At 33.9% G+C, this 58,975-nt stretch overlaps 8 protein-coding genes and 1 long non-coding RNA gene across 12 annotated transcripts in view; 2 read left to right on the forward strand and 7 right to left on the reverse strand.

The window, feature by feature from the left end:
* Window positions 1-3,885: 3,885 nt before the first annotated feature.
* On the reverse strand, window positions 3,886-4,792 carry LOC117126634. Its single transcript, XM_033275185.1, has 3 exons — window positions 4,771-4,792; window positions 4,363-4,651; window positions 3,886-4,183 (listed from the first exon to the last, which is right to left on the reverse strand). Exons 1-3 carry the CDS (start codon window positions 4,790-4,792, stop codon window positions 3,886-3,888), a joined length of 609 nt encoding a protein of 202 aa, XP_033131076.1.
* A 3,549-nt stretch (window positions 4,793-8,341) lies between these two features.
* Window positions 8,342-14,680, forward strand: LOC103845913 (histidine kinase 1). The gene is made up of 13 exons (XM_009122826.3): window positions 8,342-9,087; window positions 9,175-9,417; window positions 9,498-10,289; window positions 10,482-10,729; window positions 10,804-10,963; window positions 11,092-11,218; window positions 11,304-11,393; window positions 11,487-11,681; window positions 11,773-11,842; window positions 12,299-12,341; window positions 12,420-12,557; window positions 13,159-14,151; window positions 14,238-14,680. Exons 1-13 carry the CDS (start codon window positions 8,839-8,841, stop codon window positions 14,472-14,474), a joined length of 3,585 nt encoding a protein of 1,194 aa, XP_009121074.1. The 5' UTR covers window positions 8,342-8,838; the 3' UTR covers window positions 14,475-14,680.
* Window positions 14,681-15,826: 1,146 nt separating this feature from the next.
* On the forward strand, window positions 15,827-22,561 carry LOC103845914 (ABC transporter B family member 5). Its single transcript, XM_009122827.3, has 11 exons — window positions 15,827-17,001; window positions 17,089-17,143; window positions 17,393-17,568; window positions 17,650-17,871; window positions 17,968-18,206; window positions 18,354-19,153; window positions 19,243-20,036; window positions 20,116-20,382; window positions 21,257-21,520; window positions 21,705-22,001; window positions 22,095-22,561. The coding sequence occupies exons 1-11, from the start codon at window positions 16,717-16,719 to the stop codon at window positions 22,443-22,445; spliced, it is 3,750 nt and encodes a 1,249-aa protein (XP_009121075.2). The 5' UTR covers window positions 15,827-16,716; the 3' UTR covers window positions 22,446-22,561.
* LOC117126684 lies at window positions 17,060-17,469 on the reverse strand. Its single transcript, XR_004449416.1, has 2 exons — window positions 17,232-17,469; window positions 17,060-17,159 (listed from the first exon to the last, which is right to left on the reverse strand). It is a non-coding gene; the product is annotated as an uncharacterized LOC117126684 (long non-coding RNA).
* A 1,819-nt stretch (window positions 22,562-24,380) lies between the features above and the next one.
* Window positions 24,381-26,714, reverse strand: LOC103845915 (rac-like GTP-binding protein ARAC1). The gene is made up of 7 exons (XM_009122828.3): window positions 26,084-26,714; window positions 25,846-25,933; window positions 25,652-25,761; window positions 25,516-25,579; window positions 24,935-24,999; window positions 24,792-24,857; window positions 24,381-24,676 (listed from the first exon to the last, which is right to left on the reverse strand). The coding sequence occupies exons 1-7, from the start codon at window positions 26,180-26,182 to the stop codon at window positions 24,575-24,577; spliced, it is 594 nt and encodes a 197-aa protein (XP_009121076.1). The 5' UTR covers window positions 26,183-26,714; the 3' UTR covers window positions 24,381-24,574.
* A 1,139-nt stretch (window positions 26,715-27,853) lies between these two features.
* LOC103845916 (vacuolar protein sorting-associated protein 35A) lies at window positions 27,854-33,741 on the reverse strand. Its single transcript, XM_009122830.3, has 21 exons — window positions 33,537-33,741; window positions 33,274-33,370; window positions 33,054-33,177; window positions 32,742-32,927; window positions 32,428-32,515; window positions 32,198-32,254; window positions 32,016-32,105; window positions 31,805-31,927; window positions 31,513-31,647; window positions 31,023-31,139; window positions 30,507-30,746; window positions 30,357-30,422; window positions 30,124-30,213; window positions 29,808-29,897; window positions 29,497-29,586; window positions 29,220-29,288; window positions 29,059-29,139; window positions 28,847-28,954; window positions 28,656-28,759; window positions 28,451-28,564; window positions 27,854-28,357 (listed from the first exon to the last, which is right to left on the reverse strand). The coding sequence occupies exons 1-21, from the start codon at window positions 33,630-33,632 to the stop codon at window positions 28,156-28,158; spliced, it is 2,367 nt and encodes a 788-aa protein (XP_009121078.1). The 5' UTR covers window positions 33,633-33,741; the 3' UTR covers window positions 27,854-28,155.
* Window positions 33,742-38,414: 4,673 nt separating this feature from the next.
* LOC103845917 (glutamic acid-rich protein) lies at window positions 38,415-41,751 on the reverse strand. 2 transcript variants are annotated; one of them, XM_009122832.3, is made up of 3 exons: window positions 39,906-41,744; window positions 39,210-39,522; window positions 38,415-39,122 (listed from the first exon to the last, which is right to left on the reverse strand). In XM_009122832.3, exons 1-3 carry the CDS (start codon window positions 39,984-39,986, stop codon window positions 38,590-38,592), a joined length of 927 nt encoding a protein of 308 aa, XP_009121080.1. In that variant the 5' UTR covers window positions 39,987-41,744; the 3' UTR covers window positions 38,415-38,589. The 2 variants fall into 2 exon arrangements, with proteins under 2 accessions (XP_009121080.1, XP_009121079.1); XM_009122831.3 differs by having other exon boundaries at window positions 38,415-39,522; window positions 39,906-41,751.
* A 4,161-nt stretch (window positions 41,752-45,912) lies between these two features.
* LOC103845918 (bZIP transcription factor 27) lies at window positions 45,913-47,558 on the reverse strand. Of its 3 annotated transcripts, none has more exons than XM_033275482.1 (3): window positions 46,556-47,558; window positions 46,340-46,417; window positions 45,913-46,192 (listed from the first exon to the last, which is right to left on the reverse strand). In XM_033275482.1, the coding sequence occupies exons 1-3, from the start codon at window positions 47,057-47,059 to the stop codon at window positions 46,115-46,117; spliced, it is 660 nt and encodes a 219-aa protein (XP_033131373.1). In that variant the 5' UTR covers window positions 47,060-47,558; the 3' UTR covers window positions 45,913-46,114. The 3 variants fall into 3 exon arrangements, 2 of the variants coding, with proteins under 2 accessions (XP_033131373.1, XP_018510840.1); XM_018655324.2 differs by having other exon boundaries at window positions 45,913-46,186; window positions 46,556-47,356; XR_004449408.1 differs by having other exon boundaries at window positions 46,159-46,192; window positions 46,340-47,552.
* Window positions 47,559-49,831: 2,273 nt separating this feature from the next.
* The window catches only part of LOC103845919, a 15,590-nt gene continuing 6,446 nt past the window's right edge, over window positions 49,832-58,975 (reverse strand). Inside the window, exon 1 of the mRNA XM_033275476.1 lies at window positions 49,832-58,975. This exon is cut by the window's right edge and continues 6,446 nt beyond it. Within this exon, the coding sequence (XP_033131367.1) occupies window positions 58,497-58,975 (479 nt within the window). The 3' untranslated portion in view covers window positions 49,832-58,496.

A 58,975-nucleotide genomic window follows, 5' to 3' on the forward strand; every position in this document is an offset into this window, starting at 1 on the left:
ATCACTATTTAAAAGCTGTAGAGATAACCCATGTGTGATGTGTTGATTATTTAAGATCAACTTGCCCTTTGTGGCTTTTGCTCCACAACCACTAATGACCAAAGAGCACACTATGTTAATCAAAAGATTATATTAAATCACAACTATACATATCCGTATATGAAATGCGTGTGAAACTTTGAAGATTCAAAGGGTTACAAGTTTTAGTAACCATGCATGCACATTTCTTTTTTTAAGCACACATCATTACCATTCACCTAAGTCTTCTGATCAGCCCCTTTTGAGATTTTCTCTAGATTTTCAAATCTTTTTCTTTGGATTTTGGTCTCATTTGTGATTGATTTGATGCTAAAGCTAGATTTGCATCTTGCTTTCATCACAAACAACACACGAAAATTCTAATACCATATTATATCTGGAAACCATACATTTTTGTTGTTATCTAGATGAGTTAATTGTATATTTTTTGTGATATTTAAATATAATATATGACTTCAAATTCTTTTTGTTAACATGAATATCAGAATATGTTAAAAAAAATATAGGGCTTTAGATATAAGCTTCCATAGTGCGGATTTAAATCCTAAACATAATGATCAAAGAATATACATACATCCACTAGATTTAAGAGAAATCCTTCACAACCTTTCAGATTTGAACTTAAGATATATTGAGAAGAATTTCTTCACAATCTTTCATTGTAATTTTTTAAAAAATACAATGACTTACAAAAAACACCTAAATATCCTTTAATTTAATCATTAAAAAAGAATTATCAATGAATTTGTTACTTTTTTACCAAGTTCACGGGTCGTTTACTAATTCATTGATAATTCTTTTTTTACCAAGTTCAAGTTCACGGGTCGTTTACTAATTCATTGATAATTCTTTTTTTACCTTTAACACCGACTATGCTTTATAGATTTGTTACTTGATCATGAAGCTCCAAGATATTCTTGCTAAACTTTGGTCAAAACTAATTATCGCCGTGATATGATGACAATTTTTTTTTCTTTTTTACCACCAATGAAAGTTTAACCTTTCTCTTTTGTCAATGAAAGTTTCAGCATTGGAAAATATTTGAGCTATAAGAGAAAATTATAGGGATAAATTGAACAAACAATAAAAATCAAGTCAAAGACAAATTGAACAATACTGAACCAATAAAAGCAACCGAATTTTTTTAGTTTGAATTTAAAAGTTAGAACTGAATTGATTAGAGGGAACCGAGCTGGAATAGTATTTTTAATTTTTTTTAATGGGCAATTTTCTGTTTTTCACAAAAATAGCGCTCAATAAAAAAAATGACCAAAATAGTTTTTTTTTTTAATTTTGAAAATTTATTTATTTTTTTTTTTTAAATTTGAAACCATATCCCCAAAACCCCACCCCTTACCCTTTAATAAAACTTATTTTGGTTATTTTTTCATTGAGTACTATTTTTGTGATAAAAATTTAAAAAGAATTATTAGATTTTGATCTGCGCTTCGAAAACGCTGGTTTTTTTTCTGAATTATAAAACAAAGTTTGTGAATTAGTATTTTAGAATTATTGTATATTATTATGTTATATAGAGTTTTATTATATATAAAAATTGTTTAAAATTATATAATTTACAAATTAATTTATTTAAAATTTTGTACGTACACTCTTATGTAACTCTTACGCTTAGACATGTTACCAAACCTGGAAAACCAAACCGAAATGGATTCGAGAATAAGTATGATTTGGGCCTGGGTCCAGAGCAAAATACATATTATATTTTTTTTTTGAACGTGCGTGTCTGTGTTTGAGTCCATGTCATACCCGAAACCCGATCGGATATTCAAAGTACCTGAAATTTTTTGTGTATATTAAGTATATTTGAATATTTTATATAGGTTTTACTATTATAAATTATAGGTATTTCAATTATGGATCTCCCCGAATTGAACCCAAAAACCCGAACTGAACACGAACACAAAAGTTTCAAATATATAGTTATGTCCAAACGTTTAGGACCTTAATAGCCCAGACTCAAAAAAAATCGATATTGACCTGAAGACCCGAATGCCCAAACCTGCTCTCTCATTTTATTTTTTGTGTGCATTTTATAAGAAGTACATTTGTTGAGCCACTGAGACTTAGGATTTACTTAGGAGATTTTTGGCTAATTTAATAGTATAGATTTGTAAAAGTTTTTAATAGTTTTTAAACTTAATTTAAATAGAAAATTTTACTATAAATTCTTTTATAAAAATAGTTATACATAAAATATATAATTTTGTTATTAACAGATGGTTTGCTAAATTGTTTCTATTAAATTTGATTTTGTAAATATTTAGAAGAGTATAATATGATGTATGATATATAGTAAATTTAAAATAATTTTTGAAATATAAATTTAAGAAATTTAGTGGATTTAAATAGCATATCTATATTATATTCTTTTTTGTTTATAATATTGTATAATAATGTATGATATATCTTGGTTTTTAAAGTAAGGTAAAAATATAAGAATATTCAATTTTTGATTTGTTTTAAATTTAGATGCCTTTAAAATAAGATATATTCTTTAAAAAAAATCGGGAAAATAGGATTGAAATATTTTGATATTTTAGTTGTTACAAATTAAGTACATGATAAGAATATACAATCACGATTTCAAGCATTTTTTGAAATTATATTACATGTTTTCAATATCTACATGTCTAAAGATTAATCACTATATAATTACATATGCGTACAAATCAATCAATGTGGGACAGTGGATAGAGAGTATATATTATGTTTAATTGCCCGAGTTGCTCTATGGTGTAACCTTTGTTTGTGTTTTAATTTTTTTTTAAGGAATGGCAAAGTAGTAAATATGTCTTCAACTTCCTCAATCAATTTTTAGGATTAGACATTTTTGCAGACCCACCGCGAAGTTCTTCAACCCAGCCTTTTCTTCTGCTGTTTGAAATGAATCGTAGACGCCATAATTTGATAATCCATTGGCAGGTGTGAGATTAAGAGCCGTAAGCTAAATTTTTGAGATTGGACTGACTCGGTTTTGAGTTATTACTTGTCGAGTTTTCCAATTCTGCCACCAATGGGGAAGAAACATGTCACACCAGATTAACCTTCATATCAGCTTCTCTTCGCTACGGTGAATCTCTGATCACCGTCTCGTAATCGGCAAACTGGGTGCGTTTTAGAACCTGTAACAAAACGTATGTCATATTTAAAAGGTTAATAAAGAATTATAAGTTTTATTAAAATGTTGGATGTTAGATTAATTTATTTGGTTGCTATAATAGAGGTTAGTTATAATTTGGTTATATGTTATAGGTTGGACTAAAAAATGAAAGGATGCAGTAACTTTTCATAAGTAAATTTTTAAAAAATTCTTCCCTTTTAATAGTATTGATCCTAGAGAATTTAATTTTTTTATTTGTATAATAATTTTCTTTAAAAGCTATATATACACGGAAAATTTAAATCAAATTTATGTACGTCTTTCATAATGTGAGTTATTTTGACACTTTTTCTTATTTTTTAGGTTAAGAATGTCAGTTTTAGATTTTCAATACATTTTTCTAAATATTTAATCCTAATAATAATGTAAAAAAAATGCATTAAACATATACATAATTTTATTTATCTTAGACACTATTGGTTAAACAAATATAATTATTAAAAACATAAATAAACTTCAATCATTTTTGTAATTTGTATGAAAATCAAAGCAACACTCTTTTTTTTTTTTGTTTGGTCTAAATGTTAAGATTTATAACCATTTTCTGAGTTTTACAATGTTGTGAAGAGACACAACTTATTACAAAAAGAGAAAAAAAGGAGTGAAGAGAAGAAAGAGTAGCGAGGCGATGCAACAACAACATCAATAACAACACCGAGAGGGAATTAACTATAGGGGGAGACAAACCAAAAGTACAATTCGAGAAGCGAGGGAGAGGAAGCAGAGACCGACGGGAGAGACAGCAACCGATCCTTCATGCCGCGATCCACCACCTTGTAGAATGCCTCCTGAGTCATCGATACGTCTCTGAATATGCAGGCATTCCGTTCACGCCATAGGTTGTAGATAATGACTTGATTGAGAAGCTTCATCACCACTGCAACCCTAGATGCATGCGGACCTTGAAGCTGACGACAGAGATCCACCACTGCTGCGACAGAAGGAGGAGGAGACGCCAAAAACCTGCCACGAAACGATTCCAAGCAACAGCAGCAAACGAGCACTCAAAGAAAAGATGGGAGTGAGATTCAATAGCATTCGAACATAAAACACAACCTGGAAGAAGAGAAAGTCCCCAGGAGATCAATCTGTCTCGAGTTGGGAGTCTACCAAGAATGGCAGTCCAAGTGATAAAGGAACACCGGGGTATCTCCTCCTTAAACCACACCGCTGAGTGCCATTGGACTTGCGGCTTAGGAGTACGAAGCCTCTCCCACGTAGCCGGAGAAGAGAAAGACGCACCAAAACCACCAGACCGAGCTCGCCATAGATAGACATCATTGCCTTTGGATTGACTTGGAACTTCAGTTGTTGATAAAACAATTTGTAGCGTCTCTGCGTAATCAGATCTAGCAGGAGGTAGGTTCCAGTGACCATTGTGTACAGCTTGCGCAACCGTAGCATTGAGGGGAATCCTGAGCGAGACAGGCCCTGAGCTTCCGAAGAGGAGAATTAAAGGACCAAGGTCGGTCCACAACTAAATCTATAGATATGTATTTTTTTGCGTGGAATGTTTGTGGGCTGAATAGTGATAGACGCCACACTATGACCAAAGATTGGATTAACATCCATAGGCCTTATTTTGGAGCTTTTTTGGAGACTCACATTTTGGAGAATAATAAAGAGAGAATTTTGCAAGCAATTCCGAGGGGGTGGAATTATTTTGGGAATTATGGAAATAACGATTCTGGACGTATTGTAGTTGTATGGGATCCGAGGGTTACTCTAGTTGTTTATAAGGCTTCAGCTCAATCAGTCACGTGCGGGATTAACATCTTGTCTGAAAAACGTCTCCTTTACTGTCACGTTTGTGTATGGTTTCAACTTGGTAGAGGAAAGGGGAAGTCTATGGGTTCATCTTGCTGACCTGCAGGCCACAACTCCGGTTTCAGTCCATCCTTGGTGTGTTCTAGGAGACTTCAATCAGATGCTGCGATCTTCACATCACTCGAATCACCTGGTTGCTCACACTGATGACTCCGGTATGGATGAAGCAAATATTGGATTACAAGATGCTCAGCTTTTTGAAGCGCATGCTAAAGGTTTACCGTTTACGTGGAGAAACTGCCAAGATAACAATCCAATATCCACGAAGATTGATCACGCCTTCATAAACAAACCTTGGTCTTCATCTTTTCCTGACTCCTTTGCGGACTTCTTAGATCCTTCTCAGTCAGACCACGCGCCTTGCTTCTTTCGTATGCCAGCTTTGAGGAGACAGATAATCAAACCGTTTAAATTCTTCCATCATGTTATAGACCACCCGGAATACGCTGAGACGGTTACTGAAGCTTGGAACTGTGGGCAGATTACTGGTACAGATCAATACAAACTGGTTCGATCAATGAAGCTGCTTAAGAGGCCGCTACGTCGCCTTAACAAGCGCCATTTTAGTGGTATTTCGCAAAGAGTCAAGGCGCAGAAAGAGAAAGTGGATGAGCTTCAAAGGCGTTTGCTCACCTTACCTGATGGGGCTACGGCCCGTGAAGAGCACCTGGAGCGAGATAAGCTGAATACTCTGCTCAAGGCGGATGAAAAATACTATAAACAGAGGTCTAGAGTTCGCTGGGCTAATGTTGGAGATCACAATACCCCCTTCTATCACAGTATGGTTACTCACCACGCTTCAAGGAACCATATTCACTTTCTTAAGGATGCCAACGATAACTCGATCTATGGAGTGGAGGAAATAAAAGCTCACGCCGCAGACTACTTTAAAGGGATTCTTGGTTCTACTGATCTTCCGGTCTCATCGGCTACGTCTGAGGAGCTTAGGAACCTGCTACCTTTTCGTTGCACAGAGCTTCAACAAAACTATCTTAAGCGAGAAGTAACAGCAGCTGAGATTAAAGGTACTTTATTCTCTATGCCACTGAACAAAAATCCGGGGCCAGATGGTTACTCGGTGGAGTTTATTCGAGCTTCTTGGGATATTGTGGGGGTGGATATTATCAATGCAGTACGCGAGTTTTTCAAGAATGGTCGCCTTCTTAAAGACATGAACACTACTGCCATTGCTTTAATTCCTAAGAAAGCTCAGGCCTGCTCTCTTGGTGACTACAGACCTATCAGTTGCTGCAATATTGTCTACAAGCTCATCTAAAAAATCATAGCCAATCGCCTTAAACCTATACTCTCGAATTGTGTAAGTCCGAACCAAGCGGCTTTCTTGAAAGATCGCAGTCTAGGAGAAAATGTTCTTTTTGCATCTGAGCTCATTAAGGATTACAATAAATCATCATGCCTCAAAAGTGCTATGCTGAAGGTAGACATCCGCAAAGCTTTTGATACTGTCTGTTGGGATTTTGTGATCAAGGTTCTAGAAGCGCAGCAGTTTCCTTCCATGTTTGTTGCTTGGATCAGTGAGAGCATTTCTTCTCCCAGATTTTCTGTTGCTATAAATGGTGAGCTGGCTGGGCTTTTTCAGGGTAAGAAGGGACTTCGGCAGGGTGATTCTATTTCTCCCTATTTGTTTATCATGCTGATGGAAGTTCTATCTCTACTATTGAACAAAGCTGAAACGATGGTGCCTTCTCTCTTCATCCGCTCTGCGCATCTCCAAAGATCACTCACTTATTGTTTGCGGATGATCTCTTAGTCTTCTCCGATGGCTCCCGTGATTCTACGGCTGGTATAAAGAATGTATTGTGCAACTTCAAAGAGTGGTCTGGGCTTGATACTAACGAGTCAAAAACAGAGATCTTCTAGGGGGGATATTCATCAATTCAAGCTTCAGACCTGAGTGCTCTTTCTGGTTTCAGGCGCGGTGAATTCCCAACAAGATATTTAGGCTTGCCATTAAGTCCTAAAAGAATCTCTGCAGCGACTTTGCAACCATTCCTGGATCGTATTACCTCCAAACTTCATTCATGGACTGTTAAGTTTTTATCTTTTGCTGGTAAGGTTAAGATGGTATCCTCGGTTATATATGGTATGGTGAACTTTTGGAGCTCTGTTTTCGTTCTGTCGAAATGGTTCTACACAAAAGTGGACTCGCTCTTCTCTGGTTTCCTATGGAAAAATAGTACCTCTTCAGCGATTGGTGCAAGAGCTTCTTGGGCGGATATATGTCATCCGAAGAAGGAGGGAGGTCTTGGCCTTAGAAGGCTTGAGGATTTCGAGATGGTGTTTAGGTTGAAGAGAGTTTGGCTCTTTTTCACTGCCTCGGGCTCCTTATGGGTTCCTTGGGTGAAAAGTAATCGGTTCGGGGACAGAAGTATATGGCTAGTTAACGACTTGCCAAGGTTCTCCAAAACTGTCCGGAGCATGCTAGGGTTGAGAGAGCAGCTCCACACTTATCTCCGTTGCATTGTCCGTGATGGAAGGAAAGCAACACTCTTTGAAAAATGGATGGTGTAATTATCATTAAAAAGTTAGTAAAGTACATATTCTGTTATCCTATAAGCAAAAGACAAAACCCTAAACAGCAAATCACAAACACTCAAATCTGTAAAACCTTCTGAGAGAGAGACAACTCAAAGCTAAATGAATTATATTCTGTAAAATAAAATAGAAACCCAAAGTTAGGTCTGTTAATAATTTATTTCTTTCTTTTTAAAATTATACTATTATTTGCGAAGTAAATTTTTGAAATCGAGCTATCATGTTAAAAGTTAGAGTGGTTAATATCGTTTATACCCTTAATAAATAAAATATATAAATAAATTAAAAAATAAAAACGAAATTTTAATTTATTTGATTAGATAATTGATTAAAATTAATAATAGTAAGAATGATCTAAAATCTGAAAATATAATTTAAAAAAGAGATAATTTCTATATATCTTGTATTGTTATCTGAAAAAGTCTTTTAGTGAAAAGTTAAAAACATAATTATATAACTAAATATTAATCAAATAAAATTTTTAATTATATAGTTAAAAATAGAATAGTGCATTATCCAAAATCTAAAAATATAATTAAAAAAAGATAATATATATATATATATATATTTATTGTTATCTGAAAAAGTCTTTTAGTAAAAAGTTAAAAAACATAACTTATATAATTAAATATAGAATACTGAATTATTTTAAAATTTATTTTAGTATAATGAATATAGGTGTACAAAGAAATTTTCAAAAATTTATGAAAATGTTTAAGTCCGCATGGCGGGCAAAACACCTAGTTATTATTAGAAAACAATACTAAAACTTGGAAAATTCCATCACTCCGTACATCCTCTGTAGTGTCTGTGGACTGTGGACCTGAAGAAGCCAAATATAATCTGTATTACCTTCTACACATTCCCACTGGCCAAAATTCGAAGATCTTTGCTTTTTCGTTTATTTGATTTCGTTAAAAAAGGAGAACAAAAGATTTCATCTTTCTGTTTATTCTCTGTATATATAAATAAGAACACTGTCTTGCTTCTCAATTCTCCAGTCTCTGCTTCTCTCTTCTACAAAAGTCTGAAGCTTTACCATTTTTGCTTCATGGGTTTCTAATTTTATTACTAAAATATTAATTTTCTTTTTGGGTTGGTATTGATCTAAGAGTGGGGAGTGACACAAGAAGCAGTAAAGGCATTAGCTTTCCACTAAATAAAAAAAAACACCCAACAACAACAACAACAACAAAGACCCCAACATGTGTCTTCGTTTCTGAGCAGAATTAAAGATGCAAAGAGATAGCTTCTCAGTGAGTATTGAGAGTCTTCCTGATTCTCCAATGGGTCCAAGGAAGAAGAAGATCACTAAACTGTTCGATAATATGACTGAATGGGTTACCCCTTGGAGAAGTAACCCAGAGTCGCCAAGAGAGACAAGGATCATACGCGGAGATGTCGAGCAAGAACAGTTTCAATACGCAAGCAGTCACTGCTTGTCTTCTTACTACAGTGTCTTCGTCGTTCGCCTCGCTATAATGGTTAGTTTAGTTTTGTTTATGATCAATCTTTGGATAAGAAAGGTGGAAGCTTTATAAGTTGTTGTGTGTGTGTGTGTGTGTGTGCAGGTGATGCTAGCAATTCTAATAGGGCTTTTAACCATACTAACATGGCACTTCACAAGGATATACACAAAGCAATCGCTTCAAAACTTAGCAACTGGTCTTAGGTACGAGCTTCTTCAGCGTCCAATCTTAAGGATGTGGAGCGTTTTAAACACCACATCCGAGCTAACAACAGCTCAGGTCAAGCTCTCTGAATATGTCATTAAAAAATATGACAAGCCAACCACTCAAGAAGAACTTGTTGAGGTTTCCTTTTCTGTTCTTTATGTTCCTATGTTTTTATTTGAGATGCTTTTTATATTAATTGTTAAAACTTTTTTAATCAGATGTATCAAGCAATGAAAGATGTGACATGGGCTCTGTTTGCTAGTGCCAAAGCTCTAAATGCCATAACCATAAACTACAGAAACGGTTTTGTCCAAGCCTTCCACAGAGATCCAGCAAGCAGCAGCACCTTCTACATCTACTCCGATCTCAAAAACTATTCCATAAGCGAGACGACGGGCCTTGAAGATGTAAAAATGTCAATGGGCCACGGCTGGAACAACCAGACGATACACGGGAACATGACTGCCATTTGGTACCAGCAGCAGCTCGATCCAATCACAGGTGCAAAGCTAGGGAAGCCTCTTCAGATTCCACCTGATGATCTCATCAACATTGCGGGTATCTCACAGGTGCCTGATGGTGAAGCTTCTTGGCATGTGACGGTAAGCAAATACATGGACTCTCCGCTTCTCTCGGCGGCTTTGCCTGTCTTTGATGCTTCGAACAAGAGCATTGTGGCTGTTGTTGGGGTGACGACTTCGCTTTACAGCGTGGGGCAGTTGATGAGAGAGCTTGTGGAAGTACATGGTGGGCATATTTATCTGACATCTCAAGAAGGATACTTGCTTGCTACTTCCACAGATGGTCCTCTGCTAACGAATACATCAAGAGGGCCTAAGCTGATGAAAGCCGTTGATTCGAAGGAGTGGGCTATTAAGACAGGAGCTCATTGGTTAGAGAAGACTTATGGTAGTCACCTCCCTGACGTTGTTCATGCTGACAATGCAAGGCTTGGTGACCAACAGTATTACCTTGATTCATTTTATCTCAATCTCAAGAGACTTCCAATTGTAAGTTTTCTCGCTATGATGAATGGTAACAAACTGCACCGCAGTTAATAGTAACAAAAATTTATATATATACCTATGTATCTATATGTTTTTGTTACTATTAGGACCACACTGTAGTTGTTTCGCATATTGGCATTCAAATCTTCAAGAAGTCTAACTGTTTAACCTTTTTCGGTTTTACGCATTTTGCAGATAGGTGTTGTCATTATTCCGAGGAAGTTCATAATGGGAAAAGTGGATGAAAGAGCCTTCAAGACTTTGGTTATACTGATATCTGCTTCTGTCTGCATCTTCTTTATTGGATGTGTCTGCATTTTAATCCTCACAAATGGAGTTTCAAAGGAGATGAAACTAAGAGCAGAGCTGATAAGGCAGCTTGATGCAAGAAGAAGAGCTGAAGCTTCAAGCAACTATAAAAGCCAGTTTTTGGCAAATATGAGGTTTGTCAGATTTCTTTTGACTGTTTAGCATTCTTAATGCTAAATACTGAGATGAGTTTTTTGTTGGATACTAGCCATGAGTTGAGGACGCCTATGGCTGCTGTGATTGGATTGCTGGATATTCTGATATCAGATGATTGTCTTTCAAATGAGCAATATGCAACAGTCACTCAGATCAGGAAGTGCTCTACTGCACTCCTCCGGCTTCTCAACAACATTCTGGACTTGAGCAAGGTCAGAACTTACTTTTGATATAATTATTACATATGCAGATCTTTAAGTTAGGCTGTGAGTAAACATTATCTGTTTCAGATGTGTTTTTCCTACAAACTGACCTCAGATTTTCTCTTTTTCTGCCATAGGTTGAGTCTGGAAAACTTGTTCTGGAAGAAGCTGAGTTCGATTTGGGAAGAGAACTAGAAGGACTTGTTGACATGTTCTCAGTGCAGTGTATTAACCACAATGTAGAGACTGTTCTAGACCTCTCTGGTACGGCTGGTTATTATATTGTAGACAGCTAAACTACTTAATCTTCATTGAAATGAAACCCGGTTTATGATTTCTCTTTCCACAGATGACATGCCAACATTAGTCCGAGGGGATTCAGCAAGACTTGTTCAGATCTTTGCAAATCTTATAAGCAATTCTATAAAGTTTACAACAAGTAAGTTTTGTGACCATCTCTTTATCTTCTCTTGTTTTTTCTTTCATGACAGAGATGTGCATTGCTAATCTGAAAAAGATGAATACTTTGCAGCGGGCCACATTATTCTCCGTGGATGGTGCGACAGTGTGAGTTCTCTACATGATGAGATGAGCTTAACTGTTGACAGAAAGAAACCATGGGCTCCAGTGAAAACAAAGCTGGTGCATCACAGGAATCATTTGCACAAGTCTTGTAAGAACGAGAACAAAATTGTTCTTTGGTTTGAGGTTGATGACACTGGATGTGGTATGACACTTGAGTTTCTTAACTATAGTACTCTTTATTCCCAATCTCCCAGGTTCTGAAAATCAATTTTCCATATAAATCTTATCTGCAGGAATAGATCCAAGCAAATGGGACTCTGTGTTTGAGAGCTTTGAGCAGGCTGATCCTTCTACCACTCGGACGTAAGTGATCACAATAAAGTGCAGACAGTAAATGTATAAGCAAAACTAGGCCTGCGGATTTGAACTGAACCAGCTGAACCGAACCAAAATTTTTGGTTTTCAGTTCGGTTACGGTTTTGAGTTTGTGATTTTGAAAACGGTTAGGTTTTCGGTTTTAGAAAAATAAAAAAAAGAACTGATTATCTGAAATAACCTAACCAAAAATAATAGAATTTAACCAAAAATAAATCTAAAATATAACCGAAACGCAAAAAGAGAAAGAAAAATTGGTTATCTTCAGATAATTTTTTTAAAACCGAACCGAGCCTTTTTCGGTTTACTTCGGTGGAATTATTGCCGAACTGAAATAACCAAAACCAATAATATCTGACCCGAATAAACCGAAGTATCCGAAACCGCAGGGCTAAGCAAAGCTATGTTCTTATTTGGGTCTTAACCCTCACTGTTCTTGTACAGGCACGGAGGAACTGGACTTGGACTGTGTATCGTGCGAAACTTGGTTAGTCTAGTCTGGAACTTTAGAGTTTGTTGAGTCAAGCAAATCATCTGAAACCTTTGCTTTGTTGTAACTTTACAGGTAAACAAAATGGGTGGAGATATCAAAGTAGTACAGAAAAATGGGAGAGGGACTATAATGAGACTACACTTGATTCTGAGTATTCCAGACAACGCAGAACAAATCTACCAGCCAGAGTTCTCCCAGTACGGTCTTGTGGTACGTAAAGACATGGATTATGACCTATGGATGATAGATTAAAGCTTCTTTGTTTGTGAACTAAGGCATGGGTGTTCGGTTTGGTTTAGGTTCGGGTATTTTGGTTTTAAGTTTTTCGGTTCTAGAAATTTAAGAAAGGTTCAGTTATTTTGGTTTTGGTTCGGATACCAAAGTCGGGAATCGGCTAATATCCAAAAAAATCAGATTCATTCGGTTCTAGTTTTTGAGTAATTTCGGATATTATGGGTAAAAACGTCAGATAATACGGAGTTTTCAGGTAAAATATTGGATAAATCAGATAAAAATATTGGCTAATTCAGAAAATTTTCAAATATTTTGAATAAAAAATATTCAGATAATTTGAGTTTTGGACAATTTGATTTATAAATAGTATTTAAGATATTTAGAAACCAAATACAGTATAATTAATATTTTTAGGTATATAATCTATATTTTAAAATTTATAGTACCAATTTGATTTTCTGTTCCAGTTCGGTTATAGGTTTCCCGATTCCAAAGATATAGAATCTGCTCAGATAATTATGAAATTCAGGTTAAATGTGTCCATGCCTAAATGTGTTATTGGTTTTTAATGGAACAGGTTCTACTTTCAATGTCTGGAAGCACAGCAAGATCAATTCAATCAAAGTGGCTGCGCAAACACGGCATTGCAACAGTCGAAGCATCAGACTGGAACGTGCTGACACAGATCATCAGAGACCTCTTCGAGACGGGAAGCCGCGAAAACAGCTTTGACTCGCAGCACACCATCGCTGAATCACTGAGAGCAGAGCTTTCCAACACACAAGAGATCAGGAACCCTGTGTTCGTCATAGTGGTGGACATCGGAGTTCTCGATCTCACCACAGATATATGGAAGGAACAGCTAAACTACCTCGACAGATTCTCCAGCAAAGCGAAGTTCGCTTGGCTTTTGAAGCACGACACCTCCAACACGGTCAAAACAGAGCTCAGACGAAAAGGGCATGTCATGATGGTTAACAAACCCTTGTACAAGGCCAAGATGATTCAGATTCTTGAAGCTGTGATTAAAAACCGCAAGAGAGGCTTAAGAGGAAACGGTAGTGATGAATCTCACGACTGTTTAGAAATAGATCCAACACAGTTCGACACTTGCAGCTCTGATGACTCTTCAGAGAATACATCTCTGAAACCAACCGCATTGCCCTCTCCAGTGATTAAGAACTACCTTCTTGACATTACTAAAAGCAACGATGAGTCAACAAGTATGACTCAGAAGAAAAAAGAGGAAGAGGAAGAAGATTGGAAAGATCGAAGTAACAGGTTGTATTCAGGAGTTGCTTTGGATGGAAAGAATCAGAAGTCTCTTGAAGGTGTGAGGATCTTGCTAGCGGAAGATACACCGGTTCTTCAGCGAGTAGCCACCATAATGCTTGAGAAAATGGGAGCAACTGTAACTGCAGTTTGGGATGGACAACAAGCTGTTGATGCCCTCAACTACAAGTCTATCAATGCACAAGAACACAACAACTTGTCTGAAGAAGAAGAAACCAATCCTCAATCTGATACACCAAACTCCTCACCTTATGACTTGATCCTCATGGACTGCCAGGTACCACTAACACTTCACACTTTTTTTATATTTCATTCATACTCTCACACACATGCAAATACATCACGTTTTGTTCAACATGGCAGATGCCAAAAATGGATGGATATGAGGCAACAAAGGCGATAAGAAGAGCAGAGATTGGCACCAGTCTCCACGTACCAATCGTGGCGTTGACGGCTCACGCAATGTCTTCTGATGAAGCCAAGTGCCTGGAGGTAGGAATGGATGCTTATCTCACTAAGCCTATTGACCGAAAGCTTATGGTCTCTACCATTTTGTCACTTACAAAACCATCAACAGTCCTAACTTCGTTTTCTGACTGAAGTTATTGGATGTAATCTAACAAGAGAGAGAGAGAGAGGCTTTCTTAGGTTCGGGATCTTGGCTTTTGTATATATGTGAAGTTTGTAGTGGTCAATGAGGTTTTTGAAGGAGAAGAGAATCAAGTTTCTGTTTTTTGGGGTCATTCTTTGTATACTAAAGAATGCTTGTTGTACTTAAGTAAAATAACACTTCTACTTGTTTCGAACCTGTGACCTTCGCGTTATTAGCACGACGCTCTAACCAACTGAGCTAATAGGCCATTTGTTCTATAGGTCGATCTTACGTTAAATATCTAGTATTTGCTAGATATATGTTTTTAATGCGTCTGATCATAATGTATGTTTATGGAAAGCCTGACTTTGATATTCTAATTCACTAGATGAAGCATAGTTTCCTATAATATGGTTTTTTAGGATATTAAGATGCAAGCTAGATAGAGCTGTAAAATAGGCGAGTCCATGTCCATTAGCCCATATTCATTTGTCCATTTATTGTTTGTGGACAGCAAAGTGACCATGTCCATTAAGAACCATATCCATTAAAGACCATACCCACTAACACCCATATTTTTATGGACTGCCATGAGGTCCATAATGACCATATAAGAAAATTTTAAATTTTAATTTATAAGCATACAATTATATATAAAAGTTCATAAAATTAAAATTCATCCATAAATTCAAAAGTACAACAATACATAAGTTCATAAATACAACAATTACGGTTTTGGTGGGAAAAATTGATTTTGCAGTTTTGGCGGAAAAACTCGATTTTGCAGTTTTGACGGAAAAACTCGATTTTGCAGTTTTGACGGAAAAACTCGATTTTGCAATTTTGACGGAAAAACTCAATTTTTCAGTTTTGGCGGAAAAAACTCATTTTTGCGATTTTGGCGGAAAACTCGATTTTCTGATTTTGGCAGAGAAACTCGATTTTTCGGTTTTGCCATGAGCTCTATAATGACCATATAAGAAAATTTTAATTTATAAGCATACAATTACATATACAAGTTCATAAAATTAAAATTCATCCATAAATTCATAAGTACAATAATACATAAGTTCATAAGTACAACAATTTCGGTTTTGGCGAGAAAAATCGATTTTGCGGTTTTGGCAGAAAAACTCGATTTTCCGGTTTTAACGGGAAAATTCGATTTTGCGTTTTGAAGAAAAACTCGATTTTCTGGTTCTGACGGGAAAATTTGATATTAAAATTTAAGCGAAAAAATCGATTTTACGAGTTTAGCGGAAAAACTTAAATTTTATAAACCTTAGGTTTTGTGACCATTGGACAGTCCACGTCCATAAAGCCCAAAACCAATAAACTGTCCATAAAGCCCAAAACCAATAAAGACCATTTTCTTAATGGTCTTCCACATTTTGTCAAATGAAAACTAATGGGAAAAATGGGTTTGTCCATATTAAGCCCGTTTGTATATGGACATGGGCAACCATTGGACGGCCCGCCCATTTGACACCTCTAAAGCTAGAGGTAGATTGAATGATTTTATGTTGTAATCAACGAACTATCTACGCATTGACCTAAAACCTTTTTTCTCAAGCACCCTGACCTAAGTTCCTTACTGCGAATCATCGGATAGACACAACTCATATATATTACTCATATATATTAAGCATGTTTATATACAAGAACTCAAGAAGGTAGCAACATTCTATAACAATGAATATCCATCCATATTTAGGCCTATTTTCTGTCGACTAATTAAGCATGTTCAAGGCCCATCAAATGCCTTGTTAGGAATACAATAAGGAATAGTGGAATACACGACTCAAGTAGAGGAAATGCAAAAATTAGTCGCTCCCCATGACATAAGAAGACTGACGATATTTTCATATGAAGTCACTCGAATGTTAATGTTAAACATTTATAACAATGATTTTAGGAATTACATGACATAACGCTAAAAATAATACTACATGAAAGTTATGATGAATTAAACTGTATTTTTTTAAACTGTATTTGTTAGGGAAAAAAAAAACATTCCACGCTTTTGTCTCTTAATCTTTGTTTATGTCACCTGATAACAACATCTTCAAAATAATATTCATCTTACACCTCACTAAACGTTTTTAATTATTGTATTAATAATAAAGTTGATAGTAAACGGAAATTTTAAATGATCGTTCATATGTTTTAAGATCTTTCAATGATAGCTTTTTCTAGGCTTTGTTTCATTTCTGATACGTGTGGGTCACTTCTCTACGAAAATCCAGGACAATGGTCGATGTATCTAGATTTGAAACAAGTCATGTTCATTCAAGAAGTCCCACACAGTTGGAGATGAAGAAGGGGATAATCGAAGAGAAGGCAAAGACGGTACCATTCTACAAACTGTTTTCTTTCTCAGATTCTACCGATGTGTTGTTGATGATCGTTGGTTCGATCGGAGCTATCGGAAACGGTCTTGGTTTTCCGTTGATGACATTATTGTTTGGTGATCTTATTGATACGGTTGGTCGTCGAAACCTATTCACAAACGACATTGTTGAGTTAATCTCCAAGGTTAGATATAGATGCACAAAGGAAACAATCTTCCAAGTTTTTACTTGGTTATGTTTACTTTACTTTGTTTGTTTTTCTTCGTTTTAGATTTGTTTGAAATTTGTCTACCTTGGACTTGGGACATTTGTAGCAGCCTTTCTTCGTAAGTAATACTCTCTCTGATTCAAACTAAATGTCGTATAGTACCCATTTAACCTTTTCAATGTAAAATTTGACATAAATACATAAACTTAACCTCAAGTGAGCATTAATATATAAGAAGTAAGAAAATAATAGATCATGCTATTAATTAGCTTATGTAAAATTAATAAAACACAACTACTATATACAAAAAAAATTGGTTCTTGTTAAGGAAGAAAGCAATTTTGTTTTATGTTTTCCCCTGTTCTAGAGGTGTCTTGCTGGGTGATTACGGGAGAAAGACAAGCTGCAAGGATAAGGAGTTTATATCTGAAGACAATTCTAAGACAAGACATTGTATTCTTCGATGTCGAAACAAACACAGGAGAAGTTGTTGGTCGTATGTCAGGTGATACTGTTCTTATACTAGATGCTATGGGTGAGAAGGTAAACAAACAAAAATATCCCCAAAAATAGATGTTATGTATAAATAGATTGAAGTATATGACGTGTAAAATTTTTTCTCAGGTTGGGAAATTTATACAGTTGTTTGTAACATTCTTGGGTGGATATGCATTAGCGTTTGTGAAAGGATGGTTACTTACACTTGTTATGTTAACCTCAATTCCTCTTCTAGCTATGGCTGGTGCAGCTATGTCGCTTATTTTCACTAAAGCTTCTTCTCAACAACAAGCTGCTTATGCCAAAGCATCAACTATTGTTGAACAAACTTGCGGGTCTATTCGAACCGTTAATAATATTTCCTTTCCCTCCTTTACTTGTTAACTTATCATAAAATTTATAAAAGTTTGAAACATGAACCATGTTATTACATGATTTCTCCAGGTTGCTTCATTCACGGGAGAGAAGCAGGCGACTAGTAGCTACAAAGAGTTGATAAACTCGGCCTATAAATCGAGTGTCAAGCAAGGTCTCTCTAATGGTTTAGGGTTTGGAGTAATGTTCTTGGTGTTCTTTTGTAGCTATGCTTTGGCTATATGGTTTGGTGGAGAGATGATACTCAGAAAAGGGTATACAGGTGGTGCAGTGATTAATGTAATGATCATTGTGGTCGCGAGTTCGATGTGAGTAAAACATATCATTCTTAGTCTCAAAGGCAGTTAAAAAATACCAATCTAACTCTCTCTCTCTCTCTCTCTCTCTCTCTCTCTCTCTCTCTCTCTCTCTCTCTCTCTCTCTCTCTCTTTCTTTTTGTGTGTTTCTTTGGATAGGTCTATAGGGCAAGCAGCGCCATGTCTAACCTCATTTGCAGCTGGTCAAGCTGCAGCTTATAAAATGTTTGAAACAATAAAAAGAAAGCCAGTGATTGATTCTTTAGATCTAAACGGGAAGGTTTTAGAAGATATACAAGGCGAAATAGAGCTGAGAGATGTGTGTTTTAGTTACCCTGCAAGGCCTAGAGAAGAGGTCTTTGGAGGATTCTCTCTGATGATCCCAAGTGGCAAAACTACTGCTTTGGTAGGAGAAAGCGGCAGCGGGAAATCTACTGTGATCAGTTTAATAGAAAGGTTCTATGATCCGAGTTCCGGGCAAGTGCTTATTGATGGTGTTGACTTGAAGGAGTTTCAGCTGAAATGGATTCGAGGAAAGATTGGATTGGTTGGTCAAGAACCGGTTCTCTTTTCTTCAAGTATAATGGAGAATATTGGGTACGGGAAAGAGGGAGCAAGAGTCCAAGAGATAGAAGCAGCTGCAAAGCTAGCAAACGCAGCCAAGTTTATCGATAAGTTGCCTCGGGGTTTGGATACAATGGTAGGTGAACATGGAACTCAGCTCTCAGGAGGACAGAAACAGCGGATCGCAATCGCTAGGGCCATACTTAAAGATCCAAGGATTTTGCTGCTAGATGAAGCGACAAGCGCTCTTGATGCAGAATCCGAACGAGTGGTTCAACAAGCTTTAGATAGGGTGATGGTTAACCGGACTACTTTGATTGTCGCACATCGGTTAAGCACAGTGAGAAATGCTGATATGATTGCTGTTCTTCACCGTGGAAAGATAGTTGAAGAAGGTACACGTGCATGATACACATTCTTACGTATATATATTCTTTTGGGTTATAAAACTGTTTAGATTTTGGTTTACTTTTAACATTTTAAGGTTCACATTTGGAGTTACTCAAGGATCATGAAGGGGCTTATTCACAACTTATACGGCTACAAGAGATAAACACAGAATCAAGACGATTAGAGATTTCAAATGGATCTATCAGGAATGAATCATCAAGAGGAAATGGTGTCAGTAGGATGCATAATGATGATGAATCTGTTTCTGTTGCAGGACAAGAAAACACTGAAAAGCCTAAAGAAATGCCCCAAGATGTGTCGATTACTCGAATTGCTGCTCTTAACAAACCGGAGGCTCCCATTCTCATACTTGGAACCTTAGTATGTGCACTTGATGGCGCTATATTCCCAATCTTCGGACTCCTCTTTGCTAAAGTTATCATAGCTTTCTTCCAACCACCTCATGAGCTGAGGAGCGATTCGAGATTCTGGTCGATAATATTTGTGCTTCTTGGTGTACTCTCTTTGGTAGTGTATCCAATACATATGTCCTTGTTTGCCGTAGCTGGAGGGAGACTGATTCGTAGGATAAGATCAATGTGTTTTGAGAAAGTTGTTCACATGGAGGTTGGGTGGTTTGATGAGCCCGAGAACTCGAGTGGTGCCATGGGAGCAAGGCTCTCTGCTGATGCAGCCTTGATCAGGACACTTGTGGGCGACTCTTTGGCTCTAACTGTCAAGAACGTTGCATCCGCAGTGGCGGGAATAATCATAGCTTTTGCGATTAGCTGGGAGTTAGCTGTTATTATCTTAGTAATGATTCCTTTAACAGGAATCAATAATTACGTTCAGGTTAAGTTCATGAAAGGCTTCAGTGCAGACGCAAAGGTTGGTTGGTCCTTTTTTCATTAAATAGGTTTAGGGTTGGTTACTTGTTAAACAAGAAACTGAAATAAATAGTTTTCAGACAAAGTACGAGGAGGCGAGTCAAGTAGCGAACGATGCGGTTGGGAGTATAAGAACGGTTGCATCTTTCTGTGCGGAGGAGAAAGTGATAGAGATGTATAAGAAACGATGTGAAGATTCGATCAAATCGGGAACGAAGCAAGGAGTAGTCGCAGGATTGGGGTTTGGTCTCTCCTTCTTCGTTCTTTACTCTGTCTATGCTGCTTGTTTCTACGCAGGTGCTAGATTGGTTAAAGACGGAAGGACAACCTACAACGGTGTTTTTCAGGTTTTGTCATCGTTCTTTTTCTTTGGAAATCTATATGATAAATTTTGAGGATAGACAATTAGACATGGTCTGTGTTTGTGTTCGGGTTCGGTTAGGATTTCAGGTTTTTGGTTCAGCCACCTAGGCATCACTTGGATTTTATATTTTTCAGGTCAGGTTTGGTTAATAATATTTTGGATTCGAATATATTTTACTCCCTCCGTTTCAATATAGATGATGTTTTAGAAGGTTTGTTTTGTTTCAATTTACATGAAGTTTTGAGATTTTAAGGAAGTTTTGAGATTTTAAGGTTAACTTTAACTTTATTGGAAACTGCTCAACCAATTAGATTTTACAGTCTTTTTTATAATTGGTTAACTGATTTTAAAATTATATCTTCAAAATATTTTTCTAGAAAAATGTAATTTTCTTAAACTTTGTGCACTACTACAAAACATCAAGTATTATGAAACAGAGGGAGTATAATATATCCAAGACTCATTTTAGATCAAAATTTATTTCAAGTCTGGTTAATTTTAATTTGATTCGGATAATTTTAAATGTCATATAATAGCGTAAACATAAAATTGAATATCTAAGATACTAGTTATTGAATACAATTCGGAAACTAATAACTTGGATTTTTAGGTCAGCTTTATGGGTTATTCGATTATTAGTTTTTGTGTTGGGTTAATAAGTAATAACACTTAGGGTTCATGTATGTTTTACACAACTCTCTACCTGATCAATTCGAGTATTTTATAGTTCGGATCGTATATGGATTCATGTTGTTTTTGGTTCGAATTCAGTACTGATATTGGATTACACTTTTATTGCCTAGACCTACTTGACGAGAACATGCTTAATCTTTTTCTATTGGCTGGTTTTGCGCCAGGTTTTCTTAGCATTGACGATGACAACAATTGGGATTTCTGCGGCGAGTTCTTTCGCTCCTGATTCAAGCAAAGCTAAGAGTGCTGCTGCTTCAGTTTTCGGAATCATTGATAGGAAATCGAAGATAGACTCGAGAGATGAATCAGGGATGGTGTTGGAGAATGTAAAGGGAGATATCGATTTTTGTCACATAGAGTTTGCTTACCAAACTAGACCTGATATTCAGATATTTCGTGATCTTTGTTTCTCCATTCGTGCCGGAAAGGTAACATTTTTGTATACAAATTCTTATAAAACTTATAAATCCTAAGTAATATATATATAGAAAATGGACTAATCTACTTATCGTCAATTAGTTTGAAGTTAGAAATATATTTGACTTAATAATAAACTGATGCTTCTTTTAACACTTTACATTTTGACTTTCCAAATTCTTGTTCTTATTTCAGACTGTTGCTTTGGTCGGAGAAAGTGGATCAGGTAAATCTACGGTGATATCTCTGTTACAGAGGTTTTACGATCCAGATTCGGGTCATATCACTTTAGACGGAGTTGAGCTCAAGAAGCTGCAACTGAAATGGCTGAGAAAACAAATGGGGCTTGTGGGGCAAGAGCCTGTACTGTTCAACGACACAATACGAGCCAACATTGCTTATGGAAAGGGAGGAGAAGAAGCAACCGAGGCTGAGATCGTAGCTGCTTCCGAGCTCTGTAATGCTCATAAATTCATCTCTAGTATACAACAGGTGACTGAAACAAGACCTTTTGATATTTATAGTTAAGACATACAGAGATTATTACTTGTGTTGCAAGTAAAACTCTTTCCTGTTTGGTTTTAGGGTTACGATACGGTGGTCGGGGAGAGAGGGATACAGTTATCAGGAGGACAGAAGCAGCGCGTGGCAATTGCACGTGCCATCGTGAAAGAACCGAAGATCTTGTTACTGGACGAAGCGACGAGCGCGTTGGACGCAGAATCAGAGCGTGTGGTTCAGGACGCACTTGACCAGGTGATGGTGAACCGGACCACCATCGTGGTGGCTCACAGGCTTTCGACGATCAAGAATGCTGACGTCATCGCCGTAGTGAAGAACGGTGTGATCGCGGAGAAAGGGACGCACGAGACGTTGATGAATATCGAAGGTGGTGTTTATGCTTCCCTCGTTCAACTTCACATGAGTGCTTTCTAATTGATACAATCATACAAAAACCGTATATTTTTCATGATAAACAAAAGAAAAGAAACAAATTAAAGACACGAATTTTTCGAACCAAATGTTTTGTATGAAGAATTTTTCATTGTTTGTTTGGCTGAAGAAAATTTTTTTTTGGTAAGGAGTTGAATCCAAATTTGTGCTTTAAAACTACAATGAATCAAACGTATCTTTTATTCAATACTACAAAAGAGTCTCACGATAACAGCTTAATAGTGACCACGAGAGTGTAATTAGTAAGAGTGTAAGACACAACTCTTTAGTATTTTTCTTGATCTTTCTCTTTCTCGTTATTGTCTTAATTTGTATTCAGATGATTAGAAAGCTTTAACCACATCTCCTATTTATAATACTTTATAAATTAATAATATTGGAACTTGATAATTTGATTAATTTATAGAGATATTAATTTATAAATGTTTTCTTATTTAGATTTATAATTTTAAGATATCTTTATTCTAAGATAACAAAAATATTTGATTTCAGTCTATAGACATTAATTGTTATTCTTTGAAATATGACATTTATATTAATTTTGTTATATTATTCGGTGTATATAATATATACTGCATAGAACTTAAATGTGGTTTTGGATATAATATTACTAAATCTCATAAAAATATATTAAGTGTTAAGAAAATATAAAGATAATTTTATTGTAAATATAAAATAAATAATATAATAATAGGTTTTTACTTATATAAAATATGTATACATATATATTATTAATTTATAATTTTAATGGGATCATATATTTACATAGAATTTTTTTTTTTAAATATTATTTTATTATTTTTTGATTTGTGCCAAATTTTGAATCGTCTAAGTTAAGACCGGCGAAATTTATTAATTTATCGAGTATTAATTTATACAAGTTCTATGTATTTGTGTAGTTGTGTAGATTTATAGTTCTATAATTAGCTACAAAATCCCACATAAATCCACAATAATAATTTTTTTATAATCTTAATTCATCCATATCGATTCAAAGTGTGGGCAAAATCGCTACACAAACAGGAAAAGCTATACATATTTGATATTTCATGTTTATAGCCCACGTGTGCATTTTTTTAATATTGACATAATTAATGTATATTTGGCTAATTATGACGTTTCATGTGCCAAACGCCTATATATAGAGAATGAAGATGGGTTTCATGTGCCAAACGCGTTATCCTCGAAACAGGAAATAATAAAATTAGTTTATTGTTAACAAAAAATTAGTTTTGTAAAAAATAGACAACGAAGATAAACTTTAGCTATTTATATGTATAACCCCATATGAGAACGAACAAACATAGCTAGCTAGCTAGCATGATTCCATACATGTACATCCTCCTCATTCTCGGAATCGCTTTAGTTCTTCTTCTCTGCCACCTCTTCGTCTTCCTCCTTGTCCTCTTCGTCCTCCAGATCGTCCTCGTCGACCTCCTCAACGTCCTTTCATCATGTCTGGATTTCCTCGTCCCCCGCACTCGTGAAAAGAAAAAAATTTCAATCCGCATTCGTCAAAAAACTTGCCCAATTCATTTTTTCCGAACCAAACCGAAGCGATCGCTTTGTTTGCAGTCTTGATGGTATCCGACACGTGGTGTGTCGGAAGACTGTGGGACATTTTGGTTCCTCAAAGCTGCCACTTGCCCAATTTGCAGAGCTTTAGGGTTAGAATGATTCAGTAACTTCCAATCTCGGCTAGACACCGTTTGCTAGCGTTTAGATTTGGATTCGATTGTTTTTTTTTCTCTGTCAAATTTTGGTTTACATTTGAAATTTATGTATATTGATAATTGACAGTGACACAATTAAGAACAGTATCTTTGTATATGATGCATCATATACAAGTTCTTGTTTGAAACGGCAACGTTTAAGTGTCAGCTTTTGTTCCTAAACTATGTGGAAGTAAGAAAATAATTGAGAGAAAGAGAAGAGCATTAGTAGTGCAATATTTGGCTCTCAGCTAAAGCTGGAAACAATTTATCAGCAAAAACACAAGAAATCATGTCTTTTCAAAGATAAAGAGAACTTTATCACAACCAAATTTAAACCAACTTTAACCCCCAATGTGTTTCTTCTTCTTAAAAATTCACTAGAGAATGGCAGAGAGATTACAAAATGGAGCAGGCCTTTTGTACTTTGCCCTTCTTTTTCTTCTGCTTTGGAGGTTGAAGTACCACTCTAATCGCTGCATCAAACACCCCCTTCACGTTCTGCATTTCATTAACATACAAAAGAACAGTCTCGAGCTTAAGTAAAATACCAAACTCATATTCAATCTAATAGTATTCATCAAAAGGGAATTTTTTTTGTCTTTTTGTTTCTTGCCTCCTGTGATTTTGAACTGCACTCGATGTACGAAGGAGCTCCAATTAGCTTCATCAGTTCCTCTCCCTTTTAATTGCACAAAGTGAGGAATGGTTAAGATGGGTTCCTTTAAATTAAAATGGATTTGAAGAGTATGTGTATACCTGAGCAGTGGTAATAGGTACAGCACCAGGGTGGTCAACGAAGAACTGTTTGTCATCCCTAAGATCTGCCACATTTGATGAACACACAAAAAAACCATAAGCAGAAAATGAAAAGCCATTTAATCAAAAGGGGGCTTAAATAGTAGTAAGAAACAGAATCTGCTACATGGACTGTGCCAATCCTGTATACGCCTTTTCTAAAGGTTAAAAATAGCAATATCAAGAAATTGAATGGCTGCTTACATGCATATGGTTGTTTCTTACAGTGGAGGTGGCAGTTTAACTATCAAGAGAAAGTGTGAGATCATACAAGAAACCATTTGACGAATAACAAATCCCAAACTTCCGAAAGAAGAAACATCAGGGACTAGCTTCTAAACCTAATAACTACCAAACCTATATATATATAGGTTTATGTATGTATAGACATGAAAAAAAAAAAAAAGAGTCGATGAATGCAAGAGAATGCCCACTAGTGTCCACAGATATCCAGAGAAGCTTGAGAGCTTATGTTCAGAAAAGGAATATGCAGCCCACATATGCACCAAGAAGACAAATGCAAAGAAGGGAAGGGAACAAACCTAGTTTGGTACCAACAAGAACAATTGGGACACCAGGGGCATAGTGAGTCAGCTCAGGGATCCACTGCAAACAGAACCGATGAAGACTTTCAATTCAAGAAACTTTGTAAAGCAAAAGTAGTTACTCACGACGCACCTTCTTGGAGACATTCTCATAACTAGCCTTACTGATGAGGGAGAAGGCTAAGATGAAAACATCAGCACCGCGGTAACTCAATGGTCTTAACCTGTTATAATCCTCCTGCCCTGTTTCACAGACGAAAACAAAGTTCAGAAGAAAAAAAAAAAGGCTATATAGACAAAGCTTGAGAGTTTTTTTTTTTTTTTTACCAGCGGTATCCCACAAGCCAAGGTTGACAGTGGCTCCGTTAACAACCACATTAGCGCTAAAGTTATCAAAAACAGTCGGAACATAATCCTGTTTTCCATCAAAAAAAAAAGAAAATCACAAGACTGAGTAAAGATCCATTCATATATAAAAACTTTGTGCTCAGTGAATATGAGAGGAAGGATAATATTAAACAAAACAAATTTAAATAGAGAAGACAATATAACTCAAAGATAATACCGTAGGGAAAGTGTTGCTGGTGTAAGAAATGAGGAGACATGTTTTACCCACAGCTCCGTCACCAACGGTCACACACTTTATGAACCTCGATGCGCTCATTTTTTTCCTCCGAGTGAGTATCAAAAACCTCAGATCTACTACTACTACACCTGTGGAAACAATCTTCTACACAAACCGATTTCTTTTTCCCTTTCAATCCGCCATCCTCCCCCAAACAAGAAAAACCCTTAGATTGTTGTTTAAAATTGGAAACCCTAAGCGAAAATCGGAAAAAAATGTGAGAACAAGTGTGATCAAATGAAAGGTGAAAGATGATGAATAGTATTGAGAGCCAAGTGATGGCCGGAATTTTATGCCATTGAATCGTTCACCATCTCTCCTCCATCCATCAACTTCCCGATTCTTTTGCTTTTTTTTTTCCTTTTTTTGTCAACTTTTTAGTTTTTTTTTCCTGCCAAGTAATTTTATAATTCTCGACTTTGCAATGTTAATTACTGTTTTTCTAATATTCTTCAGTGTCATTTGTAAATAGTATTTTATTATATTAGGTGATTATCCGCGCACATGCGCGAGATAAAATGTATATACTAATAACTGTTGAATATTAAATTTGGTAGTTCAACCATATTTATATCATGTTATAAGTCATATATATTAATCTAAATATCTACTAAATGTGATTTTACTCATTTCGTTTTATGATCATTTGTATTTTATATCATTGATTACAAAATTTTCAGTGTGAAATTTTTAACACTTTTCATAATTAATAAGATTTTTAAAAATTCAAATATAACATACGGAAATATAAATTCTTATTATATTGTTAGTATGATTGTTTAATTTATTCTAATAATATAACATAAAAAGAGTATATGTAAATTTTGATCAAATCTTTATTATTAAAATCGTTAATTGTCAAATACAAGGATTCTTTCTGACAAGGATTATTATTAAAATATTTTATAATATAAGAATTTCTTCTGATTATTATTATTATTATTTCCTGTTCGGGAGCGCGCTAGGCGCTAGTCGGGAGGTCGGGTTGAGCCTAGCGTCTAAAGAGAAAATTGGGGATTAATCGAAAATTATGCGGAGAAGAATTTTTAAATTGTTTACTATGTTATAAAACATGTTAATCTTTAATTGTGTATAGCATTAATACATTTTGAAGAAGTTTAAGACTGTATAAAACACACAAATAAAATATATAAACATAATATAGTGTAATTTTCATCAAAATTATGAATATAAATGATATTTATAAAAATTTAGATCAAATAAATAAATAAAACTATTATTAAAAATAAAATAAAATAAGAAAAATAGATTAGGCGCCCGTTTAGGTGGCTTGGCGGTCACTTAGGCGGTCTAGGCGGAGAAAATCAAATATCTAATTTTTTTAATTAATGTGGCATAAATCGGAGCGAAAAGGTGACGCGTAGCGTCGAAACTGTCGCCTAGACGGCCAATTTTCAGAACAGAGTTATTATTTTGACATTAGTGTTCATTAAATTATTATATCGATTATGTCGCATTTTCTGCAACAATACTCATATCATTCATTATTCGCAAAAAAAAAAAAAAGAAAAAAAGAAATCATATATCATGTCTTACTTCCATACACATGATATGAGTATTTGCCTTTAAATTGATGTCTCATAAAGGTCGTTACTTGTAAGGGATCTTAATTTTGCATTGTACAACTTCTTGGTAACTATCATTATGAACCTAATTAAACAATGATATGATAACAGTTAAAAACAGCTATAATGGTAAAAGAAACTCAATAGAAAACAATTATGTATTTTATGAGAACTTCATCTACTATCCCAACGTTGAACTCAGATTATTCACCCCACCAGTGATCACGCAAGATTCTTATAAACACTGCAAATTCCACAAGTTACAAACCCTGAATCGCTTCAAACTCCGAGGAATAATAAACCAGACCTAAACCGGGTATACATTTCGAGCAGCAATCAACACACACAGTGTCCTTTAATGATTCTGAAAAAGACCCAACCAAAATGGGTTTTAAACAAACTCTTGTTACCAGTATCATAGATCTTCTATACTTTGATCTGCTCGTATCTGTCACCAACAACGCCGCCTTTCTGCTTTTGGAACTCCATAAACCGAAGCGTACTTGCAAAGAACGATTCGGCGGATGGGTCAGATGTCAACGATTCTTCGTTCTTGATCAGTTGGATCATGCTCTCCACTGATTCAACTGTGACCTGTGGAATCCCTTTTTCATAGAAATAGAGGTACCTACGCATTTTACATTACATAAGCTTACTTACACAGACGATGTTGCTCCCTAGGCAAGAGATATGAAGAAAATGTAGAATTAAAGGTTTATACTTGTTTAATATCTCGATGAACAGGGTAACAGATCCTGTACTACCCCGGGCTGCGCTGGTCATTTGTTGAGCCGAATTTGCAATTTTAAGCGCTCTTTTGAGACAACGCAAAACCCTAATTTCAAACGTACACAGAAATATATACAAATAAGATTGAGGAGACGTTAAAATACACATTGTGATGTATTGCTCATGCGAAAATATACCTTTCTCCATCTTGTATAGTCTCCTGATCTTGGAGCCAAAACAGATGAGAGCAGGCATACACAGCTCGACATTGGTCCGGTTTCTTCAGAAGTTTTGCAGAATACTGCAAGAGGATAAGTTTGCCCTTATCAGCTATTTTAGCAGAGAACTGAATCTAGCATAGACAAATTAGCATATCATAAGGAAATACCCCCGTGGCCTTATGTGTTAAAGTATCTCTATTCTCAACACCAAATACGTGCATCCTTTGCAGCGTTCCAATTATCAGTTGTAAAGCAGTCACCTGGGCCTTCGAGTCCTGTTTAAAAGACAAGTTTTGGGAGTATGAGTATAAAACTCACCCGCTTATTTTGGTTTAGACACCTTGGCAGGAAACAGTGATAGCAAGGAATTATAACTAACCGAAATTTCTTCTTCGTATAAGATGTATGCTTGGGTGAAAAATTCGTATGCAATTGGCTCTTCATCACACTTATTCGCAGCCTGATGAATATAAGAAAAATATGTGAGCATTTTATTGATGCAAGTTGCATACTAATGCGTACATAGGGAAACTGATTTACCTCAGCACATTGCAAGTACAATCGGAATGCCAAGTCAGGTGATGGAGCACTAGGTAGCGCTTCAATAATCTGCAACAACCAAAAAGACTCCAGCAGATCAAGACAACAACTGTAAAAAGACAAACAGAGTCGGAACAATACAATTGGTCCCCTTGCTAAATCTACAACAACTGTCGACTAAGAATTTTCAATGTCCTCAAACAGCTCGTATGAACTATTTAGCCACTTAGAAAACCAGAAATGAACACCCAATATGCGTGAAACTATGAAAACTTACCTGATTTAGAAATTGGAAGATTTTAGTAGCAGACACCGAAGCCTCTTTTCCGAAAGGATTGTCTCCTTCCTCTGGCAACCGCCTGATTAGCTACAATTAAAAACAAAATAGAGGATCAAAAATATATTTTTAGGAAGAAAAGTCCCACGCACTACATCAGATACACTTTTATGCGGTATAACAGATAAAAGGAAACAACAAAACCATGTCATCGCAAGCCAAACTCAACACATTTCTGATGAGCTTTGAAGATTGGCATCACAACACTTAAACGCTATGCATTTTCAATAACTTCATTTAAGAAATCAAACCTTCAGAGCAGACACAACAAGGGGTGGAATGGTGAACTTTAAGCGCTTTGGCCCTCCTGTCAGGAAATGGTTCTTGAGGACACTGATAATCTGAAATTCAGTTGAACAACTTCAAAGACTGAAACCTTAAAACAATGTTGAAGTACACTATATGACCAACTAGGTATATTCAAACAAGAACAGAACCAGCTGGTAATGAATGCAATAAAACCGACATCCTGAAACATAAAAAATCTAAATACAAGCCAAAAACTAGAAAGCCTATGTCAACATAAAGAGATGATAGTGAATCTAAATGTGCAAGAGATTCATGCACCTTAAACATCTCTTCCGGGTCATCACTATATAACATGTGAATGAGACGCGCAACAGAATTTTGCTCCTCCTCAAAGTCATCTTCATCAACCTAAAAGCGTAGAAACATATGTTCAAAGGTCAAAATTAAACTTTCTTTTGGGGTTCTGAATCTTTTTTTTTAAATCAACAAATAAATGAGAGAACAGGTCTCGAAGCACAAGATGGAAAGCATCACTAAATGCTTATAACAACCTCAAGACCTTGCGGCTCATCCAGGTCATTGATAAGTCCTTTGATCAGTTCAAGCAATGCTTCAACCTACCATAAGTAAACAAGACAAAGAAATTTAATTTTATCATACAAATGGTTCAACCAAAAGGCAAGTGCACGAAGGTACCCTACCTTCTCTGCTGTAGCAATAATAGTCTTGTTTTTCATAATGCTTCGAATTATAACAGTAGCCATTACTCTCTTGTTCTCGCTATCAAGGTAATCCAGTACAAGGGGATAGTTTGTTAGTTTAAGGGCGATAACAACATCGTTATACTTCTCTAGAGGAGCACTTAAAAGGGTGACAAGCTCCTTTGTTGCACGGGTGTCATGAATCTTTCCTTTTCCAGACAGTTGTTTAATACATGATCCCTAGGGAGAGAAAATGGAGAACATCAAATTCACACTCTTCCATCCAGTTTATCTTATTCCAGTATAACATTTAGTATGAAATTTTCTGAAAATGTAACTTGTATATAAAGCACACACATATAACACAACAATACAAGATTGGCTATCTTCTGACACAGCTATCATGAATTTGTCAATATTTGGCAATGATAGAAAGAAAAGTTTGTCTAAATACTGAAATTCTGAAAAGATAAAGACGTATTTAAACTTGGCTTAAGAAGAGAAAAGAATACTGACCAAAACTTGGTCCGCATAATCAAGCCGATCAGGGTGAACATGAAGAGTAAACTTGAGAAGCGAAGAATATAGGGTTACTGCACTCAGAATTGGCATGTCTTCTTGTGCTTCTATCACCTGCAACATCATAGTATTTCCTTAAAGAAATGTTTACCATCGAATGAAAAAAAGACATCAAAACCACGTAACTTAAGAAGCAACAAAAAAATGCAGAAGGGGTCATGTTTTGCAGCGAATACATTCAACACATGAAGAACACTGCACGTTTCTAGAATCTACACGCTGATGGAATCATCTAAAGTGAAGAGTTTTAACTAAGAAAGGAATATCAAGCAACAAAATATTCGCGTCTTCTCAATGCTTTGCATGATACTATTAAGTCAGGTCATCAGGATTTCTAAGCTAGCATTACTTTCCTCCTCTTTTACAGAAACCAAAACTGCAACCGCACATACCCATAAAGTTGATCGCGGCCTAACATAATTGTTACCTTTCCAATTGCATTATTCAACTTTGAGAAAGCTTCCACTTGCAGGAAATAAGGCAACACTTCGGTATTTAAGGCAGCATAACTTGACAACCTCTCCATTAAACGTGAAAGCACTGTCATAATGTCAACCGATGGCTGAGAAGAGAGAAAGTGAAAAATACAGGAGATTAGTATCTACTTACATGAAAAATCCAAAAATACAGTTGATACTAGTACATATCGAAGGAACATGCAGGATTTCTTGTCTAATACAGCCAAATTGCCAGCTATGATATTGAGAATTTGAGACTACCTGAAGTTGTGGACAAGCTCCAAGAAGCACATCAAGAGTTTGCAAGTGATACTCGTCAGGAAAAACTTGAATGATACAGTCCATTAGGTAATATTGGGCAATCTCATCTCGGCAGTTCACTATCTGAGAAATCATCAGACAAAATCAGCTTTTACCTAAGGAATATGTTAACTTTTCATATGTATGTTCGTTTATAAGATACAATATTTACCTGCTCTAACACTCTAGGAAGAACCGTATCTCTGTACATATCAAGGTCTACACCTTCCAACTGGCTCAGCACATGAAGGTTCTTTCCAACCTGATATGTGAGGAACGCACGCTTCCATCAGTACAAATCGAATGGTAGGCACTTTCAGAACAATGTTACCAGCTGTAATAAAGTCATATTACAAGGTCACGAAGCTCACTCCTCTCTTTCTCCCGTTTCTCCTTATCCCGAGCAGGTCCCTGCACACCAGAAAGCCCGAAAGCAAGCCTCAAATAAGTATCAAAGGGTAATGATTCACAATGCATGATCAGAATTATGACCTAATAGTACATATATTTCTCCATTAAGCGCAGTCATTCTGGCAAGCTCGCTTTTAAATTAAGTAGAAGGGTGTATAACAGTCATGACTCACCTGGTGTTGCATTCTGACCCAGAGTTTATTCATCTCGGTAAAATTCAGTAGTACAAACTCCACCGCATCCGTGACAGTATCAGCATCTCTGCAGAAAGTAGCAAACGAGTTACCAACTAGATGAATCTAGATTTGAGTATGTAAGTAACAAAAGTTTCTTGACCGTAATAGATTGGACCATGATGCTTACAAATGGCTAACTGAACAGAAAACATCCTAAATTACATCGAAACAAGCGTATGCAAGAATCCCCCACCCAATGCGACTCCCAACTGCTAGGAAGATACAAACCAAACGACTGTGTAAGAGCTTACCCTTCATACTCAGAACCAATATCAGGTAATTTATCTCGACTAATTTGCGCAAGGTAACTTCTCAAGAAGAGACCACGTAGAGGATGCTGAATCCCACGGCACATCTCAACGAGATCTTTAAGAATTTCCTTGGCAGGAGCTTCCTTGGTTTTGATGTAAACGGATCCTGCTGTACACAGGAGATACCTACACAATGGAAAAACAAAATGAACATACAAGAAATGGTCTTAAAATGACGAACAAGCCATTTTCCAAAAGGCACTTCCCTAATACATAGAAACATACAAGAAAGGGATTGTATCGGTCACTTACAAACGTGGTAATATGTTACCAGCATGCTGAACAAGCTCATAGAGTTCAATGACTGAGCAGCCACGCCGAGTTTCCTCCATGAAGAAAATCTCAAGCTTCCTCAACTCATCAAAAGCTCTCATATCTAAAACCACCAAACAAAATCATCACAAACCACAGTTAAGTTGAATTTAGGGATTAAACGAACCATATGATCAAGAGACGGAGATCAACAACTCACAGAGGTCATAGTACTTGTGAGGTGAAAGCTTCGAAGTCCGCAACTCGCTAAGCATCTGAGCCGAATACTTGAGAGCATCTTTCAGATTATTCGAATCCTAATCAACCAAAAAATCAAAATTAGGGTTTCTATCTAACTCCAAACATCTACGTCATCATATGAACAGTCCCAAACGAATTTTAGAAACTTCTCAATTTTCCCGGAGAAAAAAAAACGAACGGGAAGAAAGTAGAGAGAGAGAGAGAGAGGGAGAGGGGAATTACAATAGCGCGTTGCATGTAGAATGCGTTCTGCTTGAAAGCCGCAGCGCCGGCGGCGAGCCATTTCTCTTCATCTTCTCCTGCTCCGTCTGCGATCATTCTTCGCTCTAAATCTCGATCTCTCTCTCCGATGGGTTTCAGGTTTTTTTTTTTCCGATTTGTCAAAGAACGACCTTGTGAAAGTCTTTTTGATGGGGAGTTATACCATGCTTCGCAACTTGTACGCTTCACTCGATATTCACCATTCGATGTTCTACTTAACTTTAGATCTAACGGTTTAAAGAAGCATTCAGAATCTACAATTGCGTGGTTAGGTTGGGAGAAAACACCAAACCAAACTAAACCGAAATTCGTTCCAAGAATTGGAAAACCGGAAGCCAGCAACAAATCCAAAACAAAATATCGTTTTTTTTTTCGTCCAAAACAAAAATCGTTTAACGGGGTTATTGGTAAAATACTAAAATGATATAAGTTTTGAGATTCGATTATTGATCTACGGACTTTTAATAATTAGTTACACTAGATAATAATCTGCACCGTGCGTGGAGTGAAATAATTGATTACATTATTTATTGTATGTTGTAGTAAGAGATTTGTCGTATAATTATTTCAAATGATTGGCATTTAGATATCCGTTCGGATTCAGTTGATCTATTCAGATTTTGATTTTTAGAGTTAGAAATTTAAATATGATTCGAACATTTAAACATTTCGGTTTGAATTTAGATTGGATTTGGTTAGAATCATTGCATGTTCAATTCAGGTATGAGTTCGGGTATCTATTTTAATTATGTAATTTTTTAACAAAAATCCAAATATACTTAATCGAAAATAAAAATAATAAAAACATAAAAATTTGAATAATTTAAGACGAAATACTTAAATTTACATAAAAATAGTTCAATTTAAATATTTAGACGGAGAAAAATATATATTTTAAGTATTTTGAATATATTTTGTTATAGTAGATATTTTCATATTAATGAATATCTAACAGATATAAAATTGAAATTAACTAATATATTTAAGTATATAATTGTGCTTTAGATATTTTTGGTATCCAAAATATTTCAGTTTGGATTGGATTCGGGTCTAGTTATCCGGATACTAAACTTTTAGATCCATTTGAGTACTTTATCAGTTTAAGTTTGTGTTTGATATTACTTTCAAATCAAGTTCTGTACGGTTCTTCGGATCCAAATATTTTACCCAGATTTAACTTCTACAAATATAAAAAAATGTAAAACTAATATGTTAATCTTATTTTACATACATAATTATTGGCTCATACTTAAAGAATACCAATAAAACTGGTTGGGCGTTGTGTCAATATTGTTGGACATGTTAAAAATTTAACATAGTCTATAACCAATAACGTGTACTTTCTTATAAAAGTTATTGGTAAATATGATAAAAACACGATACAATCGAGTGAAACGGATTAGAGTTGCGTCAAAAATAATGTAATCTATTTACTCGGTACATGAATTTTGTTTTACAATTGATTTCGCGAATTTTCTTTTCTTTTAAAGCTTTTATGATTTCTGATTTTTTCTAACAATCTGATTATGTTTTAATTCTTGGTCTGATATGAAAACTATGTAAAGAAAAACAATACTTGGCTAAAGTAAAGATCCAACTTTGTGTGTGAAGTTTTTCATCCTAGTTTCCTTAATTCATAACCAATCACAATTATTTGTTGATTTAGTATGCATAAACCTCAACCATTCCCAAGTTCGGCAAGATATGAAACTATCAATTTCTAAAAACATTCTCATTCCGATATTTTAGTTGATGTGAATCTTAACGATTTTGTAATTTATTTCTTTCAACAATGATATTATTCAGTACTTGCCCGGAGAGAACTTCATTTCACTAATACAAGTTTAAAAATACGGAAACTAAAAATGAGCTGATGAAAAAAAAATAGTGTGTTAACACATTTATTGTTAATGCTTCTCTTTTAATATATAATAGATTTATTGGTAATGATTTAAAAAAAAAACTCTATTAAAAATTAGTTATCATTGACTTTGTAATTCTATTAAATTTTATAAACTTCTTATAATTTTACTTATACAACTCAAGTATAGAAATATCATGTATATAATGAAAATATTTGTAACAAAAAAAAACACATACACATAAGGATTGTAACACAATTTTAAACAACAAAATTCGAAACCAAGAAAACTACATAGGTCGACGATAAATATATTATATTTATATGAACAAAAAATTTAAAAGTAAAAATAAATCAAGAAAACAACAGAAGTGTAAATACAATAATTATTAAAAATAAAGAACTATATTAATACCAAATAACCAGAATTTATGTAAAAGTGTTTTGAAAGTTTCTTAGAAAACATATATATATATATATATATTATATTGTTTTTTTAGAACTATATTGTTTTTTAGAAACAACAATACCTGCAAGACCAGCTAGACCAATAGCACCGGTAGTACATCTGATGATGTTAGTTCATCACTTTATGATAGAGGAGCCAAAAACATGAAACTCGGAGATGCTTGAAAAGTACGTACACCCAGACGACATCCTTCTGATCCAATCTTTGGCCATAAGCCAAGGATATCAGCGAGATAAATATTGTTGGAACTATACTAAGAATGTGATGTACACTGTTAAATCGGGATATTGGGTAGCCACGAACATCCTCAATAGAGAACCAATGGAATACATAAAGAGCCGAGCATCACAAAACTCCAAGCTTTTGCTTGAAAAATACAAGCTCCACCAAAGCTAAAACATTTCATCTGGCAAACGATATCTGGACAATTAGCAGTAACAAATAACTTAACACATCGTCATATGCGATGCGACAATCATTGTCCAAGATGTGGAGCAGATGATAAAACTATAAATCATGCCATCTTAGAGTGCCCCCAGCATTACATACATGGGTGCATGCAACAACCCCAACCCCGCCAACATTGTTCCCTACCACGAGTCATTATGCAGACATTGATTATCATTTTTGAAGGAAAAATGACATAGAAGATCCTGAGTTAGATAAAGACCCATATCCCTGGATTATGTGGTATATTTGGAAAGCAAAGAATGATAAACTTTTCAGAGGAATAGACAGGGACTCCTTGAAAACTGTCCGACATGCTGAATCAGAATGTTATGCTTGGTTCGAAGCAAACTGCAAACAAGAGGAACACATTGTTAGAATAATCCCGGAGCAGATAACAAATTCAGAGAGATGTCTATTAGATGGCTCATGGACACATGATGCATTCTTTAGTGGTTGTGGGTGGACATGGAAAACTTCAGAAGGAACGACTCAGCTATTTCGAGCAAGAAACCAACGACGAAGAATCTCACCACTTCATTTGGAGCTTGAGGCCCTTTTATGGAGATGGAATGCATGCTTCAACTATCGACGTGTTAGGATTTTGGCATCGATTGTAAGGATCTTGTCTCAATGATTCAAGATCCAGGAGCATGGCCAACTTCTCCACTAAACTAGATGAGCTGCAGAAGTTGAAGAGCAGATTCCCAGAATTCTCAATTGTTTTTATTCCTCGCACTGAAAATGTATATTCTGATTCATTAGGTAAGATAGCAAAATCCTTTCATAGGAACATGTACTACATTGATTGTTCTATTCCGGTATGGTTCTCCAGACCACCTCAAACTTGAGTAATAGATCAGTCGTTCGATGTCAAAAAAAAAAAAAAATATATATATATTAGAAAAAAAATTGAGTAATGAAATATATGTAAATTAAGTAATAGTAAATAAACTAATGAAAATTCATACAAAAATTGATAATAACTCATAAAATATTTGTTTAATTTAGTTAATCTTTATAGATCTCTTAATTTTTAAAATCATCAAACTGCACGCAAATTCTGGTTTCAATAATCTTCTTAATATTATCCAAAACTAAATTTAAAATTTACATATTTAAATTAAATATGACAGGTTATAATTAATACCATCTAATTTATTTTTATTCGTTTGTTTAGCTAAACCAATTTTATAGTTTCGTTAAACCAACAAAACAAAAAAAAAAGTTAAAGAAGAAAAAATGGGAGAATTCTAACTTTACCTTAAATTTGATATTGTTTTCAAATTTACTTTTAAAAGATAATAATATCAAAAATACTTTAAATTTCTTATAAAAATAAAACTAACTCTTTAAAATCATTAATAAATATTTAAGAATTATTTGTAGAAGTTTATAAACCCAACTATACCCCAAAATACTAAACCCTACAAAATAAGAGAAATTGTTTAAAATACTTTAAGTTGGTTACCAATTTTCAAAAATAATTTAACATTTGGGTTTAGAGTTTAGTGATTATTGTATATAATTTAGTATTCAGAGTGTGAAGTTGAGTTTATATGCTTTTATAAATATTTTATAAATTACTTTCAAACATTTATAAATCATTTTAAGAATTTAATATAATCTTTTATCACAAATTTAAAGTATTTTGAAAATGGTTATCATCTAAAGATAATAATTTGAAAAGTGGTTTCAAATTTGTGGTAAAATTGAAATTCTGTCAAATAATAATTACTTAACTTAAATGTTATGATATTTTTGATTGAATATGTTTTTTAAAAATGGTATGCAAATTAGTGTATTTTAAGAAATTTCTCAAAAATCGAACATACAAAAACCAAAACCAAATGGTTTTGTATGTTCTATAGTATCTTTGTTACAAGCTATTCATTTACATTTCAAGTCCAGTTAGTCACTCTAGGAGCTTGGAGACTCGAGTGAGTCACCCTGATGTAAAATTAACTTTGATTTTTTTTTTTTTGTTACAACACTTGATTCTATTAGTCTTGATTCGAACATATAGTCCTTATGGATTTTATGAGTAGTACACAGAGGAACATAATGATGAAAATGATCTACTATTTTATATAACTGTTTTTTGTCGACTATATATAACTGTGCATCTACAAAGAATCACACATATATCTCCAAGTTTTAATGCTATCTAAAAATACATATAGGGGAACAATTTGCTGGTCACGTCAACTCCTCTCTGAACCAAAGCTTTGAGAAAATCAGAACGGAACAGTGAATGGCAATGCGTGTAGTTCGGCTTCTGGAAGAAACCGAGCAGTTGGCCACACCATCGAACTTCTTCCATTGCTAGTTGTCTGATTGTTAACTTGATGATGATGTCTTTTAGCACCAACTTTCATGACCAGCCACAATTCTTGATCTTCAGTGTCAATGAGCTTGCTCTCGACAAGATCAGGAGCCCAGTTCTCGATGAGATCCAAGAACCGCACAGCCGTGGAAGAAGGGCATTTTCTGCATAGCTTCGAAGCTCCAACAGTTTCTTGACGAGTCTCTTTACCTAGTGGCTTACTGATTTGTCTGTCTGATTCTAGAGGAACTGTGTTCTTCTCTTTACTGAGCTTTGTTGTGATTTCTCTCTTTCTCTTCTCTTGGCAGACAATTAAAGGGTCTAGTGGAGCTTCATTTGCAGAAGTATGAGCAAGGGACTCGCTATGATCCTTGTTGGTAAGCATCACCTCAGCATCTTGATGTTCATGCTCTTTGCCATGTAACAAGACCCGTATGCTGGTTTCTTCAAATCCAATAATTTGAAGAAAGAGTGTCATCATCATCACGTGAAGCAAAACAGACCCAACAACAAGTAAACAAACAAACTCACCAGAGCCGTACTGCCTACCATCGGGGAGGAGTGGACTCTGAATATGATTCGGTCTGCTATCACAAGAATTCTGAGACGACGTTTGTTGCTCAAGTTCCACTGTAAGGGAGCTCTTCTCCAAGCACTCAAGCTCATTGTTTGTTACTAATCCGCGACCATCATCAAACTTCTTACTAGCATTAGCACTTTCATCTTTCCGCCGTCTCTTTTCATGACGGTGCTTCTTGCTACTGTTGTCAGCCTCAGTATCTCTCTCCTTCCTCTTTTTGTCCTTCTTGTGTTTTCTATCTCTCTTAACTTCCTCCTTTGTCCCCTGCGTTTTCAAAACCAATGGAACAACAACAATTAGTGTCCATAACTTTTAAAACCACTGAGAAGGACAAAAGAAAGAGACACAATAACATACTATAATGCCATATTGGGGTTTACTTTGAATTGTTTATCTTAAGCCAATCGATTTAAAGAGTTGCAGTTAATCAAAGTTTCAAGCTTTTATAGTTTTTTAAGTAAGTTAACTTTCATGCTTTCTCTTTCTTTCAAGCCAAATCAAGTTTTTCAATTTTCAGACAAGATCGAACAAAGAACCAAAACTCGTGAAACAGGAAGCTGAGCATTCAAAAATCACATGAGCTAAGGACATTCAAAGAAGTAAAAACCAAAGCCATGGTTTTTTTTCTTTCTAATCGCTCAACAAACCTTGATCGATCCGATCAGAGACTCATCCCGAGTTTCGTTTCGTACATAACCAGGTGGTGGGAACGGGTAACACCGAGACATTCTCTCCCACGATCACAGACCAAAACTCAGAGCGAAACCCTAGATTGGTTACGAGAGAATCCGAAAGTGTGAATTTTTCTCTTATCCCGCTACAGAATTGGAGAACCCAATCGAGAGAGAGACATGATTTTGTCACAAAGAAGTCGAAGATCAGAGAAGAACGACCAAGGGGTGGGGTCACGACAATTCCCAGGCTACGTAGCTCTCCGATCCACAATTTTTTTGTCTGTTATTCTCTTTACCTTTATTTTATTTATAGACGCACGGGTTGCCTTATAACGAACAAAAGGTGTGTTTGGTTGCAGGAATAGTAGTTCTAAGACTCAAAAGCAAGCCTATATATAATGTCAGAAAGGCCCATAGAACTTGAACATTTTGTTTTGGGTCCACTAGCTATTTCCTCATGATAACTATTATATAGCACCAGATCCCCACGGACATATGACCCCGTGCTATATCCCCACGAATTGAAAGTTTCAAACTTATTTCTCCCCAGATTGATAGTTCAAAACTTAATTATCCATAGACGATGGTTTAAATCAGTTTTTTAGTTTTAATCGGTTTAATCTTAAGCAAATAATTTTAAAATAAGTTAAACCAAACAAAAATTTAATTATATATATATATATATTTATTTTTTTGAACAACTGAAATTTATAAACTTAATTATATATATAACATATTTTACCATCTTTTTCACAGGTTTCACAACACTGACACTGGTCCTCTTAAATGTTAAGCTCTGTAGCTCGTTGTGCAACGTTTCTCTTCCTCTAACCCTTCATGCATTGTATCCGAGCATCTCCACAATCCAAGTGTGACAATTTCTCCTACGCCTAATCGAAAACGCATGGTTTCTGGGCACTTAGGCCTCTCAAAGAAAAGCTTGGGCAGATATCCTTGAAGAAGGAAATGATGATGATTTGGAAGAAGAATATAAGTTTGATGATTTTTTGATAAAAATTCAAAAGCGATTAAGACATAACTTTAGAATGTCACAAAAACAGAACCTCTTAAAATTCAAGTTAGAATTTTCAGAGTGTCTCAAATTAGAAAGGACAAAGACAAGAAAATATGATTTATGGAATATCAGTTAGCTGAAGCTCCGCTTATCGTATGAAGATATAAATTGGAGTTTATGAAATTCTCAGTTTACAGATGTAATGGCGTTGGTAGAGACGAAAGGTTTGTGAAGAAGATGTTAAATTTTTTTTTCTTACAAAAATATATAAAAATTGAATTTTTGTTTGGTTTAATTAATTTTAAATTATTTGGTTAAGACTAAACCGATTAAAACCAAAAAACCGACTTAAACCATCGCCTATGGGTAATTAAGTTTTGAACTATCGATTCGGGGAGAAATAAGTTTGCAACTTTCAATTCGTAGGGATATAGCACGAGGTCATTACTTTGGTAGGAATCTGATGCTATATGGTAATTATGGTGGGGAAATAGCTTGTCGACCCTTTTGTTTTTGAATCAGGTTCGGTTATATCGGCAGTTAACTAAATTCATCTGGTTATGGTTTGATTCGATAATTGGTTAGTTCAGTTTCTTAACCAGAATATCTTTGACCAAATATGTATAATTAATACGTTTCTTATATCGTTGACCCAAGGGTAATGTATAAATGGCTGAAACGTTGGGGTACAAAATACTACTTACCAAATCTATATTATTAAAACTCAAGTACAAAATTAGAATGTTTGGAAACATAAATTGTAGTTTAAAAAAAAAAAAAAAATTTGGAAACAACGATAGTAATATTAACAAAAAAAGTAATAGGTTTATGTTATTAAGAAAAATTGAAAGTCCATCATATATTATAAAAAACTATCTATCTGGACGAGTTTTAAAATATACGAAAATAGGTTGATTTAATTGCCTAAAACATTTTTTTTCTAAACTAACCATTAAACAAAATTTAAACTTTACATACATATTTCAAATCAAAATAATAATTCAAAGTTGATTTATATCAAAAATTGATTAAAAAATATACATATATTCAAAAATGGATTTTTACAAAACTATTTTTCAATAACCATTATAAAAAAATGTTGTCAATATATATAAGAAAAATAAAATACAAAACCCAATTTGAAATACCAACTCAAATTATGGTTTTTATATTTCATATTAAGTTTTAAAAATATAATCTTAATTATTAAAACTCAAGTACAAAATTGGAGTGTTTGGAGACTTGAATAGGACTATTAAAAAATTTGGAGTGTTTGGAAACATGGATTGTAGTCTTTAAAAAAAAAAATTTGTAAAACAAGGATATTAGTATTAACAAAAAAAGTAATGGGCTTATGTTATTAAGAAAAATTGAAAGTCCATCATATTATAAAAAACTATCTATTTGGGCGAGTTTTAAAATATACGAAAATGGGTTAATCTAATTGCCCAAAACTTTTTTTTCTAAACTAACCATAAAAGAAAATTTAAGCTTTATATACATATTTCAAATCAAAATAATAATTCAAAGTTTATTTATATCAAAAATTGATTCAAAAATATACATATATTCAAAAATGGATTTTTACTAAACTATTTTTCAATAACCATTATAAAAAAATGTTGTCAATATATAAGAAAAATACAATACAAAACCCAATTTGAAATACCAACTCAAATTATGGTTTTTATATTTCATATTAAGTTTTAAAAATATAATATATGTAATTATTTATATGATGGTACATATAAAATACTATTAATTATATGATTACTTATATGATGCTACTTATAAAATATGATTAATTATATGATGACAATATACGATATATAATAATGACTAGGGATGAGCTTTCAGGTACCCATACGGGTTTGGTTCTGATCGGTTTACGTTTCATGTTTTTGGGGTCAACGATTTCATATATTATAAAAAACTATTAAGAAACTATCTATATGGTCGTGTTTTAAAATATATGAAAATAGGTTGATCTAATTGCCTAAAACTTTTTTTTTTCTAAACTAACCATTAAACAAAATTTAAACTTTACATATATATTTCAAATTAAAATAATAATTCAAAGTTGATTTATATCAAAAATTGATTAAAAAATATACATATATTCAAAAAAGATTTTTACAAAACTATTTTTCAATAACCATTATAAAAAAATGTGTCAATATATATAAGAAAAATACAATACAAAACCCAATTTGAAATACTAACTCAAATTATGGTTTTTATATTTCATATTAAGTTTTAAAAATATAATCTTAATTATTAAAACTCAAGTACAAAATTGGAGGGTTTGGAGACTTGAATAGGACTATTAAAAAATTTGGAGTGTTTGGAAACATGGATTGTAATCTTTAAAAAAAAAAAAAATTTTGTAAAACAAGGATATTAGTATTAACAAAAACAGTAATGGGCTTATGTTATTAAGAAAAATTGAAAGTCCATCATATTATAAAAAACTATCTATCTGGGCGAGTTTTAAAATATACGAAAATAGGTTAATCTAATTGCCTAAAACTTTTTTTTTTCTAAACTAACCATAAAACAAAATTTAAACTTTGTATACATATTTCAAATCAAAATAATAATTCAAAGTTGGTTTATATCAAAAATTGATTCAAAAATATACATATATTCAAAAATGGATTTTTACTAAACTATTTTTCAATAACCATTATAAAAAAGGGCAATTGTCAATAATAACATCTTTTGAAGTTTATGTCTCAAAAATAGAACTAGAAGGAGAAAGTCACAAAAATGACATTCATTAAAGGGTAAAATATCCCTAATACCCTTGGTTTAAAATTAAATAAACAAACAAAAATAAATAAAAATAAATAAAATAAAAAAAAAAAAATGAAAAAAAAGAATTTTTTTATAGTTTCAGATTATATGTTTTCAGATTCGAAATTTTTATAATCTTTTTTATTGAATTTTTTTTTTTCGAATTTTTTTTATTTTTTTTCAAATTTTCTTTTTATAATTTAAAAATACTTTTTAAAACTGTTTTTAAAATTTTTATTTTTTATTTTAGTATTTATTTTTTATAAAATTTTAAAACCTAATTCCAAAATCGCACCCCTTAACTCTAAACCCTAAGGTTTTGATTAATTAACCCAAAGAGTATAAGTGTATATTTACCTTTTTAATGAAACCTATTTTTGTGACTTTGAACCTTGAGTGCTACTTTGGGAACAAAAACTTGTTTTGTGCTATCCTAGTCTTTTTCTCTTTAAAAAATGTTGTCAATATATAAGAAAAATACAATACAAAACCCAATTTAAAATACCAACTCAAATTATGGTTTTTATATTTCATATTAAGTTTTTAAAATATAATATATGTAATTATTTATATGATGGTACGTATAAAATACTATTAATTATATGATTATTTATATGATGGTACGTATAAAATATGATTAATTATATGATGACAATATACGATATATAATAATGACTAGGAGTGAGCTTTCAGGTACCCATACGGGTTTGGTTCTGATCGGTTTACGTTTCGTGTTTTCGGGGTCAAAGATTTCAGTCCTATTAGGATGTTTCTAAATTTTGGTTTGAGTTTGATTCGGAACTTTGCGGGTTTGACTAGGGTTTGGATAACCCATTTAAATTATTTTTAAAGTTTTAAATCATTATACTCCCTCCGTTTCAATATAGATGATGTTTTAGAAGGTTTGTTTTGTTTCAATTTACATGAAGTTTTGAGATTTTAAGAAAGTTTTGATATTTTAAGGTTAACTTTAACTTTATTGAAAACTGTTCAACCAATTAGATTTTACAGTCTTTTTTTTATAATTGGTTAACTGATTTTAAAATTATATCTTTAAAATATTTTTCTATAGAAATGTAATTTTCTTAATATTTGTGCACTATTACAAAACATCAAGTATTATGAAACAGAGGGAGTATATTTTAAATTTCTCACGTTAAATCTAAAAATAATTAATATATATAAGTATATAAATCTATTTTTAGATAAATTTGGGTACCCGAATACTTTGGTTCGGATCAGATTTGGTTCTCTAAATAACAAAATTTTGAATAATTCGAATATTTAATCAATTTATGTTCGGGTTTGGTACTATATTTTCGGATCAGTATCGGTTCTGTTCCTCGGATTCATTTTGCCAAACCCTAATAATTACATGAAAAAAAAATATCAACATATTTTTTCAAAATATACATCCGCGCAGGCGCGCGGGTCAAAATCTAGTTATTTTTTATGGTTCAACATAAATCTCATACCTATGATAAAGTCTATACTAATTTCTGCGGAACTACATTCTACAGATAAACCCTTTTTCAGAAACATGCAAATTAGTTGTAAGTAAATATTCATATCTAGTGTAGGTGTTCATGGACAATGTCTCATAGTTTCGAATATCAGGTGGATCTAATTCGTAATGGGTTGGTGTTCCAAGTCTGTCTCCTTGTCACTAGATCAAAAGGTCCCAGACATCAAACTATTTTATTTAATGTTAAAGGATGCAAACGTGTTGGATTGAGCTTGAAGTATGCCATTAAAAGGAAGATGAAGCAAATATGGTCTAGTGAAACAATATGCATAGATATAATAGTTCAAGTCAAATGTAAACGTTGGAATATAAAACCCTACTTAGCAAACTATTTGATTTAATGTAAAAAGGATGAAAAAGTGTTGGGTTGGTCACGAAGTATGCCATTAAACGTGAGAAAAAAAGTATACAGCCAAAATGAAGATGAAGCAAACTCATTGACTACAGTGCTTCCAACTTTCAGTAAACATTAGATGCCACCATATTTGCTCTTATGTGTTTTATCTGTCTCTCTATTTTTGGTTTCCCGTTTAAGTATTCACAAGAAGAAGTCAACAATAAACTTCTTGGGCATCATGACTAATATTTTTATCCCTCTAAGGTAATTGAGTGACCCAGTGTATTAGGCAAGAACTACAGTAATCTTAACCAGTGAAAAAGTAGGCATATGTTAAGTAGAAAAATAGTACACAAGTCAAAAAGGTTTGATAGGAAAACGACACAAGACGAATGAAAGTTCGTTACTACACTCCCCAAAACTACTACATCCACAGATTTACCTTAAGCTAAGAATGTACATATTATCCATGCTTCTCTTCTCCATGACATGACTTGGATGTCTTTTTCTCAAAATGGAGTTGTCCAAGACCGTTGAAGCTTTCTCTTTGTTTGGTGTTGAGTTGCTTCCGCCATTTTCAACTGCATTTTCCCATAACATACAGAACAAAGAAAAACGACATCAGTCTAGCAGCAATCTTACACTCACAATCTCCTTAAGAGTTAATACACGAAAAAGTTACTGCATATATATAGTAATGTAACATTTTAGAATTGGACATCAAAAGATTGTACCTGCTCTTCTTGTCTCTTGAGTCTTGCATTTTCCTTCTGCAAGTGAGATATTGCAAGCTCCAGCTCGTTTGTATATGCCTGAAATAGAAGAAAATAATATATACCATTTTTTTTAATACAGAGAAGAAACTGTAGATTCAACACTAGATTCAGTTTCTGCTTCCTTCAATTCACATGAAGTTGATAAGGCGGAGAAAAGTAAGGAGAGAGGCATTCCTGTTTCCTAGCCCTGGAACGAGCAGCAGATTCTCTGTTCTTGATCATACGCTTATGCCTTCTGTCTCCTCTGCTTTCATCAGATTCTTGGCCTCCTCTTTTCTTCCCAAAACAACCAAACCTCGCAGATTCATCAAAGTGGGTGTTAATGGAGTGAGGGTTTAAACTGAGAACAGTTTCAGGAGGAGGAGGAGGAAGAAGAGAGCGGTGGAGAGTGGATGAAGAAGAAGAAGGTGGTAGTGGTTGGGGTTCTTGATTCAAAGGCTTGTTGAGGAAATCTTTGAAGATGGAGTTATTAGGGTTTTGGTTGCTCAACATTGGCTCATGATCAATGTTTAGCTGGCGATGTTGGTGTAGGGAAGCAAGGTTGATATCTTTCCATACCTCTTCCATGGTGACTTGAGTCATGTTCTTGGCTTGTGAATATGAATGAGGTAATGAAGATGAAGATGAGGAAACTGAAAAATCACTATGGTTGATTTTATGTTTTGCTGATGACAACATTGGAGATCAGAACAACACCAAAAGCTTTGTATCTTTGAGTGAGAGAGAGCAGAGAGAAGCTGAGAGAGAGAGAGAGTTTCTTCTCTTTCAATCTCTCTCCATAGTCATTTCTGGTATTATGATGGTTGGGTCCAGCACAAGAGACAAAGATGTAACTGTTCTTGAACAAAATAAAAATAAGTTAATGTGATGACTTTTCTCGCTTAATCCAAAAATTGATAGTGATAAATATACAGTTGTGACGTCAAACTTTTTCTCATAAGATAATCATTTCAACATTTTACATGATTTGATTATATTAGCAAATAGCATGATCCTTAAATCCGGAGTTGGTGGGAAATAGATTCTTTTGATTTTAGAAAGGTGGCCAATAAGCCATGGTTTTGGTCTCACTTTAATACCACAATTCAACACTCTTTAGATCGCTTTCAAGTGTCACATTTGCTTTAGTTTTTACTTTTTAACCAAATTTTCTGTTTTTTTTTTAAATTTACTTTTAGGTAAATATATTTTGAAAACAGTCATAGTGTTATAGTGTTGCTTACATAATGCATCTCTAAAGAGTGGAATCGATCGTCAATGTAATGACCCGATCCTCGGGCGTCAGACCGGGGTTACTAAAAGATTGTTATGGACACGTGTATGTTCGTTTAGACAACCCCACGTGTCTTATTACTGGTTCCAAGAGTCGACGGACAAATAACTTTCCGTGAAATACTGTCACACCTGTATCCATTTACTTCTACTTATAGTCCTATGCACAGAAAAATAGAAAGGGAGGAAATGAGCAAACGGGATACTCAATAAAGTGACTCTAGACCAGCATGCCAGCATGCCTGCATGACACTCTGCACTACCTTACGCGGGAACCAGGACTGGCTAGCCACTACAATCAATTAGTGCAACTTAACATTTCATAACATCATCATTCTATGCATTTCTAGCAACCTAGCGATCAACCAACCCAACGATCTCAGTCATTGCTGCACACATGAATCAATAGACTCGACCGACACGACTCCAAGCAACCTAGACATATGGACCTATAGCCGTTTACAGATATCCCTACGCATTCCGGCCTGGCCTGGAAGGATCCCCCTACAGTTTCCTACATGGCTATCCGAGTTGCAGCACGTTGGCCTACACTTGGCACTGTCCGCCAGCGGTCGTAATAGCCATACTTGTGCCACGACTCGGCATTAACTCGATCTTAAGTCGCCTCACACATTTTCTATCCCGCCTTTCGCGGTCACCGTTTTTTCACGGTCTTTCTCATCTCGCCCATGGGTACCTCATGTTAGGATACTGTCCCGTGGGCTCCTGCGGGTACCTCATGTTAGGCTACTGTCCCTTATGTTCACACATCCGAGTCTAGACGCTCACCCGTTCTCGGTGTTCCTAACAGGACAACAAACAAGTTCATTGACACGTTAACATTCTCATTCTCATTCTAGTTCTCATTCACTGGACGCCACCCATTATCGGTGTCTCACACAATACACTTCACATTCTCAATCATAACAACATATACCAATTCTACATACCTATCACCTTAGGCATTCACTTCTTTCTTGCAACCTAGCTCTCATTCAAGGATCCTCATAGGAATCATAACAACCAATCACCCAAGCGATCATCATAAACAATCATTCACATCAACACAAGGCAATTCATTAAGTCCTTTAAACAAGATGAGATTTCTTATGCAACATGATCCACTCATCTAGCAACCTAGAAGTCTTCATGAGCTATCAACCTAACTTTCAAACATGGTCTAATCAAACCTAACTCCAACATAAAGGAGTATAGAGTACATGGGAACAAGATGAGTTTGAATCACCTCACCTTAGTCTAGATCTGGATATGGATCTTGAACAAGAGGCAAGGGAGATGAGAACTGGTCACCACCATACCACACGACTACAACCACCACCACCACAACTCGGCCACCGGCGATGAGAGAAAAGGCGACGGCAAGGAGAGAGCTAAGGGGAAAGCCGCCAGGAGAGAGAGAGAGAGAGAGAGAGAGAGAGAGAGAGAGAGAGAGAGAGAGAGAGAGAGAGAGAGAGAGAGAGAGAGAGAGAGAGGAGAGAGAGAGAGAGAGAGAGAGAGGCATGAGAGGCGTGAGAGAAGAATAGAGAAAAGGAAATAAGAGCTTGACGGCTAGGATTTCCTAGTCTTTCTACATCTCTGCAGAGCCTGCTTAAGGTTTCTGGTGAGGAAAAAAAGAAGGGAGACTCCATTTCTAAGAAAAGGGAAGGAAAATCTTAGGTTTTTCCTAATGGGCCGTAGAGAAGCTCCTGCCCCTTAAAAAAAATAGGCCAGGTATTTGGATGTTACAGTCAAACCGGGTCAAGTTGACAAAATTAATGCAATACATCTACTTTAGTTACTTATATTATCATCTACTTTAGTTACTTATATTATTAGTAGTGTTTTCTTTGGTTCTTACACCTGCACGAAACAAAACGAAAGGATAAGAGGAGTTGGGCTGTATAGCCAAAAAAAATATCATAATTAACTATCTAACCAAAAAAAAAAGTTCCTCCATTATTTATGAAATATATACTATATTACCCTTCTTAGTTACCGTTTAATGAAAGAAAAAAAAATACATTTTTTTTCTTCTTCTTTGATTATCAACTACCACCACTCTTCTTCCATCCCCACCGCCTTACCCTCTGTCACCGTTATGATACGCTATCACCAACTTCACACTGTGCTTTGTATTTATTGTGTGTTTTAATCACCACCACTTTTTCTATCATCATCATTTCTTTTAGTTATTAACCAGATCTGTAATTTTTAGATTTTATAGTTTTGCCATTAGATCCTTCAGAACAGCCACAATCTTCTTGATACCAGTCTCCACATCTTCTGCCGTAACCACCACCACTCGCATATACTGTAAGTTGTCGGTTGTACTATTCTAGTTGAACAATATGTACTATGTTATTTCGTTGTTACTATTTTATTTGGATCTTCACATTTTGATATCTGGGTTAGGGTTTATATTTTTTTTTAGGGTTTAGTGATTAGTGTTGTAGGTTTAGTTTGTTGTAGGTTTGGGTTGATGTTGGGGTAAGCACTACCTCACTCCCTGCGATCATAAATATTTAAAAAATTTAAATAATATGTACTATGCTATTTCGTTTGTTACTATTCTATTTTGAAACTACTTAATATTATATACTATGTGCATATTTTGATATTTGGGTTAGAGTTTATATTTTCTTGTACAGTTTAGTGATTAGTGTTTTGGATTTAGTTTTTGAAAAATTTGGGTTGAAGTTGAGTTTAATTTTATTAATTTTGGATATGTATAGTATATTAATATATTTAAACCATTTTATAATTTCGTTAACATAAACTATGCCATTTAGCATTGTCTATTCTATTTATATATACTATCACCATAATCAAGGTGGATGCTATAACCACCACTACTCTAATAACATTTTTATTTATTTTTTATTTAAATGACAGATGCTTTTTGGATGTTATTACCGGCAAAGGCTTAAAGAAAGGAGAGAACTAGAAGAAAAGGAACAAAATGGTATGAGATCTAATAATGTTAAATCATATATTATGTTCTTAATTTTGTCTCCAAAATTGGCTATTTCACCAATAAGCCAAAAGGATAATGGTAATTAATTTTCTTTCTTTTAACTCATATCCTAGGATTTTTAAACATACTTATTATTTAAACCATTAGAGATCCGTAACTAAATGTGTGATTTTCTCCACAACCACAATTATATCTACATCTCTAAATCTACACCAATCTTGATTTGTATTTTTTAAAAAGTTCACAGACACTTTTATAAAAATCATGTCTTTATAATTGTTCTGCAAAGACAAATATTTACAGTTCAAATTTAGCCAAAGCAAAAAAAATCATAACAATATTTCTATAGTCAAAATATAAAATCATAGTTCCTTTTAGAGAGAAGGTGAAGTAGATACGAAGAGAGAGAATGTTCCTTTTATCTTTTTTTTTCCGTCAAAGGTTTTTAATATTTGAAAGAAGCGGGCCAAGACCAGTACAATATATTAGCAAAAGCCCAACAACTTATTAGGGCACCCCATTTTCTCAAATGGGCTAAAACCTGCGGCCCAAATCGAGAAAACCCTAGAGACCAAGCAGAAATGAAATTGGCCGCCTCTCTAATCTCACTTTTGGTAGCTTGTACACGTGTTGCCATCCTCATCCTCGAGGGAACACGTGTCACTAGGTCAGCGCAATACCACCGCGTCTCTTCGACGCCAGAGATCCAACCTTCGGATCACACGGCCAAACCGGAGCTCCATCGCTCCGTTCCTCTTTACCTTCAAACAACTTTGGGCCACTCAAACAGGAGAGCCTCAATCGCCGTAGCGAAAGCTCATCCATCGTCATTAATCGCAGAGACCCGCGAGAGGAATCGCATGCATCTTCACTCTTTCCGCCGGAGCTCTTCCATCTCCTCCGACGAACACACTATCAACAGAAACAACCAGAACTAAAACCAGACCAAAGAAAAAATAGATATAAACTAAACCCTAAAGATTAGGGGCCACAAGCCGGCAACGCAAGGCTGAAGAAGCCTTCACCCCCCGGAGACTAGATCCGATGACGGCGGAACTGAAGAAGCTTCCCCGCCACGGAGACAAAAGACCGGCGGCAACGGATCTGAGATAGCCTCCACCTCCCGGAGATATTATTCAAAACACTAAGGTCTTCACCGCGTCATCCTTTCAGCCACCGCGTCGTTACTCCAGGGCCAGAACCGAAATGGTTGGTGGCGGACCAGAGCTCGGACAGGCGGAAACCGGCGGAGACGGTGAGAAGGCCGGAACCTGATTATTTTATCTGAAAGAAACACGAGCTCCGGCGGCGGCACGGACGCTCACGCGCCGGCCGACCGCCGAGCCCCTCTGAGTTTTTATTTTCTTTCTTTTTGTGAGATTTTTTTGTCTTCAAAGGTTCCTTTTATCTCCAACCGTTTTTTTTTTTTTTTAAGATTATTGAGAAAACTATTGACGTGTGACCAAAAGATATGAATATGATACATTCTCCACTTCATATCCACAAACAATTTCAACATGTCTAATCGTAACATAACCATATCTCCACAAACTTGTCAACAAACATTTTTTCGAGATTTAAACCTTTTCTGCTTCCACAATGACTAAATGTTTTTCGACATTTTGTATAACGATTACAAAGTCTTTTGATACACTAAAAAACATTTAGGTTTGATAGGTATTAAAACTGAATTTATATTATAAAGCTTAACTTTTAAAAGGAAACCAAAACAAGAGAAAGGCTTGGTATCTTTTGTTTCCAAAATTATTTATCAAACTGAGCCGATTTTTGATGTTTTTATTGATGCTTTTTACAAGATGTTTTTATTAATGGTTTTTTCCGCGTGAATTATTTATTTTTGCATATGGATTTAGTTAGATTATTACAAAACAAAGTAACAATTGGTAATTTTTTTTTAATTTAACACAAGAATAAATTAATTACTTTTTGTGTAAATCAATTTTGAACCTGAACCGAACAAAAATAACCGGTTCTGATTCGGTCCAATATCAAAAACATCTGAAATTTGTATACCAAAATACCGGGACTGTCCACGAGACGAGAGAGCATGAGGATGACGTGGTCATATATTTGTGTTGCTCTTTGCCGAACTTCCCAAACATGATCAACAAGTACCATTTTAATTTCTGTACCAGTCTACTTATGCATGGAGCTCTATGAATGTAAATATTGTTATAAGAATTGACCATCAACCTCAATCAATACACGGACTGACTGCAAATTCTGTCGCTTTATCTTTTTATCTTCTTATCTTTTTCATCTTTTAAGAGTATGAACTGACGGACAACGAGAAGGCCTCATGAGTTTTCTTTGACCGTCTCAGATGCATTCACTTTGGATATGCAGATATCTATCAATAGCTTGTCTCTAGGTCGTACGATGGCAACATAGTACCTGCAATTATTACTACCATTAAATCTAGCAAAGGAGTAAAAAGAAAAAGAAAGCAAGAAGTATGAGTTTTAAGATCCAAATCAATGCTCACCGTAGGATGGAGAAGAAGGCTATACACAGTAGGACCTTTTTAAATTAATATTCGGTAAATTAATAATCATTAAAAATTAATAAATTTTGTCGGTTCTAATTTGGGGTGGTTCAAAATTTGACACAAATCGATAAAATAATAAGATAATATTTTTTAAAGAAAATTCTATGTAAATATATAGTCTTATTAAAATTATAAATTAATAATTTATATATATATATATATATATATATTTTATATAAGTAAAAACCTATTATTATATTGTTTATTTTGTATATAATAATTAGTAACTGTGGATAATTGTGACTACGTTTACCCTGGTGTGATGAATTTGTGATAGAATGTTATTCTTAATTTGTAACATAAATGTCAGTGACCGTGAATTACAAAAATAAAATGTTAGTGACCAACTGCTATAATGAGAATTGACAAAGAAGCAGTTGTAAATTATGGAGGTGATTGGTTGGGCTTTATCTCTATACTTTAGTTTTATTTCTTTTTAAATCACTAAACTTTACCAATCATGTATGTTGTAGCGTGCAACTAACACTTCAAAATATTTTATTAATCTAACCAAAGATAGCGATTATCGTTTAAAGGAAAAATTAGGATGTAAGTGGTAAATATAAAATGGAATCTCTATAATATTATTTAAAAATTCAGTTTTCTATGTGTTGTACTCGTGTTAATTTTCACGAGGGTTAATTATAGAGATATTTTAATGAATTTAAAATATTACTTCTAAATACTATTACTAATTTTTTTATTTGGTAAATTTTTAATTATATTATATTTTGATTTATTTTCTTTTTATTTTACAATAAATATATAAAATAAAAAGGAAACATTTATAAATTCGACAAAAATATATTTATATATAATGTGACTTCATAAAGAAGGAAAGTTCACAAAATAATCTTAATATCAAGAAAATATACAGTATTCCCTTTAAAACATAATTTAACCAATAAAAATATATATCCAAAGTCAAAACTAATAATTTCTTATACTTATCTATATTTTTAGATCAAACAAAACTATATTTATATATAATGTGATTTCACTAAAACAATTCACAAAATATTCTTGATTATTAAGAAAGGAATTTATTTGTCTCTTTAAAAACCATTTAACCAACATAAAATATATTGTAAAGTAGTAGAAATATTTTATTTATATCTGTTTATTTTCTTAGATGATTATATAAAATAATTAAATAACATAACTGATATATATATTTATATATATATGTATCTTTAATTAACTAAAATAGTTTAATATTAGTATTATTTAGATGGTTTATACATTTTTTGCATAATTGTTTATCTGATTATAAATCTCATATAATTATAACAAAGATAAAAACATCTATAAAAATAATTTTACTTATATAATATAATTTTAATAAATAATCACAAAACTAATTACTTTTAATAGATGCTAAAATAGAAGAGAAATTACCTCAAATTTTCATTCCCAACATAGCACTCAAGTCCCAAAATCACCAAACTAGATTTCATTCAATATGACTAATTACCATTTTACCCTTTTTTCTCCTAATTACCGTATATAAAATAGATATATTTGAAAATTGAAATCACAATCGCGACGGCCTCTCTCATCTTTGGCGTCTCTCCTATCGGCCGTCATCATTTACAACATCGCCTATCCCCGCCGTCAGCATGTATGTTTGTCTCTCTCAGCTCGGATGCTGCCCCGCCGTCTCAGTTTCATTGTCAAAGGTTTCTTGTATCGATGTTTTTTATGTGGATTCACAATCATACTTTTGATTTCATCATATTAAGGAATCTCGTATTAACATTACTTTTCTAATGCTCAATTTGATGAAACAGTTATGCGATGATCCATTTTGATGGATTATTTATGATTTTGGTTTCAATAAAAGTGATTGTGTTGTTCGGCAATGTTTTTGGTCGCTTAGATTACTTATGCCGTTTGAATAGTTTTGAATTGCTTTCGTTAGACAGAGATATAGTAGAGCACTCACTTTCGCTGCAAAGGATTTGTAGCAATCAATCTGTTTTAAAATAATTAATAAAATTGGTATAAATTATTATAACTAAAATTATATGTCAAATTAAGTTAACAATATAATTTAAAAATCTATTTGATTTTCATATATAAATTATAAACCATCTAAATTTTATAAGAAAAAATAAATCACTTATTATTACTCAAATAAGTGACTGATTTTTTTTTGAAAATAATATTGTTTCTGTATATTTAAAATATATCTACAAGTGAATAAGAATAATCGAACTAAATATAATTAATAGCTTTATTTTAATATATTGAAGACCATCTAAATTGTGATTCAATTGTAAAATAGAACAACTTAATAGTAATGACACTACATATTTAGTTAAGATAAAAACATAAATTTATTTAAATAAAATATTCTACTTAATTTTTATACATATAATCAAAATGATTAAAAATTTATCAGCAAGTGGAAACTGTTTATTAACTAGTTATAATTTAATTATTTTTTAAACATTTAGATCCGGTATTCCTAGCTAACGAATCTGCATTCTCATTTTGCGTCATTGGTAAATAGCTGATCTTGAATCTCATCGTGCCTTTTCATTCCCGGACTTTTAGTAGTGCATATTCTATACTAAACTAAACAAAAATTCAAAAATACAGCATGAACTCTTAAAATCGTGCTTCTATATATATTGACCGTCAAAGGTGTTAGTCATCTGTTAATTTATCAAAACAACGTCATTTTGGATAACATCTATAAACCAAAATAACTTTCTTGTATTAATTGTGTAAACATTAACATATATATATATATATATATTTATTTAATCAAATATATGTTATCAAATTTTTATTGTTTTAGTTTTATCAAGTAAATCTATAATTACTAATGTTTTTAAATTTACCTTTACAAATTATTATCTTATAAGTTTAAATTATTTATTATTAATTCAAATATTTACTTTATGCTTGTCCACCAGTGTGAGAGTTTGAATCTCCAAAAAATTAAATTTTAACTTAACAGAATTTATCCAAGATAATGCATTTTGATAAATTAATGGATCACTAACACCTTTGATGGTAAATATATATATAAGCACGATTTTGAGAGTTTATGTAGTATTTTTAATTTTTAATTTTACAGAATTCATCCAAAATAATGTCGTTTTGATAAATTAACGGATGACTAACACCTTTGACGATCAATATATATAGAAGCACGATTTTAAGAGTTCATGTAGTATTTTTGAATTTTTATTTAGTTTGGTATGGAATATGCACTACTAAAAGTTGGGTAATGAAAAGGCACGATGCATTAATTTTCATGTAGTATATTTAATTTTTTGTTTAGTTCAGTATGGAATACGCACTACTACAAATTTCGGGAAGAAATATGCACGACGGGTAAAGTTCATGTTGAAATAGGCCCCTTTTCCATAAACTCTGTATGGAAGTATGAAATAAATATGTATTCTGATAATATTAATCGTCTGTAGTCCAACGGTTAAGATAATTGGCTTCCAAGCAATAGATCCGGGTTTGACCGCAAATATATTTAAAATCTTTAATTTTAAACCTATTCCTAGATAATCTTGACTTTTTTTTGCTCTAACTATAACATTAAACTTTTGTCTCTTTGTATTTTTTTATCCATGGATTGTGTTGCGCACAGTCCATACTAAATTTACTACTACTACTAAACCAAATGGTGGAAGATGATGGCTGCAACTGAATTGTACTTTTTGAATTAAAGTGATATGGAATTATTCTATTAATTTCACAATTTTTTTCTATCGTTTACCATGAATGAAAAAAATAGCCATTAAAAAAATAGTCATTTCACCAATTCCGTAAATTAATAGATAAATACAAAGAAAACTAATACATAACAAATTTGTTCATGAGTAAATGGAATGGATCGATTCCATTTTTATATTCTATTTCTGTCAATCCATTTATTTTGTTCCACTAGTTCAAATATTTGCATTTTAAATTAAAATGATATGAAATGATTGATTCTATTAATTCCACAAATTGTTTCTATCGTTTACCATGAATGAAATATTATATCCATTTCATCAATTCCATAATTAAATAGATAAATACAAAGAAAACTATTACATAAAAAAATTGTCCATAATAAATGGAACGAATCGATTCCATTTTTATATTCCATTTCTGTTAATCCATTTATTTCATTCCACTAGTTCAAATATTTTTATTTTTTAAATTCAAATGATATAAAATGATTGATTCTATTAATTCCACTTTTATCGTTTACCATGAATGAAATAGACTAGTCATTTCGTCAATTCCATAGATAAATACAAAGAAAACTAGTACATAACAAATTTGTTCATGAATAAACGGAATGGATCGATTCTAATTTGATATTCTATTTCTGTTAATCCATTTATTTTATTCGACTAGTTCAAATATTTGTATTTTTTTAAATTAAAATCATATGAAATGATCAATTCTATTAATTCTAATTTTATTGTTTACTATGAATAAAATAGAACAGTCATTTCGTCAATTCCATAAATAAATACAAAGAAAATTATTCCATAACAAATTTCTTCATGAATAAATGGAATGAAACAATTCCATTTTTTATAATCCATTCCTGTTAATACATTTATTTTTATTTCAATAGTTTAAATATTAATTTACCAGTTATAACCGATAATTTTGCAACTTTTACCAATAATATTACGACGTGTCATTTATTTTATATTTTAATATTTGTATTTAAAAAGGATCAAAGCTAGTGCATGCATAAAATATGAGTAAGAAATTTGAATTTAGTAGATATCTGCCCATTCATGTTCAAGTTAATATTTTATCATATATTTTAATTATTTCCGTAACATTTTATTATGTATTTTAATTTTATTCATGTAAAAATGGAAAAAATATACTATATGTAATATACAATTTTATATTTTTTAATAAGCTTGGAAGAAAAATATCTTGAAAATTAATTTGATAGTGTATTTTTCGAAAATGTTTTTATTTTGATAGTGTTGTGTTTCTCGAGAAATTATTTCTTCAATTCAACTGAACTAGATAAAATTCTGACTAATTACCTAATCAAATGTGAATCAGCATAAGCTCGATAAAAAAAGAGGATGTGTTCATGCACAATATAGTGTTGCATTACACTTGTTTTAAATTAAATTTGCAGTGACATTCAACGCTAAATTATGTGAAAACATATTCCATTCATATTGAAAAAGTCCAAAATTAAATAGCTAGGCGTAAGGCATTACATATGTTTTCTTATTATTAAATTATAACATAAAGATAAAGATGAACAAAAGGAAAATTAGATTTTCTTTCGACTTTTAGGTGAATCAAGTACGCCTGTCCTTCTTCTCGTTGTATTTACGAGCCCATATGTGTTTACCATTGATCCGAAACTTTTGGAGCTTCTCACCTTCTAGTATACGATCCACCGTAACCACCGAGTCCAAAACCAACTTAGCAAATAGTGATTGTTGCTGATCATTGTTACACGCAACTATGTTAGGTGAACTTACGCAGTCTTCTCGCATGTAAACACCTACCACACACTTTTCTCCAAATATGTTGGTGAAAAGCTCCTTAACTTCGGCCTGCGACACATGAAAGCCACGAGAAAACGTTATAAACATGGTTCGATCATTCTCACTTTCCATGGAGTGATCGTTCCACTCCCAAAGACCCTTTGGGAAGAGGAATGAGTTGTTGTTGTTGAAGGTGTTAACGCCATCAACTAGATTAGGTCGCATGACATTGATGTTTCCGAAAGTTGGATGCGGGAAGCCAGGTATGATCAGAGATGGGTGGAATC

This window comes from Brassica rapa, chromosome A07, assembly GCF_000309985.2.
Source record: "Brassica rapa cultivar Chiifu-401-42 chromosome A07, CAAS_Brap_v3.01, whole genome shotgun sequence".
In the NCBI taxonomy this organism is placed as follows: Eukaryota; Viridiplantae; Streptophyta; class Magnoliopsida; order Brassicales; family Brassicaceae; genus Brassica; species Brassica rapa.

Bases quoted from the DNA above. Each gene is read 5' to 3' on its own strand.
- LOC117126634 (XM_033275185.1), bottom strand. From the start codon at position 4,792: ATGGATGTTAATCCAATCTTTG. The intron at 4,652-4,770 runs GTCATAGTGTGG...TCGGAAGCTCAG, and splicing joins GGATGTTAATCCAATCTTTG to GGCCTGTCTCGCTCAGGATT. The intron at 4,184-4,362 runs GTGTTCCTTTAT...GTTTCGTGGCAG, and splicing joins TTTAAGGAGGAGATACCCCG to GTTTTTGGCGTCTCCTCCTC.
- LOC103845913 (XM_009122826.3), top strand. From the start codon at position 8,839: ATGCAAAGAGATAGCTTCTCAGTGAGTATTGAGAGTCTTCCTGATTCT. The intron at 10,730-10,803 runs GTTTGTCAGATT...GTTGGATACTAG, and splicing joins CAGTTTTTGGCAAATATGAG to CCATGAGTTGAGGACGCCTA. The intron at 12,342-12,419 runs GTTAGTCTAGTC...GTAACTTTACAG, and splicing joins TGTGTATCGTGCGAAACTTG to GTAAACAAAATGGGTGGAGA.
- LOC103845914 (XM_009122827.3), top strand. From the start codon at position 16,717: ATGGTCGATGTATCTAGATTTGAAACAAGTCATGTTCATTCAAGAAGT. The intron at 21,521-21,704 runs GTAACATTTTTG...TTCTTATTTCAG, and splicing joins TCTCCATTCGTGCCGGAAAG to ACTGTTGCTTTGGTCGGAGA. The intron at 22,002-22,094 runs GTGACTGAAACA...GTTTGGTTTTAG, and splicing joins TCATCTCTAGTATACAACAG to GGTTACGATACGGTGGTCGG.
- LOC103845915 (XM_009122828.3), bottom strand. From the start codon at position 26,182: ATGAGCGCATCGAGGTTCATAAAGTGTGTGACCGTTGGTGACGGAGCT. The intron at 25,934-26,083 runs GTATTATCTTTG...GATGGAAAACAG, and splicing joins CCAGCAACACTTTCCCTACG to GATTATGTTCCGACTGTTTT. The intron at 25,000-25,515 runs GTTTGTTCCCTT...CAAATGTGGCAG, and splicing joins TCTTGTTGGTACCAAACTAG to ATCTTAGGGATGACAAACAG.
- LOC103845916 (XM_009122830.3), bottom strand. From the start codon at position 33,632: ATGATCGCAGACGGAGCAGGAGAAGATGAAGAGAAATGGCTCGCCGCC. The intron at 29,289-29,496 runs GTAAGTTTTCAT...TGGTTGTTGCAG, and splicing joins TCTTCCAATTTCTAAATCAG to ATTATTGAAGCGCTACCTAG. The intron at 28,565-28,655 runs GTATATTTTCGC...GTTTGAAATTAG, and splicing joins ACTATACAAGATGGAGAAAG to GGTTTTGCGTTGTCTCAAAA.
- LOC103845917 (XM_009122831.3), bottom strand. From the start codon at position 39,986: ATGTCTCGGTGTTACCCGTTCCCACCACCTGGTTATGTACGAAACGAA. The intron at 39,523-39,905 runs GTTTGTTGAGCG...TTGAAAACGCAG, and splicing joins CTCTGATCGGATCGATCAAG to GGGACAAAGGAGGAAGTTAA.
- LOC103845918 (XM_033275482.1), bottom strand. From the start codon at position 47,059: ATGTTGTCATCAGCAAAACATAAAATCAACCATAGTGATTTTTCAGTT. The intron at 46,418-46,555 runs GAATGCCTCTCT...CTTCTATTTCAG, and splicing joins GTTCCAGGGCTAGGAAACAG to GCATATACAAACGAGCTGGA. The intron at 46,193-46,339 runs GTACAATCTTTT...TGTTATGGGAAA, and splicing joins TCAAGAGACAAGAAGAGCAG to ATGCAGTTGAAAATGGCGGA.